The sequence below is a fragment of the Alnus glutinosa genome, chromosome 8, assembly GCF_958979055.1.
Source record: "Alnus glutinosa chromosome 8, dhAlnGlut1.1, whole genome shotgun sequence".
NCBI classification, from domain to species: domain Eukaryota; kingdom Viridiplantae; phylum Streptophyta; class Magnoliopsida; order Fagales; family Betulaceae; genus Alnus; species Alnus glutinosa.
This window is the reverse complement of record NC_084893.1, coordinates 4,086,856-4,158,944: the sequence shown is the minus strand read 5'-3', so window position 1 is coordinate 4,158,944 and position 72,089 is coordinate 4,086,856. Positions and strand designations below refer to the sequence as shown.

General features: G+C 32.7%; 4 protein-coding genes and 1 pseudogene across 4 annotated transcripts in view; 4 read left to right on the top strand and 1 right to left on the bottom strand.

Moving 5' to 3' along the window:
• Positions 1-19,139: 19,139 nt before the first annotated feature.
• On the top strand, positions 19,140-62,814 carry LOC133874730 (germin-like protein subfamily T member 2). The gene is made up of 2 exons (XM_062312608.1): positions 19,140-19,997; positions 62,745-62,814. Exon 1 carries the CDS (start codon positions 19,232-19,234, stop codon positions 19,901-19,903), a length of 672 nt encoding a protein of 223 aa, XP_062168592.1. The 5' UTR covers positions 19,140-19,231; the 3' UTR covers positions 19,904-19,997; positions 62,745-62,814.
• LOC133875150 (germin-like protein subfamily T member 2) lies at positions 23,851-24,810 on the top strand (annotated as a pseudogene).
• On the top strand, positions 61,857-62,814 carry LOC133874729 (germin-like protein subfamily T member 2). The gene has a single exon (XM_062312607.1). The coding sequence runs from the start codon at positions 61,872-61,874 to the stop codon at positions 62,646-62,648; it is 777 nt and encodes a 258-aa protein (XP_062168591.1). The 5' UTR covers positions 61,857-61,871; the 3' UTR covers positions 62,649-62,814.
• A 3,329-nt stretch (positions 62,815-66,143) lies between these two features.
• Positions 66,144-66,957, top strand: LOC133876556 (germin-like protein subfamily T member 2). The gene has a single exon (XM_062314862.1). It carries the CDS (start codon positions 66,144-66,146, stop codon positions 66,822-66,824), a length of 681 nt encoding a protein of 226 aa, XP_062170846.1. The 3' UTR covers positions 66,825-66,957.
• Positions 66,958-69,790: 2,833 nt separating this feature from the next.
• The window catches only part of LOC133876446 (transcription factor bHLH79), a 4,570-nt gene continuing 2,271 nt past the window's right edge, over positions 69,791-72,089 (bottom strand). The window contains exon 6 of the mRNA XM_062314727.1: positions 69,791-70,234. Coding sequence (XP_062170711.1) covers positions 70,106-70,234 — 129 coding nt within the window. The 3' untranslated portion in view covers positions 69,791-70,105. The remainder of the gene's footprint in view (positions 70,235-72,089) is intronic.

Below are 72,089 nucleotides of genomic sequence, written 5' to 3'. Positions count from 1 at the left end.
ATAATAATAATGATGGATCCTAAAGAATAAATAATTATTTGTATTGGTAAAAATATAGTTAAATTAAATGTGAGGTTATATATTAATTTTTAAAAGATATGATTTTAATATAGTGGGAGTCCTGATGCAATAAATTAAAGTAGGGATTTTAAAATAAAATGTAATCGTCTCTGCCATGTGTTGGCATGCGAGTGGGTGGGGGAAGATAACCTTATCACATCCCCTCCATTCTTAGCCACACACGTCACCCACTCTCTCTCTCTTCCTCTTCCTTTTCTTTTCGGGGAGTGATCCTTACACTCACACTACACAACAATGGCACAATACCAAGGCACAATGGAGTGGGGTCCATGTGTGGGCTCCACTCCATTGTACCTTGGTGTTGTGTCATTGTTGTGTAATGTGAGTGTTTTAATCATTTCTCTTTCTTTTCTCTCTTTTCTCCCTCTCTTCTCTTCACGTTCACGTTCACGTTCACGTTCACGCACGCACGTACGTTTCTCTTCCACTTCTTTTTCTTTCCTCCTTTGCTTCTCGGTGGACAACTCCTGATACCCCTCTCCCTCCTCTTCTCCTCTTCATCTCTCTCTCACACACACACAAACCCGAGGCAGAGAACCACCGTGAGAGAGAACTGCTGAGAGTGACCCGCCGTGAGAGTTCCAGATCGAAATGGAGAGTGAACCCGAGTTTGCAGAAAAATTTGTGGGTAAGATTTCCTCTTCCTTCTTGATTTTATTTGTACTTTCTTGGATTTTGATTAGAACCGATTGGGTTTGATTTTATGGGTATTATGGAACTTCTAGGTTTTGTAGTGTTTTGTTAATTTCTTGTGTCTTCCATTGTAGCCGTATGAGTGTTGGTTTTGTGGATTTTAGTAGATTGATTTTATGTAGAAATTTATGGGTTGTGTGATTCTAGGATGTGGTTGGCCAAATCAATGGGTTTTTGAAGCTTAATTTTTATGGATTATCGGTTTAGGTGATTTTTGGGTTGGAGTGGTTTTATGGTAGCCAAATGGGTATCATTTTTTGTGATGAAAATTGACAAATTGTTAGGTATGTTGATGGAATTCTAGGTTGTGTTGAATGGCTGGCAAAACGGGTCACCCGACACGACCCGTTTAGCCTAGACCCAAACACGACCTGTTTATGTTAACAGGTCGGGGCTCCAGACACGACACGATAATTGCACGGGTTACCCGACGCGACCCGTGAAACCCGTTTAGCCTAGACCCAAACACGACCCGTTTATGTTAACGGGTCGGGGCTCCAGACACCACACGAACACGATAATTGCATGGGTTACCCGACGCGACCCATGAAACCCGTTTAACATAATGTGTCGAATCGGGTCAACACGACCCGTTTAGCTTATAAGTGTTTTTTTAAAAAAATTTAAAAAATAATAATAATAAATTATTATTATTATTATTATTTTTTTTTTTGGGGGGGGGGGGGGGGGGTTTGTGAGTATTTAAATGAAATAATAATAGTTTTAGCAATTCATATCTAAACTCCTTCTCCTAGTAGGCTAGCACCAAATCACTTAATATGTTTAATTAATTGTCTAATCAAATAACAAAAAAAAAAAAAAAAACTACATCATCATTACAAATTTACAAATACAAAAAACTACATCATAATTGTCTACTCTTGAGTCTTGATTTCTAGAATGACCTATATATGCTCATTCCCTCCTCCCTTTTTTTTTTAATATATATATAAATTTAAAAAAAAAAAAAAGAGTTAATCTTGTCTGGCGTGTCACCCGCGGATGACCCGCGACCCGACCCGCCAGACCGAGATAAATGGGTAGACCCGTTTATGACCCAAACCCGTTTAGGGTAGACTCAAACCCGCTAATTTTGTGTCGTATTCGTGTCAGGTTGTCGAGTCGTGTCAAAATTGCCGACCCTAATGTTGATGGATTAGATTTGATTTTTAGGCGTTCCTTTGAGTGTTGAAGTCTTGATAGTTTAGTTGTTTTGGCTTGATTTAGACTAATTGTGGTTCGTTTTAATTGATTTATTAATATCTAGAGATTTGAGAGTTTTGATTTAGTGCAGGGTTAGTTATATATTGGCATAGTTATATATTGGCATGGAATTTAAGGTGTATTGCTATGTGATTTTTGTAGAAAAGGGGAGTTGTTTTGATAAGTTGAGACTCGTATGGGCTAAATGACTTTATGTGGATGAAGATTTTTGGTGTGGGTTGATCTTTAGGCATGATTGTGGCTATTGGTAATTGTTTGTGAATAAGAGAGGGTTAGGTAGGATAATCTTGAATAGAAAATAAGTATAGAAGAAATACAAGGAATGAACATCAAGGATGAATGATGGGTGTTTTTAAGGGCATGTTGCTTGGTTAGGTTGGTTTGTTAGAAAAGAATTGATGAGTTTGAAGTTAATGTGTTTAAACCGTTTTTATGTAAATGAAAAATACGGTTGAAATAGAGAATAGGTTATTGGGGTGTCTAATAGAATGAAAATGAAAATGAAATAGTTGAAGAAAAGAATAAATAAAAGTAAAGTGTAATAAGGGAATAAGAGGATAAAATAAGTAAATAACTTGATGTAAAATAAATACAAAAATTGATAATCGAGTTAGTCAAATAAACATAGATAGCGAGTTAGATATTGAAATATTAACATAACTAATATTAAGGTAGAATTCCTAATAGATATGAACTAATAACAATAGGTATAATATCTAGTTTAGAAGTCTATGTATATGCTTCAAGCTTTAGTAAATAGATATGTTACAAATGGAATTATAATCTAATCTAATATGAGTTATTAAATTAATATGTTGAATAAGAATTTAAGCCCTATAGTCTAATCACTGAAGTATTTGTATCATAAAAGAATAAAGAGTTGAATAGGAGAGTTGAAGATAAAGATGTCATGGGGTTTATAGTTTAATCCAATTAGGTTCTATAATCTAAACTACTTAGATGGTTTGTAATTAATAAAGAGTGAATATTAAATATAGTAGTTAAGACAAGAAGAACAAAGAGTTGTAAATTACCCAAATAACCTTAAGTTGATAAGTATAAGTTAGTGAGCATATAGAAACACATAAATAGGTTCTGATTTATTTAGTTACGCGATTAAATGATTAATGCATCTATCCATGTATTATGAGATACCTAGGTGTATTATGGTTGTGCTTGGCATTAATAAGCATCATATACATGTATGTCTATATATATATATATGGATCGAATACACTTAGTTAGCTTAAGTGGATAAACAAACTATAAGGCTTAATAGCTAATAATGATAACAAGGTATCTTAGTAACCAACTCACATATCCGTGTACACGTGATATTTATGTGTATCAATGGATTAGGTTTAAGCTTATTAAGCATGGCGTGTATATATATACATATATACATTGATAAGGTTTAAGCTTATTAAGCATGGCGTGTGTGTATATATATATGAGTTAGATATATATTATTAACATAGTAAATCAACAAAAAGCTATCAAAGGATTAACAATGATAATATGATGTAATAATAATGAGTAGGCAAATAAAATAGTAAACGCATCTTGAATATAATATGCAAAATAAATAAGAATCTAGAGCGAAGGATTAACCTAATGATAGCTTAAGGTACCTAGCTAGCTTTAGAAGCGAGTGGTACGACGTATGAGCACGCGGGTAGTTTATGTGTCATAGAGTATAGGTTCAATAGCATAGTCTAATGTCATAAATTTTTGCAGGATCATGTTCGGATTGGAGACCTTAATTGGTTCTCCAATGTAGAGTTCGTGTAACTAGAATCCAAGGGAATATTCGAGTTAAGAGTCCAATGCAGCCAAGGTGAGTATTCTACTCACTGAGAAGTATTATTTTCATATATGTTGAATTGCAAAATATATATTGTTTTACAAACTTGAACCAACTGTATGTTGATTATGAACTGTTTTGGATGATTTGAGTACTTTTGAGTATATTGAAATTATGATGATGTTTTGAAGTATGAATATGATATGTGGAGTTTAAATGAATGGAGTCACTGTAAGATATGGTTTGGAGTTTTGAAAACTGTGATTGTAATGGAACATGAATATGATTTTAGAGTGAGTTAAGTTATGCAAATTGTTTAAGAAATGACATGTGAATTGTTTATGTTTTTATCAAGAAAGCATGTGTTAAAGGTATGATTCATGAAATGAAATGTATATTGTTTTAAGGCATGAGACATATGCATATGAACGCTAAACGTGCATCGAAGTGAGGTTTATAGCCCACGGGAAACTATGCTTGGGGTAACTCCCATGATGCTTGGGGTAACACCCATGATGCTTGGGATAATTCCCATGATGCTTGGGTTAATTTCCATGATGTACTTGGGTTAATTCCCATGATGTTCTTGGGATAATTCCCATGAGGAAAAACAATGAGCATGTGCATTGCATGATCATGCATAACATGGTTTTTGATGAGTGATGTTTTTATACTATGAGTAGTTTTGCTAGACGTATTAGTATGCATAAGAATCTCAATGGAAAAGAGCTTATGTATATTTATATCGGATGGTTGCATGATTTAAATGTCATTGTTTTCTAAGTTTCACTGAAACAAAAGTAATATAATAGGTGATGATGTATGTAGTTGTTTCCAACAATGAAACTTCTATGTATAAGTTTCAGCTGTATAGTATGCTTAAAATGTTTTCTATTAGTCGATGTCTGCTATATCAGTTATAAGGATTTTCAAACAAAAGTTTATAAAATTGGTGGCTATTATAGTGTACGCATGACTAAAAAGGAAAAATTGGTTCTTTGTGAAAAACTCAGTGAATAGTATACCTCTGAGGTCTTAGTATATTTATTTATGCTAAGACGGTGGGCTCATAATTCCACTTATACGGATGTGGCAAACCCCCACAACCGTATAGATAATGTTTCTTTGGCTGCAGGTACTCCAGTCATAGTTGATGACGTAGTAGAAGTGTACTTGGGATATTATGACCGGAGCTTGCCGCAACGGTCGTAATTGTGGGACCATGGGTGTCTACTGTTTGATAGGTTTTGTTTATGGCCTATGACGCCTGTGTCACTTGTTATTGTATAAAGTCATTTATGTTATGTATTTAATTTGAGGAAAGACTTAAATAAATAGATGTAATATTGGCTCTTGGTTATGAATAATTCATGATAGATGTTTAAGATGTTATTTCCGCTAGTAGGTGTATGTTTTCCGCTGCATAGTAAATAGATGTTATACTCTGATTTAGCAGGTACATATTATGAGGTATGTACCATATGTTGGCTTTGCGACATATCGTCGTGCCATTGTGAAGATCCGTATATATTTTAAGAGATTAATGCATATGTAAATGTTTTGTAAAAAAAAAAAAAAAAAAAAAAAAGATCGTCACATTAGGTCTCCATCTTGAGGCTTGGAATGCTGCTTCTAGTCCATCTCTTTGGGCTCCTCCGAGAATTGGTGGTATTAAAGGGAATTTTGATGTGGCTGTGAGGGATTCTTTTGTTGTAGCTAATGCTGTCATTAGTGATTTTTCTGATAATATTATTATGGTTGCTACCCAAAGATTGCATTCTACGGATATTCTTGTTAGTGAAACTTTTGCAACTCTTCTGGCTTCTCGGTTGTTGGCTTTGTCTTCTGGTATTAACCATTTTGTTCTTGAGGGATTTGGAGATGCTCTTTTAGTTATTCTAGAGATTAATTCTCATGAGCTTTTCACCTTGAGGAACTTTTCTAATTTAGTTTTTGATATTAGTTTAAGTTTATTGTCATTTCAAAGCTAGAATGCTTTGAAAGTATATCGTTGTGCAAATTATCATGCACATGCTTTAGCTAAATGAGTCACTTCTCATCTTGTATTTGGAAGCATTTCCATAGGTTCTCCCATTCTCTCTTCCATCCGCATCAAGAGTGGAAAATATCCTTTCTTGCACTCCTTTTTTCCCACTCAATTTGAGAGCACAGGAAAGTCAGAGAGAATTGATACATGGGGTACGTAGGGGCCTATTTATAGGCATGTAGTTTTGATGTATTGGGAATATTCTCATTATAATCCGACTAAGACTCTAATTCCAAATCGTGTGGAGTTAGAGCTCATCCAGCTAGGAATCTTGTTCGACCAAGATTGCTTGATAGTTGAATTCAAATAAGTCTCATATTTCGTATCGTGTGGGATAAGAGGTAATCTTGGAGGATCCGAGATTGAGACCTTCTAGCATCTTTCTAGGGATTATGGATTAGATCTTCCTCATAACTCCCTACTATAATATTGGAATAAGGATCCTTATATATTTCATCCTAATCACTTCGTGGTAGTCCCGAGAAATATAGTCTCGGGACCATCTGGATATGGGCATTTCGTATGGATTCTTTTCCTGTTTCCGAGACGGTGATGTCCCGAGACTTATCAAATATATTTATCCCCGTTCCTGCCAATCAAGGGATATTCGCATTCAAGAGTCCTTGATTGAATATTATTCTTGAAATTCTCTAAGTAAGGAGCATTCAGGGTGTCCTCTATCCGAGATACCTATGGGCCAGATTCGAGGCATTTATGACCGACCAAATCTTTATAGGCCTCTAACGAAGTATGACTCATTGTTGGACTTGATGGACAGGATGGGCCCACAGGCCAGTCTTGGGCTTGTATGGGTTGTGAGAGTAACAATTTTCCCAACATTGTGGACTTAAGAGAATCAATATGTGGGATCAAATAACACCCCGAATTTGCATCAGTATAGGAAAAAACCTTGAAGAATTAATATGGCTCTACAATGATACAATATTCTCAAAGTGATCTACATCCAACCCATTATACGAGAAAAGGAGAAATCTTCTCAGGCCGGCTCATTGTCTAGGCCAATTAGGCGGTTGTCTATGGCCCCAATGAAATAAGGCCGTAAATTAATGATAATAGTATAATTAAGTTTTTTTTTTGTAAAAGAAATCTTTGAGGCCCTATCTATGGTAAAGAGGTTAGTAAATGCTCTTTAATTAAGGCCCTTATTATGATTTTAAAAAAGAAATAACAATTATAAAAAATTGAATTCCAAGATATTGAAATTTTAGAGGTGAAAAAGGGGGGGGGGGGGGGGGGGGGGGGGGGGTCATATTAGTGGCATCCCTAAAACAGTAACTAAACTTGTAATTTCACCTCAACTTAAAACCAATATGTCAGCTCAATTCGTTCATTAAAATAATGTTTATATGAAAGTAAAATTTGTTTTGTACAAATTAAAATCTGCATAAAAATAGTTATATGTGCCTCAATGCAAAATATGTTATACGTTGGAACTAAATGTCTCGCATCAGAGATAAATTCATATTTAAAAAAAAAAAAAAAAACACTTAAGAGCAAAAAGCCAGAAGAACGATTTTTCAGTTAAAAAATATACTTTAAAAATTAATATTAATATTTAAATATAAAGAAAGCTCCAATTAAGTCGTATCAATGAATAAGAATTTTTAATTAAAATAAGTTCGAGAAAGCGACTCTTTGAAAGAAAAATTGAAAATTTCAAATAGAAGGAAAAACTAATTTTTCATGAAATAATTATAATTGCCATCCATTCTGAACCTGGCTGTAAAGACAAAGAAAATAAATAGGTAACTTAGAAAATTAATAAATTATATTTTTAATTAGATGAGACCAATAGTTGGATTTTAAGTGACAATATTTATATTATGAAAATAAAATGAGTTTAAAGTAAATAATGGAAAAATAATAATGAGTCCTAGAATAATAAAATATTAATTGTATGGGTATAATGTAGTTAAATTAAAGGTGGAGCCAAATATTAATTGTTAAATGATAGGATCAATCAGAAGTGGGGTCATGTAGCGATTTATTAAAGTTTGGGGCTTTAAAAATAAAGGTAATCTCCCATTGCCAAGTGTCAGCACACAGTTGGCTAGGAGGAGATAACATTATCTCCTCCCAACCACCCACAATGTGACACATGTTCCCCATTCCCTCTCTTTTTTCTTTTTTTCTTTTTCTTTTTTTGAAGGAAAGATGAAATCTTTCATTGATCAAAGAAGGGTACAAAACAAACCACCATATAGGTGTACACAAGACACCTCCAACCAGGTGAATACCCCACCTGAGCCAAAAGACTCAGACCATTACAAACAGAAATGCTACAAATAAAAAACATAGTCAAACAGAATGATGCCTCTACGATGACATAATCCTTATCTTTAGAGGGAGTCGGTCACATATTCTGTGCAAAAAGCAATGACAAGGTTGATCAGCGCAGAGCACACTGCCAAAAGAACCAACACCAACAAACCAACCCCTCTGAATCAACACCGAGGGGACAAACAACTCCACCATTAGCTCAAAAGACTAAGGGGAAAAAACAATAAGACATAAACAAAAAATAAAAACAACTACAAATGCAATGGCCGGACCATATCTCCCATTTCCCCTTTTTGTGCAAACGGTTGGAAGCACCTACTGAGACTCCAAAAAAATCTAGAAGTTGTCCTTGAAACACGCTCCAAAACCGCACTTGATGTGAATTTTAATTGTACTCGCAAGTGCACGAATCGTTTGCAATAAAGGGTTTTGCAAGTGCGAGGTCGATCCCACAGGGAATTGTGTTTTTAAAAAAACAAATTTATGTCTAAACTAATTAAATCTTAACCTAGTTCCAAAAAACGTTTGATTTTTGATAAAAAGAAAAAAAAAACATAAACTAAATAAAGTAAAATAAAACAAAAGAAAATGTACTAAGGTTTTGGAATCCACACCCACCAAATCATAGCAACATATTCTCATGTTCATCAATACATATCCAACGTTTTAATAAATAAAAACTCAAGCAATCAATTATGTGAAATTATCTCAAATCATCAAATGTATCCTTGAATCACAAAAGATATCCAAGAATCATTCCACAAATTGAAAAGAAGTAAAACATTGGAAAAATTAAACCAAATAAAATTGGATAGTATAAACTTACATGAAAATATTGTTGCTCTTCAATGGTGAGGCTTCATCCTCAACCTTAATTTAAAATCTAGCTACACATGACTATTGAAAATAAAAACCTACCCTAAAGAAAAACTAAACTAAAAAGAAAATAGTATGTTTGGTCTCTAGCTTCTCACACTTTTTCTTGAGGCTTAGATGTCTATTTATAGGGAGAAAACAAATCCTAAAAGCCCTAGAATTTCTAGAAAAATCGGAGATTAGTCTTCTAGTTGGAGTAGGAGACTCAAAACTTAATCCAAGAAGGAAAATGACTCTAAATTCGTCCAAACTTGCAGTCTTTTATTGCGGAAAAATTTTGGCATAGAATACGCCAGAATTAGGAAAATTTTATTTCACAATGATTTGTAGAAAATTAAGTTAGCTTTCTAATACCGCTTGATTCACCTTAATCGGATACTTGAGCTGAAAGTTATGATCAAAATACTGTGACATATGCAGAATTTGAAATTTAGTCCAATCCGATTTTGACTCCAATTAGAGAAATTTCGATTTAGTCATCTCCTTGATTTGGTTGAACATAACCACATTATCTAGGTCTTCTCAAAGTGTGTTTTCTTTTACCATAAAGCTATTGTTTTCTCTCAATGACTTGGAAAATACTAAAATACCAAAACTAACCAAAAACATTAGAAAATAACAAAACTAAAGGTTTAGTAAATGCAAATAAAGGGGTCCAAATATACAATATTTTGCACTCATCAAATACCCTCAAATTTACATTTTGCTAGTCCCTTAGCAAAACAAAACAAAAAATGAAAGCATGAAATATAACTCCTCTTTCGTGGGAGAAACGATTGCATTTAGCGTATGCAACAAGCCTTTTAAACCCCTCGGATTCCTTAGTGGACGAGTGAAGTCTCGTGAGGATTTGTCAGGAATGATAGCCACAAACATCTTAAAGCACTATGTTGTTGACAAACAATGACTTCCATATAAACATATGGTTAATACGTCATGAGCAAGTTTAACAAAGTGAACATCACAATCACATCATTAAGACATCAGAAATCATTCAACTTATAGTTGAAAAATTGAGACAACTCATAATCAAATAAGTGTAAAGTGTGATTAACATAGACTCATGAGGTTTCAATTTTTCTCAAAGTTTGTGTACCCCAAAATTCATAGGAATCTTATCAGATGAAAATAACCAAGGCTTAAATCAAAATGTGCATTTTTTTTCTTCTTTTTTTCTTTATTATTATTATTATTATTTTGTTTAGGTTGTGCAATGTCTGACTCCTTTAAGCTTTCTAGTTGACCCATGTAACGAGTGTTGGGCCAGTGACTCCCAAACCAGATGGTTTTAGGGCACTAGATGTAAAAACATTCCTAAGGGCTTAATTACTAAAGTCAAAAAGGCTACGAAGTCAAACTAGCCATACGATCAACCAAATTGAATTTCTCATCTTTTTACGCGAACTCTCAATGCTTAGTGAGGCAAGAGGCCCGGTTACTCAATGAGAACTCAAACTGATGATTTTATTATTATTCTTTTTTCTTTTTTTCTTTTTTGAATTTAAGCCAAGGTTTCATCAATAAATCATCCCACAAATTTTATGACACACATTTCTCAATTCAAATCTCATACCTCACAGAACCAATGCTAATGTGCTTGTGAGAAATAATTCAAACAAGTGAAGTCTCTCTAATCCAACAGGTGAGTCAAAAGATTTAGATTTCTAAAGACATGCAGTGTTCAACATGTTAAACAAACCAATGATATGCAAACCACAGTTGCGATGTAATCATGCTCAAACAACAACATAACACATTTTTTTGGAACTATTTCTAGAATAAAAAGACAAATAAACCATTTTTTTTTTTTGAACAAAACAAACAAACAAATAGACAAAGTGTTTTTCCATACCCCCAAACTTGAAGTACACATTGCCCTCAATGTGTAGTTTAGAAATACATTATCAGAAGTAATGAAAGGTCAAGGTGTGAAAAAGGCCAAGGCGTCCCCCAAACTTAAACACCAAAACACCTGTCAATAACATTAACAACAATATTTTCTAATAGAAACAAACATCAAAAGATTAATTGCTTGTCAGTTCAAAAAATAAATAAATAAATAAATAAAAGGACAAGAAATAAAATGAAAAAAGAAAAAGAACTCAGAAATTAAATGCTAAAAATAAAAATTACCATACTTTCCTCGATCATGTAGATGTCCAACCAATCCCTTCTACCCTTTCCTCTTTAAAATTTGATAGCATTCTAGGAGAATGTTTTGCCATCTGAGGAAGCCAATTTGCTTGTTTAGAAATATTTTCTTGGGATGATGATTCCTAGATTTGTGCGCTTGTCTGCATAAATCCTTGAGAATCTTGGTATACGATGGCTCTTTGAGACATTAAAGAATTAAAGCTTTGGATTCATGATGTGTCTCAAGAGGGACAATAATGAAGGAATGAGCTTCAGTACTCACTTCCTTGTCATTGGACAGACTTGTATCTGCTGGGGGCTCAATTTTCTTTTTCTACTCAACTTGCTCTCTGTGCTCAATTTGATCTATGTGCTCAACTTGATCCTCTTTTTCTTCCTCCTCATTGTTATCCACAATTTCCTTACTCTTGAGTATAGTGGTGTCAGGGACATGCTCATGACAAGAATGGCTAGCATCATCCTCATCAATCATGTCGTGCCCTTGAGCCATCAGCTGACTTTGGAGCTCTTCTTCCTCTATTCTGTGGAGTTCAACAACCAGATAATCGATTTGTTCTTCCATCTTGGCAAAAGCTTGATGTGTGAACTGAGTTGAATCCCTGATCTCATCTGTAAGCTCTTGTATGGTCTGGCTATTGCTCATAGTGGCATTCTTCAGCTCTTGTTTACTCTGGTTAAGTCCTTGCATAATCTGGTCATTGCTCATGATGACATTCTTCAGCTCTTGTATAATCTAGTTGTTGCTTGTGGTAACACTCTTAAGCTCTTGAATATTCTGGCTACTGGCTTGTATGAATGCTTTGACTGTATCTTCCAATGATAACTTTGGCTGTGGAACTTGAATGGTGGATTTGCCAGTTCTCTCCATAAATTCCTTTAGTGCGTCTTCCAATGATGATCTTTGAGGAAGGGGATCATATGATGAAGGATTGAGGACTTGGTTTTTGAACTGCGGATATTCAGGATAGTGCAGTTCATTGTGTGAGGGAGCATAATTTCCTGTGGCTTGATCTTGCCATGAGAAATCAGAATGGTTGCTCCAATCCGAGTTGTAAAAACTAGAATTTGAATCAAACCTTGAGTTGGAGAAATTGGCTTGGACACTTATGAGCTCTTGTATATTCTGTTTCATCTTTTGTGTATATGCTTTGATTGTGTCTTCCAATGATAATTCTTGTGCCGGATAATTGTAGGATGAAGGAGGGGAAGATTGGTGATTGAACTGCGGATACTCGGGATGGCACAGTTCATGGTATTGGGGAGCACAATTTCCCGCAACTTGAGCTTGCCACTAAAAATCAGAATGGTTGCTCCAGTCCGGATTATAAACATTGGAATTTGAATCGAACCCCGGGCTAGAGAAATTTGTGTTCATCTGCTCATAAGAAGGATTGCAGAATTGTCCCCAGGATGGACAATTACTAGAACTATGATAAGGATTGGAACAATATGAACATGGTTTATGTGGGTAAAAATTGTGAGTGTAGTTGGTAGGAGCAGGTATCCTATCACTAGGCGAAGCATGTTGTGCAGAAAAATTGTTATAATTATCATTAGAAAAGTCCATGCTTCACTCTCACTTTTTAACATCCAAATATCCCACATAAAACATCAATCAATTTTCAATTTTTATTTTTTTTTTTAAAAAAATAATAACAATAAAAGAAAACAAAAACAAGCAAAACAAAGAAAAGATAAAATCTTTTTTTTTTTTTTTAGAAATAGGAATAACAAAAACAAATTGCAAATAAAAAAAAAAATCCTAATTATAACTAGTAGAAAGATAAAATCAATTTAAAAATAAATTGTTTTCAAAAATCAAACAATTCCCCGACAACGGCGCCAAAAACTTGATGTGAATTTTAATTGTACTCGCAAGTGCACGAATCGTTTGCAATAAAGGGTTTTGCAAGTGCGAGGTCGATCCCACAGGGAATTGTATTTTTAAAAAAGCAAATTTATGTCTAAACTAATTAAATCTTAACCTAGTTCTAAAAAACGTTTGATTTTTGATAAAAAGAAAAGAAAAAAAAAACATAAACTAAATAAAGTAAAATAAAACAAAATAAAAGGTACTAAGGTTTTGGAATCCACACCCACCAAATCATAGCAACATATTCTCATGTTTATCAATACACATCCGAAGTTCTCACCATACAACTCTTATGTATATTCTACTATGCTTAAAAAAATCATTAAATCATTCAATGAATCCGTTCTTTGCACAAATCACAAAATATATCCGGTTTAAACCAAATCATTAAATGTATCCGTAGAACGAAACACAATGAATATCCAACGTTTTGATAAATAAAAACTCAAGCAATCAATTATGTGAAATTATCTCAAATCATCAAATGTATCATTGAATCACAAAAGATATCCAAGAATCATTCCACAAATTGAAAAGAAGTAAAAAATTGGAAAAATTAAACCAAATAAAATCGGATAGTATAAACCTACATGAAAATATTGTTGCTCTTCAATGATGAGGCTTCATCCTCAACCTTAGTTTAAAATCTAGCTACACATGACTATTGAAAATAAAAACCTACCCTAAAGAAAAACTAAACTAAAAAGAAAATAGTATGTTTGGTCTCTAGCTTCTCACACTTTTTCTTGAGGCTTTGTTTATTTATAGGGAGAAAACAAATTCTAGAAGCCCTAAAATTTCTAGAAAAATCGGAGATTAGTCTTCTAGTTTGAGTAGGAGACTCAAAACTCAATCCAAGAAGGAAAATGACTCCAAATTCGTCCAAACTTGCAGTCTTTTATTGCGGGACAATTTTGGGTTGGCATAGAAGACCCCCGAATTAGGAAAATCCTATTTCACAATGATTTGTATAAAATTAAGTTAGCTTTCCAACTCCGCTTGATTCACCTTAATCGAATACTTGAGCTGAAAGTTATGGCTAAAATACTGACATATGCAGAACTTGAAATTTAGTCCAATTCGATTTTGACTCCAATTAGAGAAATTCCGATTTAGTCATCTCCTTGTTTTGGTTGAACATAACCACATCATCTAGGTCTTCTCAAAATGTGCTTTCTTTCACCATAAAGCTATTGTTTTCTCTCAATGACCTGGAAAATACCAAAACTAATCAAAAACATTAGAAAATAACAAAACTAAAGGTTTAGTAAATGCAAATTAAGGGGTCCAAATATACAATATTTTGCACTCATCAACACCCAAAAAAAGGCCCTCAATCAAACACTACCGGGTTCAAATTAAGCGCCGCACGTCACCCCAATGGTGAGATAACCGGTGAAAAACAAAACCGCCAAAAAACCGCCGATCCCTGTTCCCCTAAACCGTCGTTCCAGAGGAAAACCCTAGGCCCCCACTGCTGCAAAACTACCATGAAAAACAATTAAGCTATTTCGCCTTCGGTGTGGCTAACCAAACCAGTAGCGGCGGATCAAAGCCTCCCATACGAAATCAAAACTGTCAGGCCGGAAAACCCATGGAAGAAACCCAAAACTTGAACCAGTGCAATTCTTCTCGCAATTGTGTCTCCGGCAAATCACGAACTCCTATAAGAAATCAGACACCGGGCACCACGAAACAAGGGAAAAACGTCTGCCATTACACCCTACCAAGCGAAAAAAGCATGTCTCCATCCCTGAAAAGGACGAGATAAAACACATCCACTTCACTTCAGAAGTTGCCGACAACACCCAAAGAGAAAAAATGAAACTTATTTATAAACAAGACCTAAAACAATCTACTGGGGAGGAGGGAAGCGGAAGGCACCCCTCCTCCATTATCACGCTCAAAAAAGTTCTTACTCGCAGAGGAAAAAATCGCCAGAGCCGGGCACTCCTCTCTTTTCCTCTTTCTTTTCTTTTTCACTTTTTTCGTCTTTTCTCTCCCTTGCACGTCAGACCCCTCTCCCTTTCTTTTCTCTCCTTTTCTTTTTCTTCCTTCCTCTCCCCTCTTCACGCACACAACCCTCATCTATCTCCCTTTCTTTTCTTTCCTTCATTTTCCCCCTTCTCTTCCATTTTTCTCTTCTCTCCATTCCCACACGCACACCCAAATGGAAAGAGCGACGATACCGAGGGAGAGAGCTACCAATGGGATGCAGACCGAAACTGAGAAAGGCTGAGATGCAAAGATGGTGAAGCCGACGGTCCATGGGGGTTTCGGATATGGGTAGCAAGAAGGTAAAAATTATCTTCCCTTTAGCTTTTAGATTTGGATTTTGTTGAGATTTTGGAGGAAAATACCGAATGGGTTTTCTACTTTGGTAAGTTCCAGGTGTTGGTCACTAATTTGCTTAGGGTTTTAATTACAATTTTCGAATGGGTATAAGTGTAGAAATCTGTGTTGGTCTTCAATGATTTTGGGTTCCGGTTGCTTTGGTTTTGGGTATGGAATTTCTAGAATTGTGTGGGTCTTGACCGAGACAGTGGGGTTTTGAAGTTTGAATTTATTTCCCCCCTGTTTTGGTTGCTGATTTTCAGAGTTGGGGCTTTGATGGGTGAATTTTGGCTGCTGGAACCGATTGGGGATTATGCAGTGTTGATGTTTTGGTGGCTAGCCAATATAGTGCTAAGGTGTGTAATATTTTGGAGATGATTCGGATGGTGTATTCACTGTCATGGCTGAATTTTAAGGGCTGATTTTGGGATTCCTCTTTGTTGTGACCGTTTGTGTTGAAGTGGTGGATTTGTGATGTGTTGTATTGTGAATTGGCTGAATAATGTTTGTATTGAATTGGAGAAATATTGTGTTCATGGGACCATGAGAAAGAAGTTATGTTGAGTTCAATAGTTAAAATGAAAATATTAGATTGGAAGAGAAATTGTAAGATGGGCAAATGTGAGAAAAATGAGCATAAAGAACAAAGAGTGTAATAAATAAAGAGAGTAGATAGATAGATATATTATAGTTTGATATTATAGTTTAATCTAAGTAACTCCATAGCCATTAAATCGTTTAGATCCTTTTTACATAAATGGCAAATGCGGCTAAAATAGAGAAGAGGTTGTGGTGTCTAATCGAATATAAATTGCGAAAATGAATGATTAAATGAAGAGAAAGCATAAATAGAGTGGTGGTGGACAAATAGTGAATTGATTCTAAGAATAATGATTAGCTTTAGTAAATGAATATATTCAATATGTGATTGTAATTTAATCTAAAAAGATGTAGTAAACTAATAAGTTAAATAAGATTAAAGTCTTAAATCTAAACTACTTAGATGACTAATAATTAGTAAAGGATTAAGCGTTAAGTGTAATAATTGAATATGAATGCTTTAAAATAGTAAATTGTCCAAATAACCTTAAGACAACAAATACAAAATAATGATATTATGGAAATACATAAATAGGCTTCGAATTCATTTGTTAGTGTAAGAAGATAATTAATGCTTTTATCTATGTATTATAAAATACCTAAGTGCTTTATAAGGTGGTGCTTAGCTTAGTGAGCCTTCTATACATATATGTGTACATATATATGTATATGGGCGGAATACATTTAGTTAACTTAAATGGATAAACAACTAAAAGACTTAATAATTAATAATAACAATAAGGTAACTAAGTAACCAATTCACCTATCCATGTGCACATAGTACTTAAGTGTATCTTCGGATTAGGTTTAAGCGTTATATGTGTATATGTATAAATGTATATATACATATGCATGTATATGGGTTAAATATATATCGTTAACTTAGTAAATAATTATAAAGCCATTAATGGGTTAACAAATAAAATAGTAAACGTGTCTTAAAAATAATAAGAGAAATAAATATGAACCTGTAACTAATGGTTAACCTAATGGCAGCGAAGGTACTTAGTTAGCTATTGAAGCAAGTGATGCGACGTATGAGCACGCGGGTAGTTTATGTGTCATAGAGTATAGGTTCAATAGCATAGTTTAATGTCATAAATGTTTGCAGGATCGTGTCCGGATTGGAGACTTTAATTGGTTCTCCAATGTAAAGTTTGTGTATCTAGAATCCAAGGGAATATTCGAATCAAGAGTCCAATGCAGTCAAGGTGAGTATTCTACTCACTGAGAAGTATTATTTTCATATATGATGAATTGCAAAATATATATTGTTTTCCAAACCTGAACCAATTGTATGTTGATTATGATCTGTTTTGGATGATTTGAGTACTTTTGAGTATATTGAAATTATGATGATATTTTAAAGTATGAATATGACATGTGATTTTAGAGTAAGTATAAGTTGGAGATTTAAGCTATGCAAATTGTCTAAGAAATGATATGTTGGACTGTTTATATTTTATAAAGAAAGCATGTGTTAAATGCATGATCATGAAATTAAATGTATAGTATTTAAGCATGGGTATTGAGCATAAAACATGAACACATAAACGAACTATTGGGGGATCTACGCCCCAGGGAGACTTACGCCCCATATGAACATACGCATGAACTACTATTGGGGGACCTATGCCCCAAGAGGACCTACGCTCCATATGTACGTACACATGAACTACTATTGGGGAACCTACGCCCCATAGGAATACAACGGAAACTATATGAGTATGTATAACATTATTTTCATGAGTGATGTTTTTATACTATGAGTAGTTTTGCTAGACGTATTAGTATGCATAAGAGTTTCAATGGGAAAGAACTTATGTATATTTCTATCGGATGGTTGCATGATTTAAATGTCATTGTTTTCTAAGTCTCACTGAATCAAAAGTAATATAGTAGGTAAGGATGTATGTAGTTTCCAACAATGAAACTTCTACGTATAAACTCAGTTGCGTAGTATGCTTTAAATGTTTTCTACTAGTCGGTGTCCGCTATATCAGCTGTGGGGGGTTTTTCAAATAAAAGTTTATAAAATTGGTGGCTGTTATAGTGTACGCATGACTAAAAATGAAAAGTTGGTTCTTTGTGAAAACTCAGTGAATAGTATACCTCTGAGGTCTTAGTGTATTTATTTATACTAAGACGGTGGGCTCATAATTACACCTATACGGATGTGGCAAACTCTCACAACCGTATAGATGATGTTTCTTTGGCTGCAGGTACTCTGGTCGTAGTTGATGGTGTTGTAGATGTGCACTTGGGATATTATGACCGAAACTCGCCGCGACGGTCGTAATTGCGGGACCATCGGTGTCCTCTGTTTTATGGGTTTTGTTTATGGTTTTGGTTTGTGACGCCTGTGTCACTTGTTATTGTATAAAGTCATTTATGTTATGTATTTAATTTGAAGAAAGACTTAAATAAATAAATATAATATTGGCTCTTGATTATGATTAATTTATGATAGATGTTTAAGATGTGATTTCCGCTATTAGATTTATGTTTTTCGCTGCATAGTAGATAGATGTTATACTCTGATTTACCAAGTACATATTATGGGATATGTACCATATGTTGGCTTTATGACATATCGTCGCGTCACTTTGAAGATCCATTTATATTTTAAGAGATTAATGTTTATGTTAATGTTTTGTAAAAAAAAAAAAAAAAAAAAAAGGGGGTCGTCACACTGGCCTTCAATAACTCTTAATGGTATTCAATTATATATATAATTAGCTCATCAATAACTCTGAATGGTATTCAATAAACATTATAAGACAATATTGTCAGATTCACACGGTTGAAGAAGTGGAAAACCAGGTACCACCCTCCCAGGCCAGGTCCTCGTATGTATATATATATATATATACATACAGTAAACAATTTCCACACAAGTTATATAATAGAGCATCCCTCTTTCAAGTTACTGAATTGTTCTTGTCCAACCAAAATAATAATTAATTTAAGTTATCATCTTCTCAAACCCAACTAATCTCCAAGGTGGGACTCTTTAATAAACTTCAACCTTATCTTTTGCTGCATGGGTTTGTACGTAAGCCCCCTCATCAGTTGACCTTTTCGTTTGTTGCTAGTTGACCTGGCCTGTTCCTTATTAAAAGATTAATAAGGAAGATTAGTGGGGTTTTCTGCATGGGAAGAAAGATATAAATGGAACCATGTTCTTCAACCGCTAAACTATATACACAAGCATATATCATCTAGACAGCAAGCCTGCTCAGCCATGAAGAATCCATCAAGTAGTTCACCCTTCCACATGCTATCTTGCCTCCTCGTGATATTGCTTCTCCCTTTGCCGTCTCTCTTGGCAGATCCTGACCCATTGCAGGACTTCTGCGTCGCTGATTTGAGTGCCTCTACGTCAGTTAATGGTTTTCCTTGCAAACCTGCATCAAAAGTAACTTCGGATGATTTTTTCTTTGATGGACTGAGCAAAGAGGGTGACACAACAAATATCTTTGGCGTGAATGCCACCTTAGGTAATGTCCTTACATTTCCTGGGCTCAACACTCTTGGGATCTCAATGAACAGAGTGGACTTTGCCATTGGAGGAGTTAATCCACCCCACTCTCACCCTCGTGCAACTGAGATTGGTCTGATCATTTCAGGACAGGTACTTGTCGGGATTGTGACAACTGGAAACGTGTATTTTTCAAAAGTTTTGACTGCTGGGCAGGTCTTTGTCATTCCTAAGGGACTCTTACACTTTCAAAAAAATGTTGGACCAGGGAAGGTCCTTGCCTTCGTCTCTTTCAACAGCCAATTACCAGGGGTTGCTATCGTCCCATTAAATCTCTTTGCTTCAACACCATCGATTCCTAACGACGTGTTGACTAAGACCTTCCAAGTAGGAGATGATGTTGTCAATTCTATAAAATCAAAGTTTGGTTCTTAAGCTGGGGCCTTCCAGATAACCTCCCCTTGATTTGAAGATTGTGTAATAATGCTTTTGATAAAGCCTGCCTCCATTTTCTCATGTTGTTATTCAGGTTATCTATCTGTGTTTGTGTTTCTATGGTTATTCACTTAGTTTTGAATAATACAATATGGTTATGTTTGGTAAACAGAATTGTTATTTCATTAAGTAAATGAATAGTCTTTATTGAATATTATATAAGAATGTGGAATGAAATAGCCTTGGAACAACTATTCCCATATAGGATTAAATAACACAGGATATACCTCTAAAATGATACAATATTCTCAAAGTACTTTATAAGATCAATGTGTTTTTTTTACATATGATGTCATGTAACAAATGAAAAATGCTAGTCATACGTGCGCCTTACGTCGAGGTAGCTTACGCGCTAACGTGGCGGTGCAATGTTGTACTGCCATGTCAGCCCAAACTAAATTTTTTAATGAGTTATTTCGGAGTGCCAGAACAGCCACTTCCATGAGTGACTGACAGTTCCTCTAGAGCTGAGGAGGTGGTTGTTCACCCCTACCGATTCTCCAGGAGTGGTCACTACCTACCCCGATGGGTCAGATCTAGTGGTCGGCGTCACCCTTGCGTGGTGGTGGTTAGAATACTTTTTTTAAAATGACAACCATAGCTTTTTCATAAAACCTTCCACCACTAGAACTTCAGGATTGCAAGAAGATGTTCATATAGAATAATTGTCCAAAATTTCTGAAGCTACTACGATATAAACAAACAAGTCGTTTGTTTGGTACAAGTAAGGTGTTCGTTACAAAAGTTTTGTAAGTATGTAATACTTGTAATTGAATTCATTTATAGCGAATGAGTTTCCATGGCTTGGACGCCCCAGAGTGGTTTTACTTTTGAAAAGTTTGTCAAAAAGTTTTCATTTCGTCACCAAATTATTTGTGTTGATTGATTTACAATTTTCATAACATTTTGTGATCGTTTGAGTGGTTGTTAATTTTTAAATTTCGCATTAATTGGTAAACACCTATTCAACCTCCTTCAAGGTGTTAGTTGGAGTCTTTAGACTATTTTTTTAATTGGTATTAGAGCCAAGTTCACTCTGTAAAGGATTAATTTCCTAAGTATGATCTTTGACTTCTTGATCAAATATCTCAATCTCAATCACAATCTTTTAATATCCCTTCGTACTTTAACAGATCGATTTGTGCTTATTGGAATTAAGGTTCATACGAGGGTTTATTTATGCAGACATTCCTGTAAGAGTTGGTACTTTTGAATCAATCGAGAAAAAATCAATCTTTGCAGTCTGTGATTGTGTTTTCTTTGTAGTCATGTTCTTTGTTAGAAAAGAAGATGTCGTTGCTTCTTTTCTTTATCTCTCATGCACGCTATCCGCTATGTTGGAATTACAAACTATAGTTATTTGATCATTTGAATTCAATTATATATAAATGTATAGAGATTAGCCCCATCATATATGATACGATTATATATAACATACACTTGTAATATTGTACGTTTATAAATATTAATAAGACAACTATATGCTTTGGTAACTTAACCACTTTCCGTCATATTTTAGATAGTTTACGTGTTAACCTGGCAGTTGGCACACTATCAAATCAATCAAAAAAAAAAATTAATGAGTTGTTAAGGGGTGGTTACGACCACCAGATCTGTTCGGGAGTGGTCACGACCAACCCCAATGACCAGAGGTGAAACCAAACATGCAAGGGTATATAGGGACACAATTTTAAAAAACAAAAATTTGAGGGTAAAAATTTAGTTTTGAGGGGACAATTAAAAAAAAAAAAACCATAAATTTAAGGGACAATTTTAAAATTTTCCCCCCCACGTAGTGGTTGGGGGTGACACTGACCATCAGATTTACAATTAAACATTTTTTAGTAAGGCCAGTATCTCTACTTCAAATTTTTTAATGATTAACAATACATATGATCATCTTTGGTACTATACAAAAACTTTTTTTTTTTTTTTTTTGTCTTTTTATTTAACATAAACCCAAGTCATCTAATAAAATAAGCATGACGTGTGGGTAATGCTTCTTTTCTTTATCTCTCACGCTATCCTATAGTTATTTGATCATTTGAATTCAATTATATATAAATGTATGGAGATTAATTAGTCTCATCATATATGATACGATTATATATAACAAACACTTGTAATATTGTACGTTTAAAAATATTAGTAAGACAATTATAAACTTTGGTAATTTAAAGAGTCTCCATCATATATATTTTAGATAGTTTACGTGTTAACTTGGCAGTTGGCACAATATCAAATCAACCCAAAAAACAAAACTAAAAAATAAAAAAAAATAATGAGTTGTTAATGGGTGGTCACGACCACCAGATCTGCTCGGGTGTGGTCACGACCAACCCAATGACCAAAGGTAGAACCAAACATGGAAGGGTAGGGACACAATTTTAAAAAACAAAAATTTGGGGGTAAGAATTTAGTTTTCAGGGAACAATTCATATATATATATATATAATAAAATAATTAAAAAAAAAAAAAACCATAAATTTAAGGGACAATTTTGAAATTTCGGAGAAACATTAGCCGCCCCCGCCCCCACATAATGGTTGGTGGTGACACTGACAACCAGATCTACAATTAAACATTTTTTAGTAAAGCCAGTATCTCTCTACTTCAAATTTTTTAATGATTAACAATACATATGATTATCTTTGGTACTATACAAAAACATTTTTTTTTTTTTTTGTCTTTTTATTTGACATAAACCTAAGCCATCTGTTAAAACAAGCATGATGTGTTGGTAATGCTTCTTTTCTTTTATCTCTCACGCTATCCTTACAAACTATAGTTATTTGATCATTTGAATTCAATTATATTAATTTATATATAAATGTATAGAGATTAATTAGCCTCATCATATATGATACGATTATATATAACAAACATTTGTAATATTGTACGTTTATAAATATTAATAAGACAATTATATGCTTTGGTAAGTTAACAAAAGGTCCAAAACAGTTTCCATCATATTTTAGATAGTTTACGCGTTAACGTGGCAATACGACGTAACACTATCAAATCAACCCAAAAAAATAAGAAAAAAAAAATTAACGAGTTGTTAAGGGGTGTGGTCACGACCAACCCCAATGACTAGGGGAAATTTAAAAAACAAAAATTTGGGGATAAAAATTTAGTTTTGGGGAGACATTTCACATAAAAAAAAATAAAAATAAAAACCATAAATTTAAGGTCAATTTTAAAATTTTGGGAAGACATTAGAGCCACCCACAAGTAACACACAGTTCCCCCATGCCAATGACCCAAATAAATTTGTAATTGGCATCACCTCCCCTCCATGGTAGTTAGGGGTGGCACCGACCACCAGATCTACAATTAAATATTTTTGAGTAAGGTATCCCCGCTTCAAATTTTAATGACTAACAGTACATATGATCATCTTTGGTACAGTACAAAAACTTTTTTTTTTTTTTTTGGTCTTTTTATTTGACATAAACCCAAGTCATCTATTAAAATAAGGATGATGCGTCGGTAATGGTTCAGGATAGTTCAGCTAGTACAACATACGACTGAAAATCCTTATGTTACCGGTTCAAATCTGATTCCTGGCACATAATTAATTCGTATGAATATCCATTTTACAAATTAATAGATTGATGAGTTTGTGGAAGAAAAAAAAAATAATTATTGCTTGATGTGATAGTACTATGCGCTGTCATGTACGTCAGCACGTAAAGACCCGTACTTAAAACGTACATACAGGTAGCATGAGTTATTTTTTTTAGAGAAATATTATTTTCACAACAAATACGTAGCATGAGTTATTGCCTTGTTCTTGTACACTCTTCTATTTTAAGATACAAAAAACCTCCTAGTTTCAAGTTATTCACCCGTTCTTGTCCAAGTCTAAAAAGGCCAGGAAAGTAATGGGGTTTTCTGCATGGGAAGAAAGATATAAATAGAACCATGCATGATCTTCAACTACTAAACTATTAAGTACGTTCAACAACCCAATTACCTCTAGAAATTAAGCAAGTCTGCTCAGCCATGATCAATCCATCAAGTACGTAGTTCACCCTTCCACGTGCTATATTGCTTCGTCATGTTATTGCTTCTCCCTAATTTGCCATCGCTCTTGGCTGACCCTCACCCATTACAGGACTTCTGCATTGCTGATTTAAGTGGCTCTAGATCTACGTCAGTTAATGGCTTTCCTTGCAAACCTACATCAATAGTAACTTCAAATGATTTTTTTTTTGATGGACTGAGCAAAGAGGGTGACACAAGAAGCATCTTTGGCTCGAATCTCACCGCTGGTAATGTCCTTGCATTTCCTGGGCTCAACACTCTTGGGATTTCAGTGAACCGAGTGGACTTCGCCCCTAGAGGAGTTAATCCACCCCACTCGCACCCTCGTACAACTGAGACTCTTTTTGGCCATTTCAGGGCAAGTTCTTGTCGGGTTTGTGACGACCGGGAACGTGTATTACTCAAAAGTTTTGATTGCCTGGTAGATCTTTGTCACTCCTAAGGGACTCGTACACTTCCAAAGGAATGTTGGACCATAGAAGGCTCTTATCTTCACCACTTTCAACAGCCAATTGCCAGGGGCTGCCGTCGTGCCATTAAATTTCTTTGCTTCAACACCATTGATTCCTAACCACGTGTTGACTAAGACCTTCCAAGTAGGAGATGATGTTGTCAATTCCATTAAATCCAAGTTCGGTTCTTAAGCTCATGAGGCCTTCCAGATAGCCTCCCCTGCATTGATTTGAAGATTGTGCCTCAATTTTCTCATTCTGTTATTCTGGTTATCTATTTGTGTTGTTATGGTTATTCACTTATTCTTGAATTATACAATAAAAGTGATGTTTTAGTTTTATTTAGATCTTATTCTTGAAATATACAATGGGCTTGGCCAAAAGTCAAGTTATGCTTTGTTAGTGTTTATTTAAATGCTTTTTTTTACTCCTACGGAGATATTTTATAATGATCAATAAATAAGTTTGTTTCTTTTGAAGTGTGATTCATCTTCTCTTTAGTGATAGAACTCTACTAAGGCCAATAATCAAACTATGGTTCAACCTATTCTTACTGTTATTTTAGTGAGATTATGAATTAATGTGAGATTTATTCCACTTTCTTTGTTTTTGATCTATTTTTGTGGGATATCCTTCCCATGGTGCATGATGATCTTCAACTTGTTCCTGCCAAGCTTATTAAACAACGTTCTTCCACTTTGGGTCTCCATCTTGAGGCTTGGAATGTTGCTTCTAGTATGTGACGACCCTTTTTTTTTTTTTTTTTAATACAAAAATAAACGAGTCATCGCAGTGGCACGACTACGCGTCGCTCAGCCAACATATGGCACATGTCCCATAACATGCACCTGATAATCAGAGTATAACATATATCTAACTATGCAGCGGAAATCATAAACTCGAATAGCGAAAATTACAATTTACGCATTTATCACAAATTAATTACAACAAAGAGCCATTTAACATCTGTTTGAGTCTTATTAACACAATATTTACATAACAATAATGACTTAACAATAGGGGTGGGCGCGGACCGGATTTGCATGTTTTCCACAACCCGTCCAGCAGTGAACGGGTTTGAAACTCAAGATCCGCGACCCGCATAGTGAATGGTCAACCCGCTGGGTCTTCGGTAGTGCAGATTGGGACGGGTTCATGCGGGTTCGGGTATTTTTTTATTATTTTTTTCTGGGCCCAAAACTAGAAAAATAATTCACAATCTTGTTAACCCAATTTAAAATTTGAAAATCCTAATTAAATCAACCTCACCAGCAAACAATAACAAGAAGAAAGAACCAGAATTACCAACAAACCTAACTGTAAAGAACTTTTTTATTCTTTTATGTGATTGTAGATTGAATGGGTATGTGTATGTGAGAATGTAGAGATGAAAGTTTATATAAGAATGTAATAAGAATAGAGATGAAATGGATAGTGCAAAATTGAATGAAATCAAAGGTACACAATTTGAACAATTCGTGACTCTTATAATTTTTTTGGAGAAAATTTGATGAAATCAAAGGCACACCCCTAGTCATGATTCTTATAATTTTTTTGGGGAAAATTTGATGGTATGAGTATAAAGGGATTGCGGGGCGGGGCGGGTGAGAAAAAATTTAATACCGCAACTCGCCCCATAAATCACGAGTTGGCATATTTAGGGCCCGCACTTTTTTAGAAATGTCTTATATCCGTTATTGACGGGGCGGGTTGGTGCGGGGCGGGGCGGGACGGGGCGGGGCGGGGCGGGTTCGCGGGTGCAAGTGGGTTTTGCACACCCCTACTTAACAAAGAATAAGTGACACAAGCGTCACAAGCCATATATCAAACCTATAAAATAATGGACAACCCGTGGTCCGACAATTACAACCGTCACGACAAGCTTCAGTCATAATATTCCAAGTACACTGCTACCAAACTATCAACTATACCGAAGTACCTGCAGCCAAAGAAACATCATCTACACAGTTGTGGTGGTATCCACATCCGCATAAGTGAAAGAATGAGTTCACCACCTTAGTATAAAACATACTAAGACCTCAGTGGTATAAGACTAACTGAGTTTTCACAAAGAACCAACCTTTATTTTATTTTTAGTCGTGCGAGCATTATATTAGCCACAATTTACCAATAGCTAATGCAGCAAACACCGACTATTCAAAAAACATTTAAAACATATTATATAGCTGTGAACATATGTAGAAATTCAAGTCATTCTTCCTTAGAAGTTTCTACATATAGACCCCTTTATAATAATACTTTTCATCGGTCACTCAGACATACGTGCACACGATCACTCCATAACAGATATCACGTATACACATTGGTCTTAAGCAAGGAACATGGCATCTTACTCTTCCGTACTAGGATAACATCCTTCAACAAAACACTTGCAACACCATCTCTAATCGTATTCCAGCTTCGTACTTTGAACGTCAATAGATCATGAGAGCACTAGAGTTAAACTCAATCATGCTAACACGTCTTTCCTGAAAAACAAGAACAGTCAACCTTCTTACTCATAGACATATCATTACTCGCACCTGGGTAGTCATGTATCCATGTACTTTCAAGTTCAATGTATGATCTTAACACATGCAACCATCCGATAGAAATATACATAAGATCTTTTTCATTAAGACTCTTATGCATACCAATACGTCTAGTAAAACTACTCATAGCATAAAAACATCACTCATAAAACAATGCTATATATGATATGCATGAACTGGGGCTATTAATGCTGCTGATACTGATATGCTGCTGATACTGTTATGCTGCTGATACTGATATGCTGCTGATATACTGATACTGCTGGTATGTATGCTCTATACTACATGCTCAATGTTCTGTGCTTAACCAGTATATATTTCACTACTGTATCACGTTGAAATCATGCAGTTGCTAAATCACGTCCTTTTAAAACTAAACAAATCTAACATTTTATCCAACACTTTGAAATCATTCAAAACATATTTTCTTCATAAAATCTAAACAGTTTCAACATGACATGTTCTTAAATTCAAAACATAGTTTCATAAAACATTAATGGTCTGTTTGGATACCAAAAAGAATCCTAATTCTTTTCGAGTTTTTTTTTCGAAACCCAACAACCCGCAATTAACCGAGTAAAAGCCCGAATTGTTTCTCAATTCAAGACTAACTTTGATTTGATGACCGGAACCCACGTGCAGGACAAGTTGTCTCCAAAAATGCACAGGTCTCACATTTAATTAATAAAATAATTAAAATTTAAATCAAAAAAAAAAAAAAATTAAAAGGGGTGGTTGCCACCTTTGGAGGTGGCCGAGGGTGGCGCGCGGCCACCCAGACCCTTGGGGGTATCCACGCGACCACCCCTGAGGGTGGCCGCGCTGCAACTCCTGACCTTTGGGAGTGGCTGTGCGGCAACCCCTAACCCTTGCGAGTGGACCACGCGGCCACCCCAGACCCTTGGGGGTAGCCGCGCGCAGACCCCTGCGCGCCACCCTTTACTTCTTCTTTTTTTAATTTTAATTTTAATTATGTTTATTTTTATAAAAAAAAAAAAAAAGTTTTTTTTTTTTTTTAATTAAACAATCAATAAAACAATCAATATATAATAAATTATTATTATTTGAATCATTATCCCACACAACTTTTCACAATACCAATCATTATTCACAATTTTTCAAACCTTCAATCATTTCCTACCATTAAAAAACAATAATTTTCAATCTCAAAAATTTAACACCCAAACACATTTCTTTGCCTCGGAATCCACAAACAGAATGGGAATTCAATTCAGATTTCAAAAATTCAATACCCAAACACATCATAACAGTTTCAACATGACATGTTCTCAAACAATTTTGCATAATTTAAATCTCAACCGCAGAACTTAACACTTTAAATTTATTCAATACTTTTTCACTCTTGCACTATCTCTTAAACATCATTGATATAGTTTAAACATAATTGAAACTAATCAAATCATCCCAAAACATATACATTTCATCATATGGTTGGTTCGGTTTCATAAACAATATACATTTTTATCAATCCAATACATATAAAAATATATATTTTCTCAGTGAGTGGAATACCCACATTGGCTGCATTGGACTCACGACTTGAACTCTACATTGGAGAACCCGTTGAAGTCTCCAACTATGACACGATCCTGCAAATACTTATAACGTTAGACTATGCTATTGAATCCCATACTCTATAACATCCTAACTACCCACATGCTTACACGTTGTGTCACTCGCTTCTAAAGCTATATAGATACCTTAAGCTATTATTAAATTAGCGTTTAGGTCTTGGTTCATATTTTATTCATCCAATTATCTTTAAGTTACGTTTACTATTTTATTTGCTTATTATTATTACATCATATTACAATTGTTAATCTCTTAATGGCTTGTTATTTATTCACTTAAGTTAGCAATGTATATTTGGTTCATACACATGCATACATATACATATGCATACAACGCTTGAACCTATTCCAATGATACCCTAAAATACTTGGTGTACACGGATAGATGGATTAGCTACTTAGTCACCCCCTATTGGATTCATATTAATTTATGTGTTCTTATAAGCTTGCTAGCTTATATTAGATTAGGTCGAGGCACATACATAGATTTTCTATAAAATTACATAGACACTTATTTTTTCCGAAACTACATTCTCCAATGACTTTATACACAAATCCAAGTAATATCCTCTCAACCAACACTACATATAATCGGCCACTAAAAGGAATTACTAAATCCTACTTCTAAAATACAATCTCATATACCATTGAACTCAATTCATTACACAAATGGCAATGGTATATTTCTTTCCAAAACCTCTACATAATTAATAACCACATCATCAAATTACTAACCAAAAACCAGATTTGGGTTCTACCAAAAAAACATTATGGAAGTCTAACCACAAATTCAACACCTATTTTAAAACCTTAAACACAATTCCAGCATTACTAAAACCAAAATCCCAAGATAAAAACACCATTAGGTCCAACCTTTTATAAAAACTAATCATAACTTCAATATCACATTAAAGCCCCAATTGGTTAAACCAATCCCTACAACAATACATCCAAATATCATTTAAACAGAATATCAATAACAAAGTCCCAATTGGGACCTTCCAAAATCAAACTATTTTTGCTTAGCATAAACCCTAACCTACAAGCACAATCAATAACCCATTCAGCCACATAGAAAATCATCAACAAGCCACAACTAAAATCAAATCCCAAATCAGCCCTACGATCTCCAATAAACCCCCATTCGGATTTGCAACCAAAAATCTTAAACATTAACCCCTGAAAATCAACCCAAATCAAAACCTAAATATCAAGAATCAAACTACATCAAACCAACAACCCATTCTGTCAATAACAAAACCAAATGGAAATTCAACCAAAATCAAAGACAGGGGAAGAGAAACCTTACCGAAGCAAGGCTGGAAATTGGCTCATTGGACCGCCGGAAAAAGCACATGGAGAACCGGGTCTCCTCTCGGGTTCAGCGGGTCACGGGTCACGGGTTCGAGGGGTTCTGGGCTACGGGTCTTCGTGGTTCAGCGGGTCTTCACCGGAAATCCCCTAGAGCCGTCGGAAATCATCACAAAATCGCCGAAAAACTGATTCTAGAGGGTCGGGTTTCACAGGTCGCGGATCACTGGGTCACGGGTTTCGCACACATAGGGGTCACGGGCTCACCGGAGATCACGTCGCCGGAGTTCTCTAGTCTCGTCGGCGCCACCCACCGGAGGGTCGGGCTCCATCTCCCTCAACTCTCCCGATCTCACTCTCAATCTCTCGGCTCTCTCTCTCAGTCTCATCTCTCTGTCTCGATCTTCCTCTCTGCTCTCAACTCCCTCTTTGATCTCCCTCTCAATCACTCCATCTCATTCTCTCATCTCTCTCTCAATGATCGGGTGAGAAGAACAAAGAAGAAGGAAGAAGAATAGAAGAGAAAAGAAGAAAGAAAAGAGGAACCTTGGTCTTATCCACGTGGCTGTGGATAAGACCAAACCTTGGTCTTATTCCAACTCTAGCCCTTATCCTTTCTAAATTGCAATTTTGCCCCCATCTTATCTTATTCATTTCTCAAATAATTATTATTCAACCCCATTTTTCTAAACCTACAATTAATTACTCACTACATTAGGACTCATTAGTAGTATTTTATTATTTTATCTTATACTCATTTTATTTTAGATAACATAAATATTATCACTTAAAACCTAATTATTAATCTTATCTTATTTAAAAATATAAATCATTAAATGCTAAATACCTAATTATTTTCTTGGTCTTTACATAGTCCCTCTCTTTGGGCTCCTCCAGGAGTTGGTGATATTAAAGGGAATTTTGATGCAGCTGTGAGGGACTCTTTTGCTGTAACTGGTGCTATCATTAGTGATTCGTCTGATAATATTATTATGGTTGCTACCCAAAGATTGCAATCTACGGATATTCTTGTTGGTGAAGATTCTGCAGCTCTTCTGGCTTCTCGGTTGTTGGCTTTATCTTCTGGTATTGACCATTTTGTTCTTGAGGGATTCGGAGATGCTCTTTTAGTTATTCTAGAGATTAATTCCCTTGAACTTTTCGCCTTGTGGAACTTTTCTAATTGAGTTTTTGATATTAATTTAAGTTTATCGTCATTTCAAAGCTGAAATGCTTTGAAAGTATATCGTTGTGCAAATTATCATGCATATGCTTTAGCCAAATGAGTCACTTCTCATCTTGTATTTGGAAGCATTTCAATAGGTTCTCCTATTCTCTCTTCCATTTGGATTAAGAGTGGGAAATATCCTCCCTTGCAGCCCTTTTTTCCTACTCAATTTGAAAAAAAAAAAAAAAAAAAAAAAAAGTTTTCGCCTAAGTCTTCAAGCATTGAGCTTTGACCGCTTATTTGTTGGTACAGTTTTCGGTCTGATGATGTGTCGTCTTGGAATATGTTCTCCCCGTAACTTACAAGACAAAAAGATTTAAACAAATGAGCTTGTTGGATGTGCCGATGATATTTCACTCCAATGCCTAAGTCAAATTCTTGTAGACAAAAATGCAGGGAATGTGTGAGCACAGGAAAGTCAGAGAGAATTGATACATGGAGTAGGGGCCTATTTATAGGCATGTAGTTTTGATATATTAGGAATATTCTCATTAGAATCCAACTAAGACTCTAATTCCAAATCGTGTGGAGTTAGAGCTCATCCAGCTAGGAATCTTGTTTGACCAAAATCATGTTAGCGCCTACTAAGTCGAATCAAAACATAATCCAAACACAATTATCATTTAGCCAAACAATAAGTCAAAACCCATAAAATACCCATAATCTGCCACAAATCCTCAAACATAATAAATACTCTTAATCCGCAATCCATACAGCCAGCACTAAGAACACACAAACTATAAATCAACTACATGGAATCAACAAGAAAACACCCACACTTAACTCTGTTCGGCCAACACGGCTACCCAATCCAAAACCCTCATTCCAAAATCATAATACCGAACCGAATCACAAACACCCACTGCCAATTATCCAAAATCACCACAAGCAGAAATACTTCACAACACCTATATCACACGACCACTGTCCAAAACAAAGGACACTACATGGTTTAGCCAAACTGTACACCAAACAAAAAAATCACAACAATCAACCGGAAAACAAGCTTAAGAATCATCCCAATCAATCCTCAAATTAAGCATTTAACTAAGAATTATTTTAGGAATTACCCAGAAAATCCACCGGAAGATTCCGCCGGAAAGGTCGCCGGATTTCGGTTCAGGTCACCGATCATGGAGGATCAGGTTTGGGTCTCCGGTTTCTCGGGTCTTCCTGAATTTGGGTCACCTCCGGTTCTCTTCCTCAAGCCCTCGGGTTACGGGTTCACCGGAATCGCCACTGGAACCGCCGGAATCGCGCCTCCGGCAACCCATGGAGGATCGGTTCCTCACGGGTTCACGAACTGCCCGGGTTCTCTCTCTCTCAGGTCTTGGCGGGCTGCGGGTCACAGCTTCACCGGAAAAATTGCACCCCTAGCTCACCGGCGACGACCCAGCTCCGGCCCTGGCGACCCACGGAGGATCGGCCTCCGACTCTCCCTCTCTGTTCCGTCTCTGTCAGACCCGCCGGAAATCGGGCCTGAGTCCCGGGTTCATGGTTTCCATCTCTCTCGATCTCCTAGCATCTCTCTCACCCGATCTCTCATCTCTCCCTCTCTCTATCTCTCTGAATCTCCCTCTTCATCTCTCTCTCTCTCACAATCTCTCTGTTCTCTCTTGGTCTCTGTGGGTCTGTGCACTCGGGAGAAAACAAGAAAGAAGAAATAAGAATTAAGAAAAGAAGAAGACAACTTGCACAGCAAGTAGTTAGTTTTTTTTTAGTTTTTTTTTTTACAACTTATTGAATAAGTTAACGTAACTTACCTAATAAGTTTTTGTATTTTTATTATTAATATTGTGTCAATAATAATTAAAATATGGAGCATTACAATATTTGCATTCAGGAGTCTTTAATTGAATATTATTCATGAAATTCGCTAAGTAAGGAGCATCCGGGTGTCTTCTATCCGAGATCCATATGGGCCAGATTCGAGGCATTTATGACCGACCAAATTTGTATGGGTCTCTAACGAAGTATGATTTATTGTTGGACTTGATGGACAGGATGCGCCCACAGGCTAGTCGTGGGCTTGTATGGGCTGTGAAAATAACAAATTTCCCAACATTGTTGACTTAAGAGAATCGGTATGTGGGATCAAATAAGTTGAAATAACACCCGAATTTGCATCAATGTAGGAAAAAACCTTGAAGAATTAATATGGCTCTACGATGATACAATATTCTCAAAGTGATCTACATCCAACCCATTATACGAGAAAAGGAGAAATCTTCTCAGGCCGGCTCATTGTCTTGGCCAATTAGGCGGTTGTCTATGGCCAATGAAATAAGGCCATAAATTAATGATAATAGTATAATTAAGTTTTTTTTGTAGTTTTTTTTTTTTTTTTTGTAAAAGAAATCTTTAAGGCCCCAATTATGATAAAGAGGTTAGTATATTAATTAAGGCCCTTGTTATGATTTTAAAAAAGAAATAATAATTATAAAAAATTGAATTCCAAGATATTGAAATTTTAAAGGTGAAAAAAATAAAAAGAGAGAAAGTCATATTAGTGGCATCCCTAAAACAGTAATTAAATTTGTAATTTTGCCTGAACTTAAAACCAATATGTAAGCTCAATTCGTTCATTAAAATAATGTTTATATAAAAGTAAAATTTGTTTTGTGCAAATTAGAATCTGCATAAAAATAGTTATATGTACCTCAAAGCAAAATATGTCATACTTCGGAACTAAATGTACGTCTCGCATCAGAGATAAATTCATATTTTGGACAAAAAAAAAAAAAAACTTAAAGAGCAAAAAGCAAGGAAAATGATTTTTCAGTTAAAAAATATAAAGTAAAAATTAATATTAATATTTAAATATATATAAAGAAAGCTCCAATTAAGTCGTATCAATGAATAAGAATTTATAAAATAAGTTCGAGAAAGCGACTCTTTGAAAGAAAAATTGAAATTTTCAAATAGAAGAAAAAACTAAGGGTTTGTTTGGGTTTGCGAATTCAAAATGTGCGATTTTAAAATAGTGATTTTAAAATGTGCGATTTAAAAAATTGATTTTTAAAAATGCAATTAAGCGTTTGGCAAAATCGCAGTTTGGCATTTAAAATTATAGGTTAGCCTTTTAAAATACTGTGTTTTCAAAAAAGTACCACATTGCCTGCGATTTGAATAAGCACTTTTTTTACTTTTTCAAATTGTAATTTTTTAAAAATGCAGTTTCCAAACGGTTTATTTTCTATAATTTAGTTTAAAATCGCATTTATTTCCTACGAAATTGCAATCCCAAACGCACCCTAAGTTTTCATGAAATAATTTATAATCGCCATCCATTCTGAACCCGGCCGTCAACAACTCTGAACGGTATTCAATTATCACTACAAAAATTTTGTCAAATTGCCACGTGCATTTTGACACGTGTACGGCACTGTACACGTGTCAAAATGTTTGCCACGAGTATTTTGACACACGTCTTACGCGTGTCAGATGTGCAAGACTCTAATTGCACATTTTGACACGTGTATTGAAATAACGTTTTTTTTAAAAAAAAAAAAATCCAAATTGAATTTTTAAAACTTAAATTTGGAATTTTTTTTCAATTTAATTTTGTTATTGTTTATTTAAATTTATTTGGGTTAATAAATTTTTGTTTTTTTTTCCAAATTTTATTATTTTCGACGACAAAAATACAAAAAAAAAACAAACGGTACATTATTAGAGAGAGAGAGACGTAGAGATCCAGAGAGAGAGGGAGGCAGAGAGAGATAGGGAGAGAGAGAGAGAGAGAGAGAGACATAGAGATACTGAGAGAGAGGCAGAGAGAGATAGGGAGAGATACAGAGAGAGAGAGAGAGAGAGAGAGGTAGAGAGAGAGAGAGAGAAAGAGATAGAGAGGAAGAGAGAGATAGAGAGAGAGAGACCGAGAACCGAGCAGAGAGAGCTGGAGAGAGGGCGGCTCACCGGCGGGAAGGGCGGATGCGCGGTGGCCGGAAGTTGGCCGCTGCGGCTGTGACGGAGAGGGAGAGAGGGAGAGAGAGAGAGAGAGAGAGAGAGGTAGAGAGAGAGAGACCGAGAACCGAGAACCGAGCAGAGAGAGGTGGAGAGAGGGCGTCTCACCGGCGGGAAGGGCTGATGCGCGGTGGCCGGAAGCTGGCCGGCGCGGCTGTGACGGAGAGGGAGAGAGAGAGAGAGAGAGAGAGAGAGAGAGAGAGAGAGAGAGAGAGAGAGAGAGAGAGAGAGAATTCAGATCGGAAATGGGTTTCTGCTACCCATTTCCGATCTATATATATATATATATTTAATCTATTATTATATTATTATATTATTTGAATTTTAAAAATTATATATATCTATATATATATATATGTCATTTGAATTTAAAAATGTTCTCAGAAAATTTCGAAATGTTATGAATAATATTTTCACACCTTTTACCAATCTTTCCATAAATAATGTTTTAATCTTCTCTAAATCAATCAAACAGAATTGGGAAAATTTGCATGCTTTTGTCCAAATCATAAATAATAATGGATTGGTAATTAAAATTAATTTATCTTTGAATAATATTCATTTTCTTGGTCATAATATTGTTCAGAATATTTTCATAAATAAATCATTACAAATTCTTGATAAAATAAAAAACAGGAATCAATTACAAGGATTTCTAGAAAGCTTAAATTATATTTCTGATTATTATAAGAATTTTAGAATCATTTGCAAATCTCATCATCAGAAATTAAAAAAGAATTCTCCTTTTTGGTCAGATCGACATACAGAAATCATTAGACATGTCAAAATCCTTACATACCTAGGTTTCCCTTCCTCTAATACTTTTAGAATTATTGAAACCAAGGTCCGAGAAATAGGTAGAGAATATTATGTCTATGAAGTTTATTATGTCTATTTTGGTATATGGTATATTCAACAAAATTATAGTATTATCAAAAAAGAGATTTTAGCCATTGTATTATGCATTCATGAATTTCAAAATAATCTTTTAAATCAAGAATTTATTATCTGTGTTGAATTAATTATCTGTGTTGAGTATGAAGAATTTCCAGCGGAAATTCCTCAAAATCTTAGGCGCCTAACTCCAGCGGAGAAAGGAAAAGCTAAGGTGAATAAGTATGAAGAATTTCCAGCGGAAGTTCTGCAGAAAATTCCTCAACAAGATGGTAATAATATAGCTTCTAAGCAAATATTTACAAAGAGTTTGCGATAATATTCCGAGTCGTAGGTGGTCGGTCCGAACTGCTAGCGTTGGTTTAGCGTGAGTCCGTTGGTCAGCCCGGTTGCCAGGAGAGCGTTTAGGGTGGTCCCGGCAGTGGTCCCGATAGAGTTCGAATTGATTATTGAAAACTTAGAATATTAAAACAAATGATGGATTCAATCTTTAGGAACTCTTCCTCTAGGTCTCATAGGCCTTCTTTAGTTGATAGTAATAAAAGGAACGTCAGAAATAATGGAGAGAATAGGGTTATGAAAGATTTTGAAATTATGATGAAAATTAGAGATGAGTTAAATAGAAATTATGAAATAAATAAAGATAAAATACGAAAAGATTTTATGTCTCCTGAAAATGATGATAAGAGAAAATGGTTTTTTACTAAATTTTCACAAATAGAACAGAATAATATAAGAACTAAATGGTATAATCATATGAATGAATTAAGAACAGATATATATTTCTTCCCCTGGTTTGAGCATAATTATGAAAAGATTAACATTAAAGAAGATAATATTAGTAAAACTGAAAATACTCAAGAAGTATACTCTTCTAATCTTCCTTCTGAATCTATAACTCCTATACATTTAGAATCACAAATAATTGTTTCTCCTCTTAAAGTAACAAGTCTTAATGATGATAATATGAATAATAATGATAAAAATCCTTTACCTAATGAAATTAGTTCAAATCTTTTGCCTAATGAAATTAGCCCTTTACCTAATGAAATTATTCATAAAGAATATACTCCTAACGAATCATTAAGCCTTATTCATAAAGATCCACAATTAGTTACTTCTCCTCTTAAATTAATTACTTCTTCTTTTAAAGCTAGTCCTAGTAATGATAATAATATTATATTACAAAATGATTTTACAAATACGTGTATAAAAGCTTTTAATGACAAAACAAATAGAATTGAAAATCAGATAAATTCATTAAAAATTAAAGAAGAAACTGAAAGACTTTTATTATATGAAACTCCTCCGAATTTACAATTTTCTTTTAAAATAAATGATACAGAATTATTAAAAGAAATTCCTAAAATTCCAAATCAAGAGAATAAAAATCATGTGTATACTTCTAATCATAGTGAAATTTTGGAAAATTCACAAGAAGATTCTGAAACAGAATTAGACATTGATAAGTTACGATCTAAAGATCTAAATCTAAACAGAATGATTTTAGAAAATAGAAATGATAGTGGAATAATACTCAGGAATAATTATAAAGGAAATTATGTAACACATACTTCTATAATTCATAATTGGTATCCTAAACTTCCTGATATACAATTTGAAGAATTAGGATTAAAAGCTAAATTAAGAATAAGAAATGTTTACATAACTAATGCTTTGCATAATTGGAATATAGATGATTTATCAGATTATGAAATTTTAGATATCTTGCATGATATAATAGCAAATATTTATAAATATCCTAATAAATCAGATTATCAAATATCAAATATTGTTTCAAATCAATCTATAAAAGATGTTTTAAGATATAAGAAAAATATTTATAAAAATTTGAAACATTTAAAATATCTTTCTTCAACAGATTTTAAGTGGTATAAAGATGTATTTCTTCTAGAATTATTAATCAAAATGAATAATAGAATCCCTTTTTGGAAAGAAAGATTTATAAATTATTTTGCCCATAAGGTTAAAGAAAAACTTAATAATTGTTACAATGATTGTATGAGTCTTACATGCAGAAGAATTATTAATGCATTAAAACATATAGAATTAAATTTATGTATGATTTATGATTTAAGATTAACAAATCATTTTAAGGATAAGAAACATGATAAAAAAGAATTAGGATCTTTTTATCAAAATAGTTCTCTAAATTGTTTTATTTCTTTAATAGTATCATCCATCAAGTATAAGTTTCATAAAAAGAAGATAAGATCATACAAACCTTATAAGATAAAAAGCTTTAAAAGTTTTCAGCATAATAAGAGACAACCTATACATTATAAATATAATCAAAATAGTCATAATTGCAAAATAAAAAATAAAAAATAAAAATAAAAACCTTAAAGCTAAATCCCAACTCCTTGATATATTATTTGAATCTGAAGAATTATTACAAATTAATAATAACAATATTATATCTCAAAATATTAAATATTCTGATATTGAAATAAGATTATGTTTCTATACGTATAGAAAAGATATAAATACCTTAACAAGAGAGGAAAGAATAATATTGGAATTAATAAGTCAAATTGAAGATCCAGAAACAAAAATAAAATACTTATATCAGATTATTCGAAAACAGAAAATTATTATTAATATAAATTATAATCTTATTGATGTTTCTAATAATTCTAAACAAGAAAAATATCCCACTACAAGTCAAGATTTAAAATTTGAAATAAATAATATAATACAAGATGATAAAATCAAAAATCATATACAAGATAATAAAATCAAAGATCATGATAATATCAAACAAAATTCAGTAGATAAAGAATTATTTATTAAAGAATTATTTATTAATCTTATAGATAGAATAATCTTTCAAAAATGTTATGTTGAAGTTACTTTAATAATTAATGCTGAATTTCAAATTACAACCATAGCATTATTAGATTCTAGTACAGATATGAATTGTATTCAAAAAGGAATTATACCTACAAAATATTATAAAAAAACAAATAAATTATTACATCAAACTAATAAAACAAAATTAAAAAATAAAATACCTAATATCCATATATGTAATAATGAAATATGTGTTAAAATATATTTTAAGATTACCATTATTTTAGTAAAAGATATTACTTCTAGAATAATAATAAGGAATCTATTTTTAGCATTATTTGATCCTTTTATAAAAATAGAAAAAAGAATTAGTATTGAAATTATGAGAAAGAAAATCTTATTCAGATTTATTTTACTAATAATAAAAGAAGATATTAATGATATTTCTAAACAAATAATGTTCTTAAAACAAAAATATAAAAGAATAAAAGAACAATTAAATGATCCTTTATTACAACAAAAAATTAAAAGTTTTCAAAGAAAAATAGAATCAGAAATTTGTGCTAATATTTCAAAAGCTTTTGAGTATAATAAGAATCATGTTATTCAATTACCTTATGAATTAAATTTTGATAAGATAATAATAATAACAAAAATTAGACCTATTCAAATAAGTCAGGAATTATTAGATTATTGTAATAGAGAAATCAAAGATTTATTACAAAAATGTCTAAACTGGAAAAGTAAATTACCTTGGAATTATTCAGCTTTTTATATTCAGAAAAATGTTAAATTAGAAACTTTAAAATGGATAAGGTATCCAATTCTTAATAAAAGAGATTTACTTTCAAGATTTATATTTTCAAAATTTAATATGAAAAGTGGATTTTGGCAAATCAGAATAAATAAAAATGATAGATATAAATTTGCTTTTACAATATCCTTCAAACATTATGAACAGAATTAAAAAGCATTTGCTCGAAACTCTATCTCAATTATCAGATGATGAAGATGAAAATGAAGATGAACCAGTATTAGCAGGATATGCTCAAGACCCTTATGCAGATTCTCAAGATCCTTATGCAGATTATGCAGACTTAGCATTATAAAGACTTTTGAAGAATCATTTATGAAGATGCATTATGAGCCGTATTAGAATCAGAAGACTTTATGAATCAGAAGACTTTTGAAGTGAATCATTTCAACGCATTATGACAACTTTATTATGGCATCAAGACTTTTTGGATCATTGTCGGAATTCATGTATTAGCCGCCACAAAAGACAAAACAATCAATCCTCAGGAATCAGTTCATGAATCAGCAGTCACAAAAGACAAAACAATTAATTTTGCTCAGGGAACAGATCAAGAATTATTGCTACTTTGAATCAGTCAGAAGACTCAAGAATTATTGGTGCTTCACTGTTCAGAAAGCACGTGATACATTGAATTATTGATACTATCCAGAATTATGTCAGTCCGGAATTATGTCAAATTATTACCTACCCTACTGTTCAAAAGATATGTAAAATATTTTATACTGTTTATATTTGGAATCTTCCTTTCCTTTTCGCCTATATAAAGGCATGTAAGTCATGTTTAGAAGGCAGAAGTTTTTAGAAGTTTTTAGGAGTTTGAAAGAACCTTTTAGAGCTTTTAGAGAGAAGCCACTTAAGAGCCAATCTGTAATCGCCTATCAGTTTTTAGCCTTTCTATCCTTTTGTATCAGTACTATCAGTACTATTCCCTTCCCCTTCCTTGTATCCTAAATCTTGCCTCGCATCAAGGCTCTGTATCAGTTTCCTCTTGAATCAATATAATCAAGTATGTTTATTACTTCGTCTTTCTCTTCACTATATGATTCTCCTTTGTATTATGTTTTCGAATTATTTTGTTAAATTATTTTAAATCATTATCTTTCATTATCTTCATAATACTCATTATCTTCATTATTATACTGTCTTTCTCTTATTACTGTCACCTGGGTGAGTTTATGGTATCAGAGCCAAGGGTGAGTAGAGAGAGGGTTCAGAGTTTGCGATAATATTCCGAGTCGTAGGTGGTCGGTCCGAACTGCTAGCGTTGGTTTAGCGTGAGTCCGTTGGTCAGCCCGGTTAGCCAGGAGAGCGTTTAGGGTGGTCCCGGCAGTGGTCCCGATAGAGTTCGAATTGATTATTGAAAACTTAGAATATTAAAACAAATGATGGATTCAATCTTTAGGAACTCTTCCTCTAGGTCTCATAGGCCTTCTTTAGTTGATAGTAATAAAAGGAACGTCAGAAATAATGGAGAGAATAGAGTCATGAAAGATTTTGAAATTATGATGAAAATTAGAGATGAGTTAAATAGAAATTATGAAATAAACAAAGATAAATTAAGAAAAGATTTCATGTCTCCTGAATATGATGATAAGCGAAAATGGTTTTTTAATAAATTTTCACAAATAGAACAGAATAATATAAGAACTAGATGGTATAATCATATGAATGAATTAAGAACAGATATATATTTCTTCCCCTGGTTTGAGCATAATTATGAAAAGATTAACATTGAAGAAGATAATAATAGTAAAATTGAAAATACTCAAGAAGTATACTCTCCTAACCTTCCTTCTGAATCTATAACTCCTATACATCTAGAATCACAAATAATTGTTTCTCCTCTTAAAGTAATAAGTCTTAATGATGATAAAAATATGAATAATAATCCTTCACCTAATGAAATTAGTCCTTTACCTAATAAAATTAGTCCTTTACCTAATGAAATTATTCATGAAGAATATATTCCTAATGAATCATTAAGCCTCATTCATAAAGAATCACAATTAGTTATTTCACCTCTTAAATTAATTACTTCTTCTTTTAAAGCTAGTCCTAGTAATGATAATAATATTGTATTACAAAATGATTTTCCAAATACTTGTATGAAAGATTTTAATGACAAATCAAGCAGAATTGAAAATCATATAAATCCATTAACTAATCAAGAAAAAGAAACGGAAAGACTTTTATTATATGAAACTCCTCCGAATTTACAATTTTCTTTTAAAATAAATGATACAGAATTATTAGAAGAAATTCCTAAAATTCCAAATCAAGAGAATAAAAATCATGTGTATACTTCTAATCATAGTAAAATTTTGGAAAATTCACAAGAAGATTCTGAAACAGAATTAGTCATTGATAAGTTACGATCTAAAGATCTAGATCTAAACAGAATGATTTTAGAAAATAGAAATGATAATGGAATAATACTTAGGAATAATCATAAAGGAAATTATGTTACACATACTTCTATAATTCATAATTGGTATCTTAAACCTCCTGATATACAATTTGAAGAATTAGGAATAAAAGCTAAATTAAAAACAAGAACTGCTTATATAGCTAATGCTTTATATAATTGGAATATAAATAATTTATCAGATTATGAAATTTCAGATATCTTACATGATATAATGATAATAACGAATATTGTTTATAAATGTCCTAATAAATCAACGAATATTGTTTATAAATGTCTTAATAAATCAGATTATCAAATATCAAATATTATTTCAAATCAATCTATAAAAGATGTTTTAAGATATAAGAAAAATATTTATAAAAATTTGAAACATTTAAAATACCTTTCTTCAACAGATTCTAAGTGGTATAAAAATATATTTCTTTCAAAATTATTAATCAAAATAAATAATAAAGTCCCCTTTTGGAAAGAAAGATTTATAGATTATTTTGCTCATAAGGTTAAAGAAAAATTTAATAATTGTCACAATGATTGTATGAGTCTTACATATAAAAGAATTATTAATGCATTAAAACATATAGAATCAAATTTATGTATGATTTATGATTTAAGATTAACAAATCATTTTAAGGATAAGAAACATGATAAAAAAGAATTAGGATCTTTTTATCAAAATGATTCTCTAAATTGTTTTGTTTCTTTAATAGTATCATCCATTAAGTATAAGTTTCATAAAAAGAAGATAAGATCATACAAACCTTATAAGACAAAAAGTTCTAAAACTTTATATTACAAATTTGGTCAAACTAGTTATAATTTCAAAATAAAAAATAAAATTAAAAAACTTATATCCCAACTCTTAGATGTATTATCTAAACTTGAAAAATTATTACAAATTAATAATAACAATATTATATCTCAAAACATTGAATATTCTGATATTAAAATAAAATTATGTTTCTATAATAATAAGAATATGTGTAGAAAAGATATAAATACTTTAACAAAAGAAGAAAGAATAATATTGGAATTAATAAGTCAAATTGAAGATCCAGAAACAAAAATAAAATACTTATATCAGATTATTCGAAAACAGAAAATTATTATTAATATAAATTATAATCTTATTGATGTTTCTAATAATTCTAAACAAGAAAAATATCCTACTACAAGTCAAGATTTAAAATTTAAAATAAATAATATAGTACAAGATGATAAAATCAAAAATCATATACAAGATAATAAAATCAAAGATCATGATAATATCAAACAAAATTCAGTAGATAAAGAATCATTTATTAAAGAATTATTTATTAATCTTATAGATAGAATGGTCTTTCAAAAATGTTATGTTAAAGTTACTTTAATAATTAATGCTTTATTTCAAATTACAACCATAACATTATTAGATTCAAGTGAAGATATGAATTATATTCAAGAAGGAATTATACCTACAAAATATTATAAAAAAACAAATAAATTATTACATCAAGCTAATAAAACAAAATTAAAGATAAGATATAAAATATCTAATACCCATATATTTAATAATAAAATATGTATTAAAATATATTTTAAAACTGCTATTATTTTAGTAAAAGATATTATTTCTAGAATAATATTAAGGAATCTATTTTTAGCATTATTTGATTCTTTTATAAAAATAGAAAAAAGAATTATGAGAAAGAAAATCTTATTCAGATTTATTTTACTAATAATAAAAGAAGATATTAATAATATTTCCAAACAAATAATGTTCTTAAAACAAAAACATAAAAGAATAAAAGAACAATTAAATGATCCTTTATTACAACAAAGAATTAAAAGTTTTCAAAGAAAAATAGAATCAGAAATTTGTGTTAATATTTCAAAAGCTTTTGGATATAATAAGAATCATGTTGTTCAACTACCTTATGAATCAAATTTTGATAAGAAAATAATACTAACAAAAATTAGACCTATTCAAATGAATCAAGAATTATTAGATTATTGTAATAAAGAAATCAAAGATTTATTACAAAAATGTCTAAACCGGAAAAGTAAATTACCTTGGAATTATTCAGCTTTTTATATTCAGAAAAATGTTGAATTAGAAACTTTAAAATGGATAAGGTATCCAATTCTTAATAAAAGAGATTTACTTTCAAGATTAAATGATGTTATTATATTTTCAAAATTTAATATGAAAAGTGGATTTTGGCAAATCAGAATAAGTAAAAATGATAGATATAAATTTGCTTTTACAATATCCTTCAAACATTATGAACAGAATGATATGTCATTTGAATTAAAAAATGTTCACAGAAAATTTCAAAATGTTATGAATAATATTTTCACACCTTTTACCAACCTTTCCATAAATGATGTTTCAATCTTCTCTAAATCAATCAAACAAAATTGGAAACATTTACATGCTTTTGTCCAAATCATAAATAATAATAGATTGGTAATTAAAATTAACTTATCTTTGAATAATATTCATTTTCTTAGTCATAATATTGTTCAGAATATTTTCATAAATCTTGATAAAATAAAAAGTAGGAATCAATTACAAAGATTTCTAGAAAGCTTAAATTATATTTCTGATTATTTTAGAATCATTTGCAAATCTCATTATCAGAAATTAAAAAAGAATTCTTCTTTTTGGTCAGATCGACATACAGAAATCATTAGACATATCAAAATCCTTACATGCCTAAGTTTCCCTTCCTCTAATACTTTTAGAATTATTGAAACCAATGTCCCAGAAATAGGTAGAGATTATTATGGTAGAAAATATTATGTCTATGTAGTTTGTTATCATCTTGATATAAAGTATACTCCACAAAATTATAGTATTATCAAAAAAGACATTTTAGTCGTTTTATTATGCATTCATAAAATTCAAAATGATCTTTTAAATCAAGAATTTATTATCTGTGTTGAATTTATTATCTGTGTTGAGTATGAAGGATTTCCAAAGGAAATTCCACAAAATCCTAAGCGCCAAACTCCAGCGGAGAAAGGAAAGGCTAAGGTGAATGAGTATGAAGAATTTCCAGCGGAAATTCTGCAGAAAATTCCTCAACAAGATGGTAATAATATAGCTTCTAAGCAAATATTTACAAAATTTAAAGTCATTTTAACCTCTTTAAATTATTTTGGTTTTAAAATTGAATATATAAAAAGAGAATCAAATAGTATCCCTGATTTCTTAACCCATGATCTTCTTTCAGGGAAAATGAATAAGCCAGATAGATCAAAAATTCAAAATCCCGGTGATTATGCTATTAAGCAATCATCTCAGAATAATCCTTCTTTCACTTCCCCAACAAATGTTGTCCCAACTCAGAATAAGTTTACTGTCTTAGGAAACTTTCCTCCTTTACCTTCTAAATCATCCATTTTTGCCCAGACAACATCATCTTCCTCAAAGGATCATTCCTTTTCAAAATCAGATAGTATAAGTTCTCCTTGTCCCGCACCAATAATACCCACCTTTGCCCAACCATCTCAAATACTGCATAAATACAAAACAGTCCAGCCAAAATTATTCCCTATTGAATTTGAGTATCAGCATGAGAAGAATGCCAGAGAATTAGTAACAAAAGTGTTCCCGCCAGGATGGAATTTTATGCCAGAAGAGAAATATAAATCTCAAAAATTTTATGAATTCATCCTAGTAGATTCTGGATCAGTCATATTATCTCATACTCCTTGTAAATTTGACCCAAATCTTAAAAGAATTGCCTTTTCTAAATGTACTATAAAAAATGTGCTTTCACCAGCCCAATGGAATTATAACCTTTGGCAAGGCAGAAAATTTTCACAGCCTTTTTATCCCCAAACTTATAATTATTTTGATTATCAAAAAGCTTGGTATAATACCTTCTATCTTCAGAATGATCGATATCAACATTCTTGGTTTTTTATCTTTGACAAAATTCATCCAGTCCAATCATTACCATTATGGTTTGAATATTGGTGGAAGCTCTTTGGAGCAGAAACTGGTATTTTACCACCTCCTCTTCACAACAAATTTTTAGATTATTCTAAGACTCATCCTTCTCCGTCTCCTTTCAATAATTTTCCCCCAGAACTTTATTTCTTTCTTCATTTTAGTATTCCTTGGATAATGTCTTGGGATTATAATTTCTTTTCCCCAGAAAATAATCCTCAGTCTCCCAATAATAATATCAGATACATTGTCCGCACTACTGCAGTCAAATGGTGGGATAGATATACTTATGATGATATTATTACAAGAATTAATAAATTATGCACAGAACAATTCCTAGCCTCAAATCAGTTTCTTTTAAAGAAAAACATCAATCAGGCCAAATTAGCCTCCTCCAGTTCAAAGCATGAGTTTAAAAAGAATTTGCTCGAAACTCTATCTCAATTATCAGATGATGAAGATGAAGATGAACCAGTATTAGCAGGATATGCTCAAGACCCTTATGCAGATTCTCAAGATCCTTATGCAGATTATGAAGATTTAGCATTATGAAGACATTAATTATGAATCAAAAGACTTTTGAAGAATCATTTATGAAGATGCATTATGAGCCGTATTAGAATCAGAAGACTTTATGAATCAGAAGACTTTTGAAGTGAATCATTTAGATGCAAGACAATGAATGAAGACTTTTGGAATTATACAATGAATGAAGACTTTATGAAGACCCTCTGAATTATTATCAGCCGACACAAAAGACAAATGATGCTCAGAAGACTCAGAATTATTACCAGCCGACGCAAAAGACAAATAAAGAAGACTCAAGAATTATTGGTGCTTCACTGTTCAGAAAGCACGTGATACATTGAATTATTGCTGCTGTCCAGAATTATGTCAGTCCGGAATTATGTCAAATTATTACCTACCCTACTGTTCAAAAGATATGTAGAATATTTTCTACTGTTTATATTTGTAATTTTCCTTTTCTTTTCGCCTATATAAAGGCATGTAAGTTATGTTTAGAAGGCAGAAGTTTTTAGGAGTTTGAAAGAACCTTTTAGAGCTTTTAGAGAGAAGCCACTTAAGAGCCAATCTGTAATCGCCTATCAGTTTTTAGCCTTTCTATCCTTTTGTATCAGTACTATCAGTACTATATATTCCCTTCCCCTTCCTTGTATCTTAAATCTTGCCTCGCATCAAGGCAGCTTTGTATCATTACTTCTTCAAATCAATATAATCAAGTATGTTTATTAACTCTTCCTTGTCTTCACTATATGATTCTCCTTTATATTATGTTTTTGAATTATTTCTTTAAATCAGTCTTTTAAATTATTTTCATTAATCATCATTTACTTTCATTATCTTCATAATACTCATTATCTTCATTATTATACTGTCTTTCTCTTATTACTGTCACCTGGGTGAGTTTATGGTATCAGAGCCAAGGGTGAGTAGAGAGAGGGTTCAGAGTTTGCGATAATATTCCGAGTCGTAGGTGGTCGGTCCGAACTGCTAGCGTTGGTTTAGCGTGAGTCCGTTGGTCAGCCCGGTTACCATAAACTCACCCAGGTGACAGTAATTAGAGAAAGACAGTATAATAATGAAGATAATGAGTATTATGAAGATAATGAAAGTAAATGATGATTAATGAAAATAATTTAAAAGACTGATTTAAAGAAATAATTCAAAAACATAATATAAAGGAGAATCATATAGTGAAGACAAGGACAGAGTAATAAACATACTTGATTATATTGATTCGAAGAGGTGATGATACAAAGCTGCCTTGATGCGAGGCAAGATAAGATACAAGGAAGGGGAAGGGAATAGTACTGATAGTACTGATACAAAAGGATAGAAAGGCTAAAAGGTTGAGAGGCGAGATAGGCTTCTTTCTAAGAGCTTCTCTAAAACTTCTCTAAAAACTTCTGCCTTCTAAACATAACTTATATGCCTTTATATAGGCGAAAAGAAAAGGAAAATTACAAATATAAACAGTAGAAAATATTCTACATATCTTCTGAACAGTAGGGTAGGTAATAATTTGACATAATTCTGGACTGACATAATTCTGGACAGCAGCAATAATTCAATGTATCACGTGCTTTCTGAACAGTGAAGCACCAATAATTCTTGAGTCTTCTTTATTTGTCTTTTGCGTCGGCTGGTAATAATTCTGAGTCTTCTGAGCATCATTTGTCTTTTGTGTCGGCTGATAATAATTCAGAGGGTCTTCATAAAGTCTTCATTCATTGTATAATTCCAAAAGTCTTCATTCATTGTCTTGCATCTAAATGATTCACTTCAAAAGTCTTCTGATCCATAAAGTCTTCTGATTCTAATACGGCTCATAATGCATCTTCATAAATGATTCTTCAAAAGTCTTTTGATTCATAATTAATGTCTTCATAATGCTAAATCTTCATAATCTGCATAAGGATCTTGAGAATCTGCATAAGGGTCTTGAGCATATCCTGCTAATACTGGTTCATCTTCATCTTCATCATCTGATAATTGAGATAGAGTTTCGAGCAAATTCTTTTTAAACTCATGCTTTGAACTGGAGGAGGCTAATTTGGCCTTATTGATGTTTTTCTTTAAAAGAAACTGATTTGAGGCTAGGAATTGTTCTGTGCATAATTTATTAATTCTTGTAATAATATCATCATAAGTATATCTATCCCACCATTTGACTGCAGTAGTGCGGACAATGTATCTGATATTATTATTGGGAGACTGAGGATTATTTTCTGGGGAAAAGAAATTATAATCCCAAGACATTATCCAAGGAATACTAAAATGAAGAAAGAAATAAAGTTCTGGGGGAAAATTATTGAAAGGAGACGGAGAAGGATGAGTTTTGGAATAATCTAAAAATTTATTGTGAAGAGGAGGTGGTAAAATACCAGTTTCTGCTCCAAAGAGCTTCCACCAATATTCAAACCATAATGGTAATGATTGGACTGAATGAATTTTGTCAAAGATAAAAAACCAAGAGTGTTGGTAACGATCATTCTGAAGATAGAAGGTATTATACCAAGCTTTTTGATAATCAAAATAATTATAAGTTTGAGGATGAAAAGGTTGTGAAAATTTTCTGCCTTACCAAGGGTTATAATTCCACTGGGCTGGTGAAAGCACATTTTTTATAGTACATTTAGAAAAGGCAATTCTTTTAAGATCTGGGTCAAATTTACAAGGAGTATGAGATAATATGACTGATCCAGAATCTACTAGGATGAATTCATAAAATTTTTGAGACTTATTTTTCTCTTCTGGCATAAAATCTCATCCTGGCGGGAACACTTTTGTTACTAATTCTCTGGCATTCTTCATATGTTGATACTCAAATTCAATAGGGAATAATTTTGGCTGGACTGTTTTGTATTTATGCAATATTTGGGATGGTTGGGCAAAAGTGGGTATTATTGGTGCAGGACAAGGAGAACTTATACTATCTGATTTTGAAGAAGAATGATCCTTTGAGGGAGATGATGTTGTCTGGGCAACAATGGATAATTTAGAAGGTAAAGGAGGAAAGTTTCCTAGGACAGTCAACTTATTCTGAGTTGGGACAACATTTGATGGGGAAGTGAAAGAAGGATTATTCTGAGATGATTGCTTATTAATAGCATAATCACCCGGATTTTGAATTTTTGATCTATCTGGCTTATTCATTTTCCCTGAAAAAAGATCATGGGTTAAGAAATTAGGGATACTATTTGATTCTCTTTTTATATATTTAATTTTAAAATCAAAATAATTTAAAGAGGTTAAAATAACTTTAAATTTTGTAAATATTTGCTTAGAAGCTATATTATTATTATCTTTTTGAGGAATTTTCTGTAGAACTTCCGCTGGAAATTCTTCATACTTATTCACCTTAGCTTTTCCTTTCTCCGCTGGAGTTAGGCGCCTAAGATTTTGAGGAATTTCCGCTGGAAATTCTTCATACTCAACACAGATAATAAATTCAACACAGATAATAAATTCTTGATTTAAAAGATTATTTTGAAATTCATGAATGCATAATACAATGGCTAAAATCTCTTTTTTGATAATACTATAATTTTGTTGAATATACCATATACCAAAATAGACATAATAAACTTCATAGACATAATATTCTCTACCTATTTCTGGGACCTTGGTTTCAATAATTCTAAAAGTATTAGAGGAAGGGAAACCTAGGCATGTAAGGATTTTGACATGTCTAATGATTTCTGTATGTCGATCTGACCAAAAAGGAGAATTCTTTTTTAATTTCTGATGATGAGATTTGCAAATGATTCTAAAATTCTTATAATAATCAGAAATATAATTTAAGCTTTCTAGAAATCCTTGTAATTGATTCCTGTTTTTTATTTTATCAAGAATTTGTAATGATTTATTTATGAAAATATTCTGAACAATATTATGACCAAGAAAATGAATATTATTCAAAGATAAATTAATTTTAATTACCAATCCATTGTTATTTATGATTTGGACAAAAGCATGCAAATGTTCCCAATTCTGTTTGATTGATTTAGAGAAGATTAAAACATTATTTATGGAAAGATTGGTAAAAGGTGTGAAAATATTATTCATAACATTTCGAAATTTTCTGAGAACATTTTTAAATTCAAATGACATATCATTCTGTTCATAATGTTTGAAGGATATTGTAAAAGCAAATTTATATCTATCATTTTTATTTATTCTGATTTGCCAAAATCCACTTTTCATATTAAATTTTGAAAATATAAATCTTGAAAGTAAATCTCTTTTATTAAGAATTGGATACCTTATCCATTTTAAAGTTTCTAATTTAACATTTTTCTGAATATAAAAAGCTGAATAATTCCAAGGTAATTTACTTTTCCAGTTTAGACATTTTTGTAATAAATCTTTGATTTCTCTATTACAATAATCTAATAATTCCTGACTTATTTGAATAGGTCTAATTTTTGTTATTATTATTATCTTATCAAAATTTAATTCAAAAGGTAATTGAATAACATGATTCTTATTATACTCAAAAGCTTTTGAAATATTAGCACAAATTTCTGATTCTATTTTTCTTTGAAAACTTTTAATTTTTTGTTGTAATAAAGGATCATTTAATTGTTCTTTTATTCTTTTATATTTTTGTTTTAAGAACATTATTTGTTTAGAAATATCATTAATATCTTCTTTTATTATTAGTAAAATAAATCTGAATAAGATTTTCTTTCTCATAATTTCAGTACTAATTCTTTTTTCTATTTTTATAAAAGGATCAAATAATGCTAAAAATAGATTCCTTATTATTATTCTAGAAGTAATATCTTTTACTAAAATAATGGTAATCTTAAAATATATTTTAACACATATTTCATTATTACATATATGGATATTAGGTATTTTATTTTTTAATTTTGTTTTATTAGTTTGATGTAATAATTTATTTGTTTTTTTATAATATTTTGTAGGTATAATTCCTTTTTGAATACAATTCATATCTGTACTAGAATCTAATAATGCTATGGTTGTAATTTGAAATTCAGCATTAATTATTAAAGTAACTTCAACATAACATTTTTGAAAGATTATTCTATCTATAAGATTAATAAATAATTCTTTAATAAATAATTCTTTATCTACTGAATTTTGTTTGATATTATCATGATCTTTGATTTTATTATCTTGTATATGATTTTTGATTTTATCATCTTGTATTATATTATTTATTTCAAATTTTAAATCTTGACTTGTAGTGGGATATTTTTCTTGTTTAGAATTATTAGAAACATCAATAAGATTATAATTTATATTAATAATAATTTTCTGTTTTCGAATAATCTGATATAAGTATTTTATTTTTGTTTCTGGATCTTCAATTTGACTTATTAATTCCAATATTATTCTTTCCTCTCTTGTTAAGGTATTTATATCTTTTCTATACGTATAGAAACATAATCTTATTTCAATATCAGAATATTTAATATTTTGAGATATAATATTGTTATTATTAATTTGTAATAATTCTTCAGATTCAAATAATATATCAAGGAGTTGGGATTTAGCTTTAAGGTTTTTATTTTTATTTTTTATTTTGCAATTATGACTATTTTGATTATATTTATAATGTATAGGTTGTCTCTTATTATGCTGAAAACTTTTAAAGCTTTTTATCTTATAAGGTTTGTATGATCTTATCTTCTTTTTATGAAACTTATACTTGATGGATGATACTATTAAAGAAATAAAACAATTTAGAGAACCATTTTGATAAAAAGATCCTAATTCTTTTTTATCATGTTTCTTATCCTTAAAATGATTTGTTAATCTTAAATCATAAATCATACATAAATTTAATTCTATATGTTTTAATGCATTAATAATTCTTCTGCATGTAAGACTCATACAATCATTGTAACAATTATTAAGTTTTTCTTTAACCTTATGGGCAAAATAATTTATAAATATTTCTTTCCAAAAAGGGATTCTATTATTCATTTTGATTAATAATTCTAGAAGAAATACATCTTTATACCACTTAAAATCTGTTGAAGAAAGATATTTTAAATGTTTCAAATTTTTATAAATATTTTTCTTATATCTTAAAACATCTTTTATAGATTGATTTGAAACAATATTTGATATTTGATAATCTGATTTATTAGGATATTTATAAATATTTGCTATTATATCATGCAAGATATCTAAAATTTCATAATATGATAAATCATCTATATTCCAATTATGCAAAGCATTAGTTATGTAAACATTTCTTATTCTTAATTTAGCTTTTATTCCTAATTCTTCAAATTGTATATCAGGAGGTTTAGGATACCAAATATGAATTATAGAAGTATGTGTAACATAATTTCCTTTATAATTATTCCTAAGTATTATTCCACTATCATTTCTATCTTCTAAAATCATTCTGTTTAGATCTAGATCTTTAGATCGTAACTTATCAATGACTAATTCTGTTTCAGAATCTTCTTGTGAATTTTCCAAAATTTTACTATGATTAGAAGTATACACATGATTTTTATTCTCTTGATTTGGAATTTTAGGAATTTCTTCTAATAATTCTGTATCATTTATTTTAAAAGAAAATTGTAAATTCGGAGGAGTTTCATATAATAAAAGTCTTTCCGTTTCTTTTTCTTGATTAGTTAATGGATTTATATGATTTTCAATTCTGCTTGATTTGTCATTAAAATCTTTCATACAAGTATTTGGAAAATCATTTTGTAATACAATATTATTATCATTACTAGGACTAGCTTTAAAAGAAGAAGTAATTAATTTAAGAGGTGAAATAACTAATTGTGATTCTTTATGAATGAGGCTTAATGATTCATTAGGAATATATTCTTCATGAATAATTTCATTAGGTAAAGGACTAATTTCGTTAGGTGAAGGATTATTATTCATATTTTTATCATCATTAAGACTTATTACTTTAAGAGGAGAAACAATTATTTTTGATTCTAGATGTATAGGAGTTATAGATTCAGAAGGAGGGCATTCTTTAATGATTTGACTATTTTTAATTTTACAGGTAGTACTATCTTCTTTAATATTAATTTTTGCATAATTACGTTCAAACCAGGGGAAGAAATACATATCTGTTTTTGTTTCATTCATTTCATTATACCATTTAGTTCTTATATGATTTTGTAAATTTTGTGAAAATGTATTAAAAAACCATTTTCTCTTATCATCATATTTAGGGGACATAAAATCTTTTCGTAATTTATCTTTGTTTATTTCATACTTTCTATTTAACTTTTTCATCATAATTTTCAAATCTTTCATAACCCTATTCTCTCCATTATTTCTGACGTTCCTTTTATTACTATCAACTAAAGAAGGCCTATGAGACCTAGAGGAAGAGTTCCTAAAGATTGAATCCATCATTTGTTTTAATATTCTAAGTTTTCAATAATCAATTCGAACTCTATCGGGACCACTGCCGGGACCACCCTAAACGCTCTCCTGGCTAACCGGGCTGACCAACGGACTCACGCTAAACCAACGCTAACAGTTCGGACCGACCACCTACGACTCAGAATATTATCGCAAACTCTGAACCCTCTCTCTACTCACCCTTGGCTCTGATACCATAAACTCACCCAGGTGACAGTAATTAGAGAAAGACAGTATAATAATCAGAGCCAAGGGTGAGTAGAGAGAGGGTTCAGAGTTTGCGATAATATTCCAAGTCGTAGGTGGTCGATCCGAACTGCTAGCGTTGGTTTAGCGTGAGTCCGTTGGTCAGCCCGGTTGCCAGGAGAGCGTTTAGGGTGGTCCCGGCAGTGGTCCCGATAGAGTTCGTATTGATTATTGAAAACTTAGAGTATTAAAACAAATGATGGATTCGTTTTTTAGGAGCTCTTCCTCTAGGTCTCATAGGCCTTCTTTAGTTGATAGTAATAATGAGAACGTCATAAATAATGAAGAAATTTGTATTATGGATCAAGAATTAAATCTTAATCTTCAAGAATGGAAATTACCTTCTGTCCCTACAAAAAATATTTATAAACAATCAACTTTTTCAAATTTATCTTTCTTATCAGATTATACAATCAAAACTGTGGAGAAAACAGTTTCTTTGAATAAGGAATATGAAACTATTAAATTATTTTCAAAAGATAGTATTGAAAAGCATAAGGAAAAATATTCTTTTATACATATAGGATTAGTCCAAGTAGCTGTTAAACCTTTGACTAGGCAAGGATTGAATAATAGTGTATTATTGTGTCTAAGGGATGGTAGACATTTAAGATTTAAAGACTCTTTATTAGGATCAATAGAATCATCCTTGTATGAAGGTCCCGTATATTTTAATTGTTATCCGAATTTTGCATTATCTTTATTTGACCCTACTCTTTTACATGCATTAATATTGAATATTAAAACTGATGGTTATGATATGATGAAAAATGCTTTACCTTTGAATATTGTATACAGAATTCATTATAAGCTTATGAAAACAACTTTAGAACCTCAGGCATTATTAGAAAGTTCAAAAGGTCAAACTTTATTATTACAATGTAATACTCAAAATTCTACAATATGTATACCAAAACAAATTTGTTGGGATGATATAGTCTTACCTAATAAGTGGACTTTAGAAAATTTAGTTCCTTTACCAAAAATAGAGAATAATGAGACAGATTTGGATTATATTACTCAGGCAAAAGATGGTACTATAGGATTAAATTTCCAGCCTTATAGAAAATCAAAATCATACTCAAGAGCTTCTGGCTCAAGAGTTCCAACTTCATATAATGAAATAATTGATAAGCCTGTTTCTCCTCCTAGGTATAATTTAAATAAATTAGAAACAAATTTACAAGGAATTAGCAAAGGAAAATTTGTAGATACTCCTTTTTATTCAGTAGCCTCAGGAGTCAGTGAAATGAATAATCCCCTTAGGAATTATAATGATATGAATAATCCAAATTCTCCTACTCAATCTCAAATGGAAGATCCACAAATCATGGTAATAATTAGAGATTATGAACTAAACAAAAATTATAAAATAAATAAAGAAAAATTAAGAAAAGACTTTATGTCTCCTGAATATGAAGATAAGAGAGAATGGTTTTTTAATACATACTCAAAATATTTACAAAATCAAATAAGAACTAAATGGTATAATCATATGAATGAATTAGGAACTGATATATATTTCTTTCCTTGGTTTGAACAGAATTATGCAAAAATTAATATTAACAAAGTTAATACAGTCAGTAAAACTAAGAATAATTGGATAAAAGTACAGAATAATGAAGTTGTTCATGAAGAATATCCCCCTTATGAATCTATAACTCTTTTACATAGAGGATCACAAATAATTGCTTCTCCTATTAAAAAAGCAAGTCTTAGTGATGATAACAAGAATATGGATAATATTATACAACAGAATAATTTTACAAATACTTATATAAAAGTTCTAGGTGAAAAATTAGAAAGAATTGAAAATCAGGTAAACCCATTAACAATAAAAAATCAAGAAAAAGAAATTGAAAGACCTTTATTTATACCATATGAAACTCCTCCAAATTTACAATTTTCTTTTAAAAAAGACAACACAGAATTATTAGAAAAAATTTCTAAAAGATTAGATACTTTAAAAATAAAGAATCATGCTTCTACTTCAAATCATAAAGAAATTTTGACCATAAAGAATAATCATAGAGAAACAAAAAATACTGATACTGAATCATACATAGATGAATTACAATCTCAATTCAAAAATTTAAATATAAGCAAGATGACTTCAGGATATTATAATAGTCCAGGAAGAACGCCTAGGAATAATTACAAAGGCAAATACGCAGTGCATACTTCCACAACCCGTAATTGGTATCCTAAACCGACACCTCCTGATATACAATTCGAAGAAAGAGAATTAGGAATAAGAGCTGCTTACACAGCTGATGCTTTGTATGAATGGAATATAGATGGATTATCAGAATATGAACTTTTAAATGTTTTGCATGAAATGATGATGGTAGCAAATGTTTACAAAGGTGCTAATAGATCAGATCATCAGGTAGCAAATAGTTTAATAACAGGATTTACAGGTCAATTAAAAGGATGGTGGGATAATACTCTAACAGAAGAACAAAGAACATATTTAAAAACAAATTATAAAACTGATATTGGTGGGAATTTTATAATGAATGAGCATAATCAACCAATAGAAGATGCTGTTAATACTTTAATATTTGCAATTACAAAACATTTTGTTGGAGATCCTTCAGTTTATCGAGAAAATATTTATGATAGTTTAGAACATTTAAAATGCCCTACTTTAACAGATTTTAGATGGTATAAAGATGTTTTCCTTTCAAGAGTATTAGTTAGAACTGATAATAGGGCCCCATATTGGAAAGAAAAATTCATAGGAGGATTACCCAAATATTTTGCTCATAAGGTTAGGGAAAAATTGAATAATGATGGTCACAATGATTATACGAGTCTTACATATGGTGAAATAATTAATGCAATCAAACATATAGGATTGAATTTGTGTAATGATTTAAGATTAACAAATCAGTTAAAAAAGGATATGAAATATGCCAAAAAAGAATTAGGATCCTTTTGTGAACAATATGGTTTTCCCCCTTTACTAGCACCATCTACTAAACATAAGCATAAAAAATATAATCATAAGAAAATCAAATCATATAAATCTCATAAGAAATATTATGAACCTAAAAACTCTAATAATTTTAGGCCGAATAAATTCAAGCATAATAAAAAACAACCTGTTTGCTATAAATGTGGACAAACTGGTCATTATAAAAATAATTGTAAAGTAAAAGATAAAATCAAAGAATTAGATATTAATGATAAATTAAAATCTCAGCTCTTAAATATATTATCTGAATCTGATACAGAATCTGAAGAATTATTACAAATTGATGATAACAATTCTACTTCCCAAGAAGAATATTCTGATTCAACTGAAGAAAATGGAATAGAATTATGTTTCTGTAAAGATAAAAATATGTGTACCTGTAGAAAAGAAATAAATACTTTAACAAGAGAAGAAAGAATAATTTTAGAACTAATAGATCAGATTGAAGATCCAGAAATAAAAATAAAATATTTGTCACAAGTTAGTCAAAAGGAGAAAATTATTACTAATGGCATAAATTATAATTTTACTGATGTTTCTAATAGATTTAAAAAAGAAAAACGTCCTATTACAATTCAAGATCTACAATCAGAAATAAAAAATATAAAACAGGAAATAAAAGAATTAAGACTTAATTTTAATATTTCAAATGATCAATTAGTACAAGAAATTATTTCACTAAAATCAGAAACACAGCAAACAGATAAAGTCTTACAGAATGATAGTGAAATTAAAATTGAAGAAACTCAAGATAGTAATAAAGTTAAGCAAAGCTCTGAAGAAAATGAGTTATTCATAAATCTCATAGATAGAATAATCTTTCAAAAATGGAATGTTGAAATAACATTAATAATTAATAATGAATTTCACATTACAACTGTTGTTTTGATAGATTCAGGCGCAGATATGAATTGTATCCAAGAAGGAATTATACCCACAAAATATTATGAAAAGACAACTGAAAAATTGCATCAAGCCAGTGGAGCAAGATTGAATATAGAAAATAAATTATCTAATGTTCATATTTGTAATAATGGAATATGTTTTAAAACTACATTTATTTTAATAAAAAATATTACCTCAAAAATAATATTAGGAACTCCATTTTTGGCATTACTTGACCCTTTTACAAAAACAGAAAAAGGAATTAGCACTGAAATTATGGGAAAGAAAATTTTATTCAATTTTGTTTTACCTCCTATAACTAAAGATATTAGCATGTTAAAAAATATTTCCATATTCAAAGAAATTAATATTATTTCCAAACAAATCAAGGATAGAGAAAATCATGAATCGGATTATTTTGATTTTACTAGTGCCTTTTCAAATGATGCTTTAATTTTCTCAAAATCGTTTCAAATAATGGTTTCAGTTATTAGAATTATTTCATTTTATCTGAATTTCATGACTAACACCTTAAATGCCAAGAATTTAGTTTTGCAGATAATTGATATATTCTTTATATCAGGAATAATGACACCTCGAAGAATTCAAAATCCTAAGCACCTATCTCCAGCGGAGAAAGGAAATGCTAAGGTGAATAAGTATCAAGAATTTCCAGCGGAAATTCCACAAAATCCTAAGCGCCTAACTCCAGCGGAGAAAGGAAAGGCTAAGGTGAATGAGTATGAAGAATTTCCAGCGGAAATTCTACAGAAAATTCCTCAACGGATTGAGTTTCTTAATCCAGATCACACTAATAGTATCATCTTGGAAGAAGTTCTTCAAACTTCTGCCAAATTTTTAAGGGATAATACCACTAATTATCCTATTCATATTCAGATACTATTGGATAATCTAACTCGAGCTTTCATCAAAAAACACATAAATCTTTATGAAAAATCCATGAAAGCCCTCGAGTATCATTTAATCTGCAATGAGATTTTGCTACAATCCATTGCTCCTTATAATTATTCGCCAGCGGCGAAAATTATTAATCGGGCCAGGTCTCCCACTGAGATCTACCATGTCCAAAGAATTAGTCTTAAGGAAATGGGAATAGCTCGACAAAGGGTTCTCGACCTTCCTGGCGAGATCCAAAACCTTATTTTCCATGATCCTTCATATACTGAATATTTTGATAGATGGATTCAAAGAATGATGATAATTGCCAATGGAGAAGATATAGAATATAAGAAAGTTTGTGGTGAAAAGTCTCTTAGAGTTTTTGAACCTCATTGTAGTTTTTCGGGATTAATTTATATTCCTGAGAAAGATTATGGCATATCCAAACAAAGAATGAATGGAGATTGGGAGTATTATGAAATAGGAAATCCTGAATTAGGAGCTCAGCTTTTTGAAGAAGGATTTTTATCATATTATCCTGTTAGGTATAATGAAGAATTACGTGACTTTCCCCTCATAGTCCGTAATATTGTGAAAATTATGCAGAATGATTTAAGAAAAAGGCATAAGGGTATGAGTTTTTACCAGACTACTGTCCTAAGAATTTGGAGTACAGTTCCAGAATTTGATCCAGAGAATTATATGGAAGTCAAGCCAGCCCAGCATTGCATCCTAGTCAATCTTTCTAGTAATGATCAAATAGCCGAATTGAGAATGGGAAGGATTCCTCTTAAAATGCATGATCCATTAGGAATTATGAACTTATGGAGAATTTTCAAGAAAAAGGCCATGATAAATGCAGTCCAAGAATTATTTCCAATTAGAAAAGTCTTAGCAAAGAATGACAGGATTATTATTTTCGGAGAAGATATTTCTGATTTAGGAATTTGGGAAAAACTTCTTCGTCAGAGCAAGTATAATCACCAGAATGAGAAATGGGGAAATCAGGCAGACATAAGTCCGTTGGATATTATAGATAAAAGCATTGCATTAGATTCAGATGGTACAGAACGATTAGAATATTGCACGTACTGTAATGAATGGGGGCATGATACGTTCATATGTGATTATCCAGAACATGAATGGCAACCTACTTTTCCTGACCAAGATATTGATTATGATGACTATTATAGTGATGATTAAATGAATAAAGACTTTTTGAGATTCCCTTGAATAGATGCAAGACATTGAATGAAGACAACTTTGATGAATGCTTTATGAAGACTCTCTGAATTATTATCAGCCGACACAAAAAGACAAGAGAATCAGACTTATCAGCTACCAGCCGACAAATGATGCTCAGAAGACTCAGAATTATTACTGCATTACTGTTCAGAAGTCATGCGGAGCATTGAATTATTATCTACTCAAGAATTATTGGTGCTTCACTGTTCAGAAGGCGAATTATTAGTGCTGCACTGTTCAGAAGGCACGTGATACATTGAATTATTGCTGCTGCTCAGAATTATGCCGAATTATTGCTGTATTGAATTATTACCTACTTTACTGTTCAAAAGATATGTAGAATATCTTCTACTGCAATTTTCATTTTCTTTTCGCCTATAAAAGGCTTGTAAGATATGTTTAGAAGGCAGAAGTTTTTAGAGAAGTTTTAGAGAAGCTCTTAGAAAGAAGCCTATCTCGCCTCTCAACCTTTTAGCCTTTCTATCCTTTTGTATCAGTACTATCAGTACTATTCCCTTCCCCTTCCTTGTATCTTATCTTGCCTCGCATCAAGGCAGCTTTGTATCATCACCTCTTCGAATCAATATAATCAAGTATGTTTATTACTCTGTCCTTGTCTTCACTATATGATTCTCCTTTATATTATGTTTTTGAATTATTTCTTTAAATCAGTCTTTTAAATTATTTTCATTAATCATCATTTACTTTCATTATCTTCATAATACTCATTATCTTCATTATTATACTGTCTTTCTCTAATTACTGTCACCTGGGTGAGTTTATGGTATCAGTACACATATACACATATACACGTTCTGGCCAAACAATTGGGCACGTGTACTCAGTACACGTGCCCAATCCGGGACGTGTATTTAAATACACGTCCCTAATTGTTAAAATTCTATTTAATTCAAAAAAAAATATATATTTGAAAAAAAATAACAGTTTGACACGCGTATTAAATATGCGTGTCCAATTGTTTAAATTCTATTTAATTTTAAAAAAATTATATTTGGAAAAAAAATAACAGTTTGACACGTGTATTTAATACACGTGTCCAATTGGACACGCGTATTAAATACACACGTCCAATTGGACACGTGTATTAAATATGCGTGTCCAATTGTTGAAATTCTATTTAATTAAAAAAAAAATTATATTTGGGAAAAAATGACAGTTTGTCCAATTGGACACGCGTATTAAATACACGCGTCCATTTGTGGACACGGTACAATTAGACACGTGTATTAAGATACACGTGTCTAATTGGACGCGTGTCTACAGTAATCGGTACTGTAGACACGCGTCCAATTGTTGTGATTTTTGTAGTGTATATATATAATTATCTCTTCAATAACTCTATCTGAATGGTATTCAATAAACATTATAAGACGTACATAAAGACAATATTGTCAGATTCATACGATTGAAGAAGTCGAAAACCAGGTACCACCTTCCCAGGGTCCTCATATATATATACAGTAAGCAATTTCCAAACAAGTTGTATAATAGAGCATCCCTCTATTAATTTAAGATATCATCTTCTCAAACCAACTAATCTCCAAGATGGGACTCTTTAATTAACTTCAACCTTATCTTTTGCTGCATGGGTTTGTACGTAAGCCCCCTCATCAGTTGATCTTTTCGTTTGTTGCTAGTTGACCTGGCCTGTTCCTTATTAAAATTAAGATTAATAAGGAAGATTAATGGGGTTGTCGGCATGGGAAGAACGATATAAATGGAACCATGTTCTTCAACCGCTAAACTATATACAGAAGTATATATCATCTAGACAGCAAGCCTGCTCAGCCATGAAGAATCCATCAAGTAGTTCACCCTTCCACATGCTATCTTGCCTCCTCGTGATATTGCTTCTCCCTTTGCCATCCCTCTTGGCAGATCCTGACCCATTACAGGACTTCTGTGTTGCTGACTTAAGTACCTCTACGTCAGTTAATGGTTTTCCTTGCAAACCTGCATCAAAAGTAACTTCGGATGATTTTTTCTTTGATGGACTGAGCAAAGAGGGTAACACAACAAACATCTTCGGCTTGAATATCACCGCTGCTGATGTCCTTACATTTCCTGGGCTCAACACTCTTGGGATGTCAATGATCCGAGTGGACTATGCCATTGGTGGACTTAATCCACCCAACTCTCACCCTCGTGCAACTGAGACTGGTCTGATCATTTCAGGGCAGGTACTTGTCGGGTTTGTGACTACTGAGAACGTGTATTTCTCAAAAGTTTTGACTGCTGGGCAGATCTTCGTCATTCCTAAAGGACTCGTACACTTCCAAAAGAATGTTGGACCAGGAAAGGCCCTTAACTTCGTCTCTTTCAACAGCCAATTACCAGGGGCTGCTATTGTGCCATTAAATCTCTTTGCTTCAACACCATCGATTCCTAACGACGTGTTGACTAAGACCTTCCAAGTAGGAGATGATGTTGTCAACTCTATAAAATCAAAGTTTGGTTCTTAAGCTGGGCTTCCAGATAGCCTCCCCTTGATTTGAAGATCGTGTAATAATGCTTTTGATAAAGCCTGCCTCCATTTTCGATCTCGTGTTGTTATTCAGGTTATCTATCTGTGTTTTTATGGTTATCTATCTATGTTTTTGAATAATACAATAAGGTTACGTTTGGTAAGCAGAATTGTTATTCCATTAAGAAAATGAACAGTCTTTATTGAATATATAAGAATGTAGAATGAAATAGCCTTGAAAGAATCATTCCCATCGCGAACGAGGGAATGACTATTCCAAGTGTTAGATGTTTATCGTATACTCTAACACCAAGGCTATTTTAATCCATCTTCTTCCGTTCATAATAAAAGTTCTTCATTTTTCATATAAAATAATCATTCCGCGTACCAAACATAACCTAAAGGTTTTCGCATTTGGCTTCTTCACATATTCATTGAGTTACTGCTTATTCACTTAAAGAGAATGAGTAGGATTAAATAACACAGGATATACCTCTAAAATGATACAATATTCTCAAAGTACTTTATAAGATCAATGTGTTTTTTTTTTTTTTTTTTTTTTTTTACGTATGATGTCATGTAACAAATGAAAAATTATAGTCATATGTGCGTCTTACGTAGAGGTAGCTTACACGTTAATGTGGCAGTGCAATGTTGTACTGCAATGTTGTACTGCCATGTCAGCCCAAACTAATCTTTTTAATGAGTTATTTCGGAGTGGCAGGACAACCACTTCTATGGGTGATTGACAATCCCTCTAGATCTAAGGAGGTGGTTGGTCACCCCTACCGAAACTTCGAGAGTGGTCACTACCTACCCCGATGGGTCAGATCTAGTGGTTGGCATCACCCTTGCGTGGTGGTGGTTAATTAGAATATGTTTTTTTAAACGACAACCATAGTTTTTTCATAAAACCTTCCGCCGCCAGAATTTTGGGATTGCAAGAAGATGTTCGTATAGAATAATTATCTAGAATTTCTGAAGCTACTGTGATAGAAACAAACAAGTCATTGTTTGGTACAAGGTGTTCGTTACAAAAGTTTTGTAAGTATGTCATGCTTGTAATTGAATTCATTTATAGTGGATGAGTTTCCATGGTTTGGCTGTCCCAGAGTCGTTTTACTTTTGAAGAATTCGTCAAAAAGTTTTCATTTCATCACCAAATTATTTGTATTGATTGATTTACAATTTTCTTAATATTTTGTGATCGTTTGAGTGGTTGTTAATTTTTAAATTTTGCATTAATTGGTAAACACCTTTTCAACCTCCTTCAAGGTGTTAGTTGGAGTCTTTAGACTATTTTTTCAATTGGTATTAGAGCCAAGTTCACTCTGTAAAGGATTAATTTCTTAAGTGTGATTTTTGGCTTCTTGATCAATTATCTCAATCTCAATCACAATCTTTTAATACCCCTTCGTACTTTAACGGATCAATATATGCTTATTGGAATTAAGGTTCATACGAGGGTTTATTTATGTAGACATTCCTGTAAGAGTTGGTAAGTTTGAATCAATTGAGAAAAATTCAATCTTTGCAATCTGTGATTGTGTTTTCTTTGTAGTTCATGTTCTTTGTTAGAAAAGAAGATGTCGTTGCTTCTTTTCTTTATCTCTCATGCACGATATCCGCTATGTTAGAATTACAAACTATAGTTATTTGATCATTTGAATTCAATTATATATAAATGTATAGAGATTAATTAGCCTCATCATATATGATAAGATTATATATAACAAACACTTGTATTGTACGTTTATAAATATTAATAAGACAATTATATGCTTTGGTAAGTTAACCAAAAGGTCCAAAACAGTTTCCTATCATATTTTAGATAGTTTACGCGTTAATGTGGCAATACGACGTAACACTATCAAATCAACCCAAAAATAAATTAAGAACAAATAAAAAAATAAATTAACGAGTTGTTAAGGGATGGTCACGACCAACCCCAATGACTAGGGGTGGAACCAAGCATGTAACCTCCCCTCCATGGTAGTTGGGGTTTGGGGGTAGCGCCGACTACCAAATCTACAATTAAATATTTTTGAGTAAGGTATCCCCACTTCAAATTTTAATGATTAACAATACATATGATCATCTTTGGTACTGTACAAAAAACATTTTGTTTTTTTTTTTTGTCTTTTTATCTGACATAAACCCCCAAGTCATCTATTAAAATAAGGATGATGCGTCGGTAATGGTTCGGGATAGTTCAACTGGTACATCACAAGACTAAAAATCCTTGTGTCAGCAGTTCAAATCTGATTCCTGGCACATAATTAATTCGTATAAATATCCATTTTATAAATTAATAGATTGATGAGTTTGTGGAAGAAGAAAAAAAATTATTGCTTGATGCGATAGTACTATGCGTTGTCACATACGTCAGCACGTAAAGACCCGTACTTAAAACACACATACGGGTAGCATGAGTTCTTGACTTGTTCCTGTACACTCTTCTATTTGAGAAATGTTAGAGCACACTCTAATCATTTTTGAAAGATAAACATAAACATAATCTAGCTATCCATCTGGATGCTTAATCCAAGTAATGTGGATTAGCCTCCTAACCCTAAAGGACCGGTTCCTATCACCAATTACCCAAATAAATTTGTCCCCCCTCCCCCCACCATGGTGGTTGGGGGTCAATTGGGGGTGACCTCCAACCAGATCTACAATTAAATATTTTTCAGTAAGGTATCCCTACTTCAAATTTAATGATTAACAATACATATGATTATCTCTGGTATTGTACTAAAGCCTCTTTTTTTTTTGTCTTTTTATTTGACATAAACCCAAATCATCTATTAAAATAAGGATGATGCGTCAGTAATGGTTGGCCAGGATAGTTCAACTGGTACAACATATATAGGATTGAAAATCTTTATGTCATCCGTTCAAATCTGATTCCCAACACATAATTAATTCGTATAAATATCATTTTTACAAATTAATAGATTGATGAGTTTGTGGAAGAAGAAAAAAAAAATTGCTTGATGCGACAGTACTATGCGCTATCGCATACATTGGCACGTAAAGACTCGTACTTAAAACGCACATACGGGTAGCATGAGTTCTTGACTTGTTCTTGTATACTCTTCTATTTGAGAAATGCTAAAGCTCCTTCTAGTGTCCTTCTGAATGTATAGATTTAATTTTTTTGCTTAAAAAATTGCATTTTGTAGGTCATCTTTTGAGAATTTATTTTTATTTTTATTTTTTATATTAAATCAATGTCATCCACAAGGACACTAAGACGTTAGAAGAAACTCTAGCAATTCTCCTTCTATTTTAAGATACAAAAAAAGCCTCCTACTTTCAAGTTATTGACTTGTTCTTGTCCAAGTCTAAAATGGCCAGGAAAGTAATGGGGTTTTTAGCATGGGAAGAAAGATATAAATAGAACCATGCATGCATGATCTTCAACCACCAAACTAATTACGTACGTTCAACAACCCAATTGCCTCTAGAAATTAAGCAAGTCTGCTCAGCCATGATCAATCCATCAAGTAGTTCACCCTTCCACATCCTATCTTGCCTCGTCGTGTTTTTGTTTCTCCCTAATTTGCCATCGCTCTTGGCTGACCCTGACCCGTCACAGGACTTCTGCGTTGCTGATTTGAGTGCCTCTAGATCTTCGTCAGTCAATGGCCTTCCTTGCAAACCTGCTTCAAAAGTAACTTCAGATGATTTTTTTTTTGATGGACTGAGCAAAGAGGGTGACACAAGAGGCATCTTTGGCTCGAATCTCACCGCTGGTAATGTCCTTGCATTTCCTGGGCTCAACACTCTTGGGATTTCAGTGAACCGAGTGGACTTCGCTCCTAGAGGAGTTAATCCACCCCACTCGCACCCTCGTGCAACTGAGACTGTTCTAGCTATTTCAGGGCAGGTTCTTGTCGGGTTTGTGACGACTGGGAACGTATATTACTCTAAAGTTTTGACTGCCGGGCAGATCTTTGTCATTCCTAAGGGACTCGTACACTTCCAAATGAATGTTGGACAAGGAAAGGCTCTTGCCTTCACTTCTTTCAACAGCCAATTACCAGGGGCTGCTGTTGTACCATTAAGTCTCTTTGCTTCAACACCATCGATTCCTAACGAAGTGTTGACTAAGACCTTCCAAGTAGGAGAAAATGTTGTCAATTCCATTAAATCAAAGTTCAGTTCTTAAGATAGCCTCCCCTGCATTGTGTAATAATGCTTTTGATAAAGCTTGCCTCCATTTTCTTTTGCTGTTATTCAGGTTATTTATCTGTGTTTTTTTTTTTTTTTTTTTTGGATGAATAAAATCTTTCATTGAACAACACCCAAAGTACACTCCAGAAAGAAAATCAGTCTGGAACACAAACTCAAACAGAATCAACAAAACCAGAGGCCAGAAATACAAGCCTAAACCAACAAGCAGACTGCAACCTCAAACATAAAAGGAGCAGTAAACAAGAAGTCCAAAAAGCCACACATCAACAACAAAATCAGCCCGAGTTACAGAGCAAACAAACACCAAATCTGGTATAGGGACAACATGAATACAGCAACTCCACAACCGCCAAAGATCAAACCAACAAATAATGAAGAAATCAACTAGAATCTAGGAACAAGCAAACATAAGCACCAGGCTGCAACCACAGCTCAAAACGAACCAACAGAGGTGTGCAAGTTCCATCGAAACACTAATCCATTATTGAGATTCTTGAATTGTCCTTTAGCCACCAGCCTTGAACGAACTCCCCATCTAATACAAACCATAATGGATTCTTCTGTTCTAGGGGAAGAGTTATGCAAATGAGCATTCTTCTATTTCCATAGATTATGAACGATAGCCCCCAAACTTGCCCGAATACCTCTGCCATGTAAAACCTTCAAACCCCAATCTTCAATAGCATCACAATCCAAAGGAGCATTCAAAATGGAACATTTAGCCATGATTTTAGTCCAAATTTGGCGACTAAAACTACACCTAAAGAAGAGGTGTTCACAGCTCTCTTGGGAACCATAGCAGAATAAACACAAGGAACGTCTAGTATAACCCCATCCACACATTCTTTGCTTAGCGACCAGTGCATCCCGGAACACAAGCCAGAGAAGGAAGGAATGCCGAGGTATTGAGGTTGGGAACCAGACCAGTTTCCACCATCCTACAACCGAGCGAACCTCTCTTAATTTTTCCCAAAGTATCAGCACAGTTATACTGTCCTTTCTTAGCATTCCAAACAGCTAAGTCAGCAACACCAAGCTCAATCTCATGGAGTTTGCTTTGAACTTCTACAAGAGCATCTGATCGTGCAAGAGGCCAGAGTCACTCTCCATTCTTGATAACGACTTCAAGTTTAGATTGCAAGGGAAAACCAGAATCATAAATAATACGGTGCCCAAAATTTTCCAGGAGATGGATTTTTACTAAAGAAAACACTCTCCATCATGCACATCTGGATCAACAGCTACAAATATCAGCTAACCAAACTAAAATCCACAAATGCTCTGCAGAGCACTAAACAAACACCAACTCAACCTCTGTTTCCTTCGAAACATTAGCAGCTAAGACTACAATATACAATTCATTTACACAAAGTCAGTATAGCATAACAAATCCGATCTTCTAAATTCCAAGAATCCATTCCAGTAATCCCCATCTTCTGCATAACTCCACATTTTCTCTTGTCAAGCTGAATCTTTGGTTGGACACAATTCTTGTTCTTATTGGTTCCCATGTTTAATATCATTCCTCTGCTTCCAAATATTATACAATGACGCACTCAAACTCACTCAGCATAAAGTTGCTTTCAACCTTCTCTCTTTCAAATCTCTTATACCCCAATCTATAATATCCTCCCAAGCTATGCACGGATCTTCAACTAAAAACTTGTTTAAAATCTCCTTCCATATCCTTTTACTAAACCCACATTGGAAAAATATATGTTCTATCCCCTCAATGCAACTTCTGTAAAATACACACAACACATCCCCTCTATATCCCCATTTTAGCAACTTTTTCCCTGTCGCAACCAAGCCCAGCAACAATCTATTAACCAACATCTTTGATATACATTTGTATACCACATTGCAGCAAGAAATTGGTTTGAACTCTCTCATCTATGAAGAATTTTGCTTCTTAGGGACAAGTGTAAGGATGGTAGCATTAACCTCTTTAAGCAGCTTTCCTGATTTGAAGAAAGATTGGATAGCCTCCACCATCAGAATTGCTTTTAACCTCTCCTCTATTGTTTTTCTGTAGAAACAGAACGCTAATCTCCTCGATAGAATAGAAAAATCCGATCGTGTTATGGTTTGATTTCATTTGTGCACAACGCAGTCAAACATCAAAATTGTTCAGGGGCCATTGTATCCTACAAGCGAATTTGTTGCAACCCAATGCATACTAATTAAACAGTATTGGTAGAAGCAAATATCGTCTTAAATAACCCGTGCCGTTGGAGCTTTTTGCCATTATTTTCAATTTTTTGAAGTTTTTATACCAACCCACTCTCATTAACTCTCTTTACTTCAACAACGTCGATTCCAAATGACGTGTTGACTAAGGCCTTCCAGGTAGAAGAAGATGTTGTCAATTCTATAGAGTCCAAGTTTGCTTATTAAAGCTGAGGCCTTCCAGCTAACAATGCTTCAATTTCTTGTGCTGTTATTGAGGTTATTTGTCTGTGTTGTTATGGTTGTTCTCGAATTTTTATGGGCATATTGTTAAGTTATTGAACACTAATAGTATGTGAAGCCATTAAAGGAGAAAGGGTTGCCGTCAGATCAAATTCATAAGCGTACTAAAATGTTCCGATCCTAAGGATTAAGGATTTAACCCAATCAGTATCCAACAGTATTCCGACTTTTATATCGATAATTAAGCCTAGAGCCATCCGGATCCCAAAAATGTTGAAAGAATGGCAAACGTGTTCTCAGCCATATCTAAGCTTTTCACTTTACTTATAACCCCACTCTAAGTAAATCTCTATTTGTTGATTTCGTTCCAGTGGAAGACATGATTCAAATAATCTTCTAAAGCATTTCTCAAATTGTTCATTATGTACTTGTACATTGATTCTACTTGTTTGATGATTCCAGAATATTGCATTATTTGAATTTGGTACAGGAAATTGTACCAATTAGTAACATATTTAACAATTAATAAGAAATCAGAAATTGTATCAATTAGTAACATACTGTAACAAGGAATAAGAATTTATAAATAAATTCCTGGAAGCAGAGTCCTTTGCTTACACGGAACCAAATTTACCCTAGGAGATTTTGTCTGCTTACTAGTACAATTGACTAAAGCGTATATCCAGTCAGATGGTACATAAGAAGATCAATGCATTTTCTACAAATGATCTCATATTAAAAATTTAGGAACATTCAGCACCAGATGTAGAGAAACCTATGCTGAAGTTGCCCATGGATAACTGAAGTACTAATTCTGCTGTTGATCTGCTTATGCTCATGAGATTAAATTGCTCTTTCAAAACTACCACCAACCTGCATATGTAGCCATTCAGGCTGCGAGCTTTGAGCATATTCCCTCGTTGGTTGTGATCCAAATATCATCCCAGAAGCATCAAATGGCTGTGCATCAAGCTGAAACACCACATCAGCTGGTTAGAAAAATCATATAGCATAGAAATTCCATTAAAATTTTACTTTCTGATCTATGTGATGCAATTAAAATCTCTGAAGAGCCTATGCACCAAAAACTGAAGTATCATTTGGAAATGAAACACAACCAAACAATGCAGCATTGAACCTAGAAAACGGTCGTAATAAACATGTCCATGGACTAAAGGTATTGCAAGGGAAAAAAACATTGAGTGCATCCATGAGAATTGAAAGGGGCAACGAGTGTGTGAGAAGACGAGATGGCATAATCATGCATATGAAAACCAATGATTGCATGAATGCACAGGAGCTTGGAAGCACTAAAAAGAATGTGGGGCTGGGCCGGGCTGGGGGGTGAAGATAGGTAGATCAAGATATGGCCTTTCAGTGCCGTATCAACATATAATATATATTTACATATTTGCTCCTCTTGTGGCAAAGGGTTTGAAGCAGTTAAGTGAGTGTCCAATGGTGCATGAGTTCATATTTAAACACAACAATTTCCACTGCGACTATCTTCTTCAGAAAGCACAGCTAAAGCCACATCTTCCAAAGCAAAAGATCCAAAAGCATTATAGACGCAAGATAATTGAAAATGAAACGAAAGTACAGAAATATGCAGGGAACTAGGGCATGGGAGTGGTGCCATGAATCTATAAAAAGCAAGAACATGGCTTCAAGCTCCACCATACGAAACTTTGATTAGAAATTTGATTTATAACTTATAATGGAAAAGTTGGGAAAGTATTAGAAACACCTTTGAAATTGGAAAGAAACTTGGACAGGAGTTATAAAGTAAAACAGGCAAATGGCCATTTAGCATGGAAATTTAGGTGTGTGAATTTATGATTCAACAAAATTAATGGTTTACTACAGTTATTATCATTGATAAAAGCAAGACTTTGACTTTTGGGCAACCAACAGCTTCATCTAACAATAATAATAATCAAAATAAAGGCATTACTTTATTTTGGCTCCTTGAATTGTTGACACACACAAATTGGTACAAGAAACGAATTCAAACATAAGGCCCCAAAAGGAAATAATCAAGAATAAAAGTCACTAATTTGCCTATTTTGTCTCAACCATCTCCTATGAGAAGGAAAAGACAATTCCTCACACTAACCAAAAAACAGAGTAAGAAAGAAATGAGGGGTTTTCAACTTCAAAACATTGTAATTTCACTGATGTTGGTGCTGACACAAAAAGCAATTATGTAGCAATTTCATCACACTTTGAAGCATTAAACTGCTTCAACATGAAGCTTCGGTCAGTATTTTTCCACTATTAAAAACAGTTTATACTTTTTTTCAACCTCAAAACTGAGCTGTGATGCCCAATGCATCAGCATAGTGCTTAAACGCAGTCAATAAATATTGTAAAGTGCATTAAGGGTCTGGCTTTAGTTGCCACTCAAGTTTGATAAATTCTAGTGTTGGATGGCTGAAAAGTCTTTTTCTTTTTCTTTTTTTTTTCTTTTTTTAATAACAAGAAACTCCTCCAAGACAAGACCACCCACCCCTGTCAAGTAAACCTTGAACCCGTCTAAAGCGCCCCTTCCACACGGATCGTTTAATACTCTGGCTTCGCAGGAGGGTTGGACCTACGGAATTGTATGCACCTAAAGGGATTCGAACCTTAGACCTTATGAGACTACCACAAAGACCAAGGCTTTTACCACTAGGCTATGTAAAAATTATTATTTTCCCAACAAGCAGCTCACTGTAAAGAATAAAAAAGCATTCCTCATATGAAGTAGCAGAAAATAATTCCATGCAATTCAATAGCTTTATGATGAAATATATGTTAGGTAACCAATCAATTAATGTAAGATTAC

Excerpts from the sequence above, each read along its gene's own strand:
- LOC133874730 (XM_062312608.1), top strand. The coding sequence starts at position 19,232 with ATGAAGAATCCATCAAGTAGTTCACCCTTCCACATGCTATCTTGCCTC.
- LOC133874729 (XM_062312607.1), top strand. The coding sequence starts at position 61,872 with ATGGGGTTGTCGGCATGGGAAGAACGATATAAATGGAACCATGTTCTT.
- LOC133876556 (XM_062314862.1), top strand. The coding sequence starts at position 66,144 with ATGATCAATCCATCAAGTAGTTCACCCTTCCACATCCTATCTTGCCTC.